The sequence below is a fragment of the Pezoporus wallicus genome, unplaced genomic scaffold (assembly GCF_028554395.1).
Source record: "Pezoporus wallicus isolate ANWC-B61680 ecotype Strahan unplaced genomic scaffold, APGP_CSIRO_Pwel_v1 contig_8476, whole genome shotgun sequence".
Classification (NCBI taxonomy): Eukaryota; Metazoa; Chordata; class Aves; order Psittaciformes; family Psittacidae; genus Pezoporus; species Pezoporus wallicus.
This window is the reverse complement of record NW_026641139.1, coordinates 47,480-111,087: the sequence shown is the minus strand read 5'-3', so window position 1 is coordinate 111,087 and position 63,608 is coordinate 47,480. Positions and strand designations below refer to the sequence as shown.

Below are 63,608 nucleotides of genomic sequence, written 5' to 3'. Positions count from 1 at the left end.
GGTGAGCACAAGGAGCACTTGGGGTAGCTGAAGCAGCTCCTCACACCCAGAAGGACGGTGAGGTCCAAGGATGCACACAGCTCTCCACAGAGCTGGCAGGAGTCCGGAAGACATTGCCTTGCTTTTTCTTCCTGGTGCGTGCTCCAACCTGCCTGAGAAGTGTTTACCCAGGCGAGCTATTAGACAGCTATTGCTGTGTTTGCTAAGAGGAAGGGCCGTGCTGTGAGCTCCAGCCGAGAGACAATAGGGAAGAGCTCCAGGACCCTTTAGAGATGGAAAAGAGGGTGGAGGGAGAGCTCCTGATGCACAGCTCCATCCCCTGGTCCATGCAGGTCACTGCAGAAGGCTTCCTGTCTCCCCTGTTCCTGCGGTCCCTAAGAGTGAGCCAAAAATCACTTCTGTGCAGCCATGGGTTGCTCTCCTGACTGAGGACTGTGTGCACAGGGGCTGCACCACCATTGTTCTCCCCCACCGGCTTGTGGGCCACGGGCAGTGTGAGCAGCAGGCAGCCCTCGGGGCTGAGCATTGGCTGTGTGAGAAAGCAGCCGGAATGTGGAGTCTGGCACGCAAGAGGCGCAGTGTGTGCTCCCTGATCCTCTCCCATCTGCCAGTCCCGCCCCGCGTCCCCTGCCAGGCCCTACAAGAGCGATGCTGTGTGACAGCCATCTGTCAGCGATCCAGTGGGTCTGCAGGTGGAGTAGCATTGCAGCCACAGTAGCAGTAGGGGGGTCAATCTCTGCACTGCAGGCATCATTCCTGGGTTCCAACGTGCATCATATACAAGGGATGTAAGCAACTGGGGACTGGAGTGACACCAACTGCAGCATGAGACACAGATGGAGCTTGGTTTCAGTGGTGTGAATACAGAAATCTGTTGGTGCTTCTTCAAACCTGAAATGAGCTGCTGTGAAAGGAGAGATGTCGCTAGTGTCTCATTACGACTGCAGACGAGCAGCACATGCCTGTACTGAGCCACACAGTGTGTAAGGAGCTCATTTGGTTTCCTTCTGGACTTCCTTTAAAGCTCCCAGAGCACAAAGAAAAATCTACCCCAGCTGTGTTCTTTTCATCCTGCTGCCCCATGTTGCTGTGTGGGTGGTTCAGCCCAGGGGAAGCCCATATCCAGGGGGAGCTCAAACCTCAGGGCTCAGGTGGGTCCAAGGATCTTACTAATGCTCCTCCAAGCTCTGCTGGAGCCTCTGGTAAGAAAGGGATGTCCCATGGGGTACATATCAGAGAACAGGGCTGTGTTAGGCCAGGTGCCCACCTGCCAAAAGGCCAAAAAGGAATTTAGAAGAGAAACAGGCCCAGTAAATGGTGAGGAGGTGCTGGGGTCCTAGGTGGGCTCAGACACAGACCTCCCAGCATAGCCCTGGTGCAGCTGCCTCTCCAAGGAGTCATCAGAGCAGTGGGAGGATGTGGTGGGAAGGCAGCACCTCTGCAATTCCTCTTGCATGGTAGTATTCCTTTTTTAAAAACCACCAGCACAGGCAGATCCCTCCTGGGTCAGCTCTCAGGAGATGCTAAGTGTGTGTTTTCCAGGCCTGAGGATTTAACAAGAGCCATCTCCAACAGATGTTGCTGAACATCCTCCTTGGTTACTGACAGAGGGTGGAAATGCTCTCAGTCTCATGTGCCATCAGCCTTGCATCCTGCTTCCTTCCAAATGCCAAGCAGATTTACTGAGAAGCTCTGTCTTTTCTGCATTTTAATAACAATCTCATCATCCCCATCTGCTGGGATTGAGGTCTGCTTTTAGACCTCAAACACTGCCTTGTATTCACTTTGTTCCTGGCAGACACTTTTTCTCCTGATGCATTTTGAGTCTTGCATTTCCTACGCTCTGAAATTTCCAGCTTTGGTTTCTTGGGGCCATGGCTGTCTTCTCTCGAGGAGGAAGCTCCCTTGACATTTGGTTGGGCCTGGGTGATCTGTCTGGGTTTCTTGAGGAGGACCTTCCAGTGTGCACATAATAAATCCACACATCTGGAACTCAGTGAGCTCACTTGGCACATGTTTGGCAGATGCCATGCCAGGCTGGCGCAGGAGGCTCAGATCCTCAGCAGCCCCATCCCAGCTCTCCTCCTGCACAGGGGCTGGAAGGAAGGGTGGTCACCATGGGAGGTTCTCTCTCTAGGCATCCCCTCCTCCCTGTGGCAGGCACCCCAACAGCCACATCCCAACATCTGTTCCCACAGTGGAGCAGGAGTCTGGCTCATGGTGTGAAGACAGGCAGGACCACACTGTGACATCTCTCCCCGCCTTCCTGGATACCTCTTCCTGGCTTCACCTCTGTGGTGGTCCTGCTTTCCAAGCATCCTGCCTCTGGCCCTGTCCCTTTCAGGTATGGTTGACCATGACCTTTGGGGGATTTGGCCTGTGCGCAGTGCTGGGATCAGGTCTGGGTGAATGGTGTGCACTCAGGAAGCGGTGTGCAGGATTCAGGAGCATAGGTCTAGAGCCAGGGCAGTGCACAGTGGCTGCTGGGGGTTAGGAGGACACAGGGAAACAGCTGGTCCTGGGTGGTGGGCACTGGTGGTGGCGGCTAGTGATGGGGTAGCAGTCAGAACATTTGTAAGCGTGCTGTTTGCCCTACGATGGCCTTGGCCTCTGCTGCCATGCTCTGACATACTGCTTCCAATGCTATTTCCCTGGTCTGCATGATTATCACCACTGTCCCCTTATCAGCAAACCCAGCCCTGTCTGGGCTGTACATCAGGTAATGTCCTAGCTTCTGTCCTGGCCCCACGTGTGCTGGGCCTCAGCCCTGCAAGCTTGCCCTGACAGCCGTGCACACCCAGCCGTGGCTCAGCCTTCTTCCCAAGCACCTTCCCCTAGCTTGTCCCTGCTCGATCCGGCCCCGCACCGTTTTTGCGGAGGTCCGTGGCGCCAGCCTGGTGTTTTGGCGACTCTCTGGGGATCAATCTGCTCTGCGGGTCCCGCATGGGGCTGGTTTCATGCACGCCTCTGAGGGAGGGGGTTTGCCACCGAGGGACCCCGTACTGCTCCGGCAAATTAGCAGCGTCCCCGGTGTCCCTCCTCCCGGTGCCACTGCAGGCCCCTTTCCTGCGCTCCCAGCGTGGGCTGCGGTCTCCGCAGCAAGAGGGACTGGGCGGCCCGTGGGGACCGGGTTCTCCCTCGGGGCCGGGGCAGGACGCGGAACCCCTGGGACCAAGCCGAGCACCAGCGGCCGCCTGGAGAGAGTGGCCGGCGCAGAGCGCCAGGAAAGGCCGGGCGAGGCGCGGCGGTAGGCGGCCCGGGCGGCGGGGGTGCGGGGCGGGCCCCAGGGGAGGCGGGCCGTGCCGTTCCGGGCCAGGCAGCGGGAAGGCCGTGCCGGGCCGTGGGCAGCGGGACCGGGGCAGCGGGGCAGACGCAGGGGGAGGGGGGAGCCCCGCTCGGAGCAGCCGGCGCGGTGGCTCCGGCAGGTGGCACTGGCCGCCTCCCCCGGCCGCCTCCCCCGCTCCCCCCCCGGCCCGGGCTCCGCCGCCGTCTCGTTCAGTCCGGCAGCGCCGATGCTGCTGAGCGGAGCTGCGGCCGGCTCGGAGCGAGGCGGCGGCGCTGGGGCCGGGGCCGGGGCCGGGGCCGGAGGGGCTCCGCAGTGCGTAGGCACCATGGCCCGCTGGCTCCGCGAGCACCTGGGCTTCCGCAGCGCCAAGCCCGCGCCCCCCGCGCCGCCCAAGCCCGACTACCGCGCCGGGCCGCCGCCGCAGCCGCCCCCGCCGCCCGGGGGCGACGCCGAGCCGTTGGCCGCCGCCCAACCCGACATCGTGGCGGCCTACCGGTTGCAAAAGGAGCGCGACTTCGAGGACCCCTACAGCGGGCCGCCTCCGCCCGCCGCCCCCGACGGGCCCCGGTACGTTTCGCCCAAGCACCGGCTCATCAAGGTGGAGGCGGTGGAGAAAGTGCCCGCCAGCCCCCCGCCTCTGACATCCGCCGCCCCCAGCTCGCCGCCAGCCGGCCCCGAGCTGCCCGACGAGCCACCGCAGGAGGTGAGTGTCCCGGCACGGGCACCCCGCCGCGCTCTCTGGGGTGCCCCAGCCCCATGGCTGGGGGAATACTCTCGTTCACCCCGCCGTATCCTCAGCACCCGCTGCGAGGAGCAGGGCCAGGACCCCTGGGGCAGGTGGACTCCGAGCACCGGGAGCCTGCGGCGGCAGGAGCCACGGCCGAGCTCCGCGTCCCCTTGGGTCCGGCTGCACCGGCAAGCTGCTCACACGTCAGCACCCGCGGCGCTGCCGGGCGGCCCCGGCTTCTCCAGCTGGAGGGAGGTAGATACGTTCCTCAGCAGGAAGTGTCGCTCACTGAGGTGCGGGAGCGCTGGGCCTACGGGCCACCTTCCCCTTTTCCGTCTTGCCGTTTCCTTGCAGCCGAGTGCAGAGGTGAAACCTCCAGCCGGGGAAGGCGCCCCTCATCACAGGACTGCCTCCAGCGGCCTCCGACGCTGGGGCCGGTGTCCCAGGGCCTTCTTCCACTCTGTGCCCAGCGGCGCGGGTCTCCCGCTGCCCTCTTACGAGGGTCTTCCCATGCCCAAGGCCGGCTCCCACCGAGCTGCCGTGCTGCTTTGTCAGGGAGCCTCAGCGCCTCTTTGTCAGCCGGCTTCTCGAGGGGAGAAAGCGGAGCCTGGCTCTGCCAGTATTGAAAAGGACGAGAGAAACGTCCCCAGCGGGAGGCAGGAGCCGGGGAGAAGCTCCCTGTAGGGAGATAGGCTCTGAGCTGAACAAGGACCCGGCTGCGGCCGTTGGCGTCCGGCCTCTTGGTGGAGAGGTTGGTGCGGGGACTGCACAGATAAAGGCAGGAGCCCGCTGGCGCTGCCCCCTGCAAGATGGGGCTTGTCGAGTGAACTCGCGGGATTGCAGATCTGGCTGGTGGGGGGAACGGTGGGTACAGTGATCCCCTCCGTGGTCCTGTGTTGCCGGGCAGCATGTTGAAACGAGCACCGAGCAAACTGCTCGGGAGTATTTTAAGCAGGTAGAAAAACTTGTTGCTGGTGGATCTTGGGAAGTTGCTAATACTGACCAGTTGCTTTTAGGAGGTTTCCGGAGGGGCCTGGCAGAAACCCCCATTTGAGCCAGGATCCTGTAAACTGGCCACTGAGGGCAGCAGAGGAGGAGGGCACTGGCAGCTGCGACCGGAGGTGCCATTGTGGTGATGTGTGTTTGCTGCATGCTTTTTCCCCTGGAACACGTGGTGTGGGATCAGAGGGACCAGGATCAGATGGTGGTCATAGGAAGAACTCAGACTGTGATAGGCAAAGGGGTGAGCAGGAGCTGCAGGGAGTGGGTATTGCAACGGTACAGCCAGGCTGTGCTGGTGTCTGAGGACCGGGAAGTAGCTGGGAATTTTAGAGAAAAAGCCAAAAGCTGGGATGCTTTGGAGGAAATCCCGCTAACAGCACTAGGCCAAAGAAGACCCCTCATGTTATCCAAGGTACATGGTGGTTAATCTCCTGATCTGCGTGTCCCTGTGGAGAGGAGGTTCTAATTCAGGGCTTCAGTATGTGATGGACACAGGCAGAGCTGTGGAGGCTGGGTGAAGCTGGACATAACATGGGAATATTTGATAATGCATGGAACTGTCCATTAGAACAGTTTTCCTGGAGGAGCTGTGGAGGTTCCACAATGAGGAGCATCTCTGTTGGGCTTGAGCACCCTTTGCAGCTTCTGTCTGCTGGCCTTGACATTGGGCTGAGCAGTGGGAGGGTTCTCCAGTTGTTGCAGGGTCACGGTGGTTATCTCTGGAGGTGGTGGTCCAGGAGGATGGAAGTGCCTGCTGGGGGGTTACTGATGCTTGTGGCCCTTGCTCTTGGAGACAACATCAAGTTATCCTAGAGCAGGAAAGGCAGGATGGCCTGAAGCCTCTGCTGAGCTCTTTAAGCCAAGATGATAGTTGTGGCAGGGGGCTCTGTGCCCCCATTCTTGGGAAGAGGTGATGGGCACTGTTCCCCATGTGTTGTGGGGACTGGGAGTCTGAAAAGCCTTCAGGTGTAGGCCTTGAGTTGTGGTGACGCTGAAGGTAAAGGGAGAAGTATGATTTTAGGTAGAGGCAAGACTGCTTTTTACCAGAGAGGGTTTTTTTTTTGCTAAAGATTGACAGTGAAAATCAGCCTAATAAATTGTGCAGCCCTTCCAGGCAGGGAGACTGGAGATGAGCAGAAGTGGAAGGAGCAACTATCAGTTCCTGGCTGTGTGGTTTGGCCAAGGCTCTGTAGTTTGTGGTGGTATGGGCTCTGCGCTGAGTTTGGGGGACTGACCATGTTCCCGGGAAGCCCTGTGTTCACTGTAGCTGTCCTGTCATTTCTGGAGAATTGGAGACAGGGCAGGAGCATCTTGGCAATGGCACCCTTCCTGCCTGGGCCATGCGATACTTTGCTGTCATAGCATGAGTCACATCTTTCTGACTTGTGTGGAATCTGCAACATCTTGTGGGGATGCGCTTAGAATGAGCTCTGCAGTGGCCTCTGCTCCATTAGAAGCGCTTGCTGGACATGCTGGGGACCAGCACAGGCCTTTCTCCATCTGCTTGGTCTGGGCAGTGTTTTCCCTGTAGCAGTGGACAAGGCTGGCCCTGTATGGCTCGAGGATACCCTGGAGGGGTGGCGAGGTGGATACCCTGGAGATGTCTTTTCTGCTGCATTTGGATTGAGTGCAAGGAGCAGTGCCGCCAGGATGCAATGGGGAAAGGTGTGATGAGGGACCTCCCTGCATTGGGAACACCTGCACCCACGGCATGCAGTGTGCTTAGAGAGTGGGTTGGGAATCTGTCCTGGGACATGGGGACATCTTTGTCTTGTGCCCACTGTACCCGTCACTGGTGTTTTTGCCGGGTGCGCAGGGTCGGTGCCGCGGGGTGTGGGAACGGCTCGCCAGGAAGCTCTTGGGTGTGTGTCCTTCCTGCAAGAGCCTCCCTGAACTGAGTCATCATGTGCGATGTGGTGCTGTCCGCCCTGCACTCCTCCTCCCGTGCCATGGGTGCAGCCCTGGGCTCCCCGCCTGCCCCAGTGAGCTGCGGACCGGACCTGTGTTGGAAGGCCAGCACTATGTTTGCTTTTGGGTTTGGCTTTGGCATCCACTGAAAGCCAAGGTGCAAGATACATGAAACTGGGAGATTCTGCACCTGACAGAGCGAATGAACTGAGTTTTATATAAGTTAGGGCAGCTCCAACATTAAACAGCAATCTCCCGGGGGACCCCAAGCATGCTTTATCTCCAGGGCAAGATGGGGTGAAGAGCTCCATCTCTACTGCGGCATCTTGGAGAGCCACTGTCTGTCACATTCTGTGGTGGGCAGCATAAAAACCCGGTGATGATGTGGTCCTTCACCTTAATGTTCTTTTGATTTTCTTTTCTTACTGTTGGCATAAATAGTAGAGCAAGGCCAGCCTCAGCATGGCAGCAAGGATCTGGGTGTGCATTGCCACAGCAGATAAATGCATGAAAAACTCCTGTGTGCAAGGAGGACTTGTGTCCAAGTGCCAGAAGTACCTGACTGCTCTCTGAAGGACTGGCCTGCACTAAGAGCTACCCTGGTGGTGTGGTTTTGCATGTCAGGCTTTTGCTTTGCACGTGAATAGTTTGAAATCTAATAGAGCTTGTGCTGTGCATGAGCAGGCGATGCATCAGTACCTAAGCCTAAGCATCTGCATGGTGTGCTGTGATAAGCTGGGTGGTGAGTGGCTTCCTCTGTGATATGGGAGATGAGTGAAGCATGGAAATGCCTGGCCTTTAAAAGAAGCAGGGGGTGTCTGGGGCACCCCACTGAGCTGCTCTGCCAGCAGTCATGGCGCCTGCACTGGGGCAGCGCTCTGTGCACCGTGGCTGCCGCAGAGAGCTTTGCGTGGCTTGTGAAGTTCAGTGCTCAGATTAGGAAATGTCAGAGGTGTAGTTTCCTGGCAACTTTAGTTTGGTCCCACATGCAAGGGCATTAGGAAGCAATCGGTAATTGCATTATCCCTGCCATTTGCCTCCTAAGAGCCCTCACCCATTCCCAGCACTAGCTGCAGCCTCCAGCCTCAGAGCCTGGGATTCTGTTCTCACTTGCTCGATTATGCATCCTGAGGATGCAGTGCTCCTGCAGACAGGAGTTGCCTTCCCACCTTTTCCATGGCTCTCCACAGTAATATCTGACCATTTAAAAACTGAATGGGTTTACCTTCTTAGCAGCCTACAGTGGGGAGACTTTGCTCCTACAAAGAGTCATCCTTAAGATAGTGGAGGAGTTTGCCAGTGTGGCAAAACCCAACCAAACCTGGGGGGCTCAGAGACTCGTACCCTTGATCTGAGCCGTTTGCTTTGGGTCTGAGCTAAGCACAGCAAACATTGTCTTGGCTGTGTAGAGCCTGTCTAATTGCTGAGTGCCTCTTTATCCCCCACCAAGTGAAACACCCAATTTTAGGGGTCTCAGCAGAGATGTGTTAGAATTCTCCACCATCCTTTGCTTTCTAGACCTGGAGGCATCTGAGTGGGGACCACTCTGAGCTTGCTGGAGCTTGTGTCCCCCCTTCCTGGGAAGCAAGACCAAAGCACTGAGGAAAGGGCTTTCCTTGGGTTGGGGAGGATGTCTGTTGTGTACAGAGGAGTCTTTCAGCTTCTGAGCTGCTTTGCTGGTGCCCTGTCTTGTCCAAAGTTGCTCCCTATTTATGGGGAGGGAGAGGGAGGGTCCAGGACTGGTGCCAGCAGCAAGTCAGGTCTATGTCTAGCAAAATGCATTTAGGAAATGTTCATGGCAGGTTTGAATGTGGGGAGGTTGGGCTTGGGGTGGGAGGAATGAGCAGGCAATCCTTTTCTGAGTCCTGGAGGGTCAGCAAACTGTGTTTTAAAGCTCCACGTCATGTTTGGAGCCACAAGAGTTCTTTCCAGAGGGTATGTATCGGTGCTGCCTCACAGGTGCTCGCATGTTAAGCCTATGTGTCTGTGTGTGTTGGGACGCCTGCCCGCATGCTCCTGCCTCCCTTGGCACCAGTACGTATGTGAATAAGCGTGCAGGGGACTGTGCTCTGTGGATGTCATTGGGGTGGAGCAAAAGCCTCTTTGCAGCTTTTCAAGGCATGGGTGCCCACTGGACCTCCAGGCTGTTTGGAGCAGCAGGCACTGATCTGCCCTTTGGATCTTGCAGGCAGCAAATGGGAAGTACCTGTCTTGCAGGCAGGAGAGGAAAAGGGTGTTGAGAAAGCAGAGGGGCTTCCTGCAGTGAATTTGCTGTTGCTGTTGCTCATCTCTCCGCTCTATGAGCGTTATGTCCCAGTGACCAAGCATTTGTAAAAGTCACCAGTGACTTAGATTTCCCTTGGGGGATTTCTCTCCAGTGGTGGCAGGCAAAGAGCTGCAGCTCCCCTGGGGTCAGCGTTGTCCCTTGGTGGCCCTGGTGCCTGGCAGAGCCTGAGCGATGCCACATCTCCCTCAGATGATGGAGCAGGTTTCCTGTCTCCTGCTGCAAAGCCAGGGACTGGCTGCTCCTGCAGCCCTGTCCTGGGCCCTTCCTGCAGAGCCAGTGGGAGGTTTTGCTCTTTTCCTCTCATCCGGGGAAGGTTGGTACCCCAAGCAGCATCTGTCCCCTTGTGAGGGGTGAGAGCATCTATTTGCTCCCATGCTTGAACCTCCCCATGTACTCACCCTGGCTGGCAGGCTTTGCTCTGGGGATGATGCTCTGCTGCTCGCTTGTGCTCCAGCATGGAGGAGCTGGCCTTGGGAGAGCTATCCCAGCTCCCCACTGCATTGGCCAGCCCAGAGCGGGAACACTTATGGAGGCAGTGGTGAACTGGAGTGGGGGAAGCCATGTTCCACAGCTCAGAGGGATGTGAAGGCTGTGTGGAGGTGTTTACAGCTCCAGTTCCTGTTCCTTTTTCCTGCTGGCTTTTGCTTCTTGAGGCCATTGTAGGCCATTTTGCGCAGGAAGGAGGAAGAAGTGTTTTGTTTTAAACTGCTTGTGGGAGCTGGATAGGAATGTGTGAGTGGCTCTGGTCTCCAAGGCTGGCCAGGAGCAGGGGCAGCATGGTGGTGAGGACAGACCCTGGCACCAGGTAGGATTAAGCAGCTGCCACACCATGCTTGGGCCATTTGGTTCTTTCTGTGGGAGCTCTGTATAGCTGGCATTGTGGTGGCAAAACCTATCTTGCCAGATGGTCCAGTCTGGGGATTGCAGCCTGGTGGGGGGGCAGACCAAGTAAAGGTGCTTGGGTGCACTAGGACCCTGCTGGAAATGTTGCCTGGCCCTATTTTGAGACCAGCCTTTGGGGCTGGAGGTGGGATGTATTGCTCCAGGCTTTCCAGGGGCTGCAACACTGTGCGATGGAGTGCTCCAGGCTGGGAAGCTGCTGAGATGCCAGAGCAGATGTGTGGCTCCATTGCTGGAGAGGATCAAGCTCTGGGACATGCCTCATATCCTACTTCAGGATCCCCTCCTTTTTGTTAGCAAGAACAAACCTCAGGCATTTTGTGCCATTCCTTTGATGTGGCACTTGAGAGGCTCCTGGTCTTACTTCCTGGTGACTCCTGAAGGAGCCCTGTCTTACGCTACTTGGGACATGTATGGGGATGCTGTGGGGGCCTTGGAGGGAGCAGAGAAGATGCCATAGGCTGTTCTTAGGTCTTTTGTTAAGAAATATCTTCACATGAGCCTGCAGGAGCCCTGGAAAATAACCAGTGAGTTCCCAGTTGTGTCAGTGCAGGCTGACACACCTGTCCTGGGATCTGAGCCCCTTCTCTGCGTTGGGCAAGGAAATGTGGCTGCACACAGAGAGAGTATCTGTACACCATGGTGGGGGTGGCACTGCCGGCAGGCCCATGCCACTGCAGGGGCCTGGCTGGGGCATCTGCATGGCGCTGGCCGTGCTGAGCTGATGGTAAGGGAGGAGGCAGGGCTGCCTTCTGCTCTGCTTGGCTCCATTCCAACTTTCAGGACAAAGGCTGGAGCATTTCCACAGCTGAGTGCCAGTGCTTGGAAAGCCACCAGTCGCCACCACCTGCTCTGCGGGGTGCCATGGTGCTGCTGCTCTGGCTGCAGCTAGCAGAGCTTATGGTGAGGTTTCAAGGGGCTTCAGCTGGCCCCTGATCCTCCCCAGAAAAGGCAGGGAGGACCCTAACCCTTCTACCTTCCCTCTTTCAGCTGGCTGTCCTGGAGGACTATGCAGATCCCTTTGATGCGGCGCAGGTGGCAGGTAGCCAGGCAGGGCTGGAGAAGGTGACAGAAAATGATGGATACATGGAGCCGTATGAAGCGCAGAAGATGATGGCTGGTAAGGTGGAAGGCTCTGTGCAAAGGCCACTCTTTGCACCCCTGGTTGCTTCCATGTCAATTTGCTTGCTGCTCTACTCTCTTCCTTGCAGCCTGAGACAGCACTGCGATCCCCAGACAAAGCAAACCTGGACAGTTGCTGTGGTGTGGTGCGCAGCCACACTGCAGGCAGATTTTCTCAGCTTTAGCCACGTGTGATGGGCTTGCCATAGTCAGGCCACTGACAAGGGTTATCCAGCAATGAAAGTACTTCAGTATTTATCCCTTCAATTTTGCCCCCCAGGACCACGGTGCCTGCCTGCCAGGCTGAGCCAGGAGAGACCTGACATTTGATGCGTCAGGCATAAAACTAAGATGGATGTGGAGCTATTTAATTCAGTTCGGACTGGGCCAAACCATGCCATTGTGCGCTGTGGCCGTGGCCACGGCTTGTTTATGGTGGGTGAGGGGCGAGCATGTGCTCCTGAAGGCATCCCTCCTACTGCTGCAGGGTCACTGTACTGCTTGCATGCTTCAGGCTCTGGCTTTGCTTTGCAGCTCCATGATTTTCCTGGAGTGAGTGGTTTCTGGAAAGCTCATATGGCTTTTTGGACTAGACCATTGCATTTCTTGGAAAAATCAGCCAGTGGTGAAGGGAATGCTTGTGGGAGACTTTTGTTTGAGGGAAGAGCATTTTATTAAACTAACCATGCTGGGTGTTCAGGGAAGAAACCTGGCCTCACTGCTCACAGGGAATTGGGCTGTTGGGTGCTCTGTCCCCATGGACCCTGCTTTGTGGGGCTGCCCAACAGTGGGGATGTTGTACTGTGGGAGAAAAGGCGTCTTGCTGCTGTGGACTGCTCAGGACCCAGCTGCCCAGCAGCTCCCCCATTTCTGGCAGGCACGTGCTGAAGGTTTGGGCAGTGTCCTCCATCGCTGATGCTCCCTACCCCACACTGCCCTCAGGTGAAACTGAGCCCTTTCATCCAGCAGGTCTCTGGGGACCATGGCCGGTGTGTCAGGCAAAAAGCTCATGGTCTTTTCACTCCTCTCTTGTTAGAGATCCGCCAGAAAGGCTTACGGGAGGCTCCTGCCCGGCCGCTGCACCTCTACGACACTCCCTATGAGCCTGTGCTTGGAGGGCTGGACATGGATGGTGACCGCCCAGCTTGCCCCAGGCCCAGGGAGTCCCGGCTGCCGGAGGATGATGAGCGGCCACCAGAGGAGTATGACCAGCCCTGGGAGTGGAAGAAGGAGCGGATCTCCAAAGCCTTTGCAGGTGAGATGGGAGATGAGAGATGGGAGTAGCTGTAAAGCAGCTGATGCTGTGTTGCATTTTGCAGGACGGGAAGCCAGCTCCTTGATGTTCCTTTGTCTTTTGGGGATTCAGTAGTGTTGGCTTTTGCATTTCTGTGGTTCAGGGAGCAGTCATGAACCTGGAAAGGCTGTTTCTTTTCAGCTGGGAGCCAGGCTGGGTGGAGTGGTGAATGGAGCTGCCTTGGCAGACTGTCCAGTGCCCATCTCTTGTTTCCCCTTCCCCCTGCTGGCTGATCAGAGGCTCTGGTGCAAGTTAACCCCACCTGAGCTTTGAATTGCAGAGGTGTGGTTTGACCGTGGGCTCAAGCAAATCCTTCCTTCACTGGGGCAGGAGGATCCTCTGGGAGCCTTTGGCCAGGTGATTGTCCAGGCTCCTGACCTATTTATCTGTGCTGCAGGATCGATGGTGTTAGTGTTTGTTAATGAGGAAATCCATGCTGGGCATTAGCGCTGGCTCCTCTGCCGGTGCTGGCTAATTGCCACATTCTTATCTAGGATGCATTTTAATTGCAGCATTGTATGTTTAAATTGCAGCTGGCATGCACAAGGTGCTCGAGCCAGCAGCAGTTTTGCGCAGAGATGCTGGCAGAGAGAGACGTGGAGTCTTGGGACTGTTTCACCTCTTGGGTTTGGGCTCTGTGAACTGTTTGCTGTCTCTACGCCATGGCATCTACTCATGCTGTGGGATTGCATTCTTACCATTGCACTCGGTGGGTACAGGGTCGGTGACCGTGGCACGCTGTGCAGAGGATTCAGCTTATAGGGCTCCGTCATGAAACACAGTGCGCTGCTGCGTTAGGTTTGTGCTGAGGTGTTTGTGCTCCAGATCTGGGCAGATGAGCTGCCTTGCTTGATATCCCTGTGTGTAGGTGGAGTGTTCACAGGTCTGGCTTGCACGTGGATGCATGTGGGTACTCCCCAGGGTGCTTCAGGCTTGCTCCGAGTCCTGAGGGAGTCAGGCTGCCATGCCCTGGGCCACATTAGGACCTGCTGCCTGTTTTCTTCTGGAGCCAGACCAAGTCCTGCTGTGGCTTGTAGTGCATTTCTCCTCTCTTGCTGTGCCAGAATCTCTCTGCTGGCCCTCTTCCCCTTTGGGGGGCCTGCAAGACCCCTGTTGATGGGCAGCTAGTACCAACACAAGGAAGGAACCAACTGGTGCCTGACAGGGGGATGTGGACCCCATGGGGTGGTTGTGAAGCACCTGGGGCAGGACGGATGCACGGGCAGGACAGATGGCAATGGAATGCTTAGTCAAGGTCCACTGGATGGATGTGTATGTGGGATGGGGGTGATTGCGGGCTCCCCCCTGCCCCAGAGAAGTTTGGCTAGGAAATCTGATGGAGGAGCAAGGTCTCCTTTGGGAGTGTGCCCCATGTTGGGCCTGTTCCTGCTCAGTGCTGTGGATGAGAAGGGGTGGCCAAGCTGGCGTAGGGCTTCCAGGAATTTAGTCCATAGGTGTCATGGTTTAAGCCCAGCCAGTAACCCAGAACCATGCAGCCACTCCCTCACTCCCTCCCTTCTTCCCTCCCAGCTCTCAGAGGGTTTGAGAAGGGCATCAAGAGAATGTAAATACCATGGGTTGAGATAAGAACAGTCCAGTAACTAAGGTATAACACAAAACCACTACTACTAATAAGGGAAATAACAAAGGGGAGAATATAAAACTAAAAGGGGAAAAGGAAAAGAATAAACACAAGTGATGCCCAATGCAGTTGCTCACCACCTGCTGACTGATACCCAGCCTGACCCGAGCAGTGATCTGGGCCTTCCAGGTAACTCCCGCCAGTTTTTATACTGAGCATGATGTGCTGTGGTGTGGAATGCCCTTTTGCCTAGTTTGGGCCACATGTCCTGTATCTGCTTCCTCCCGGCTTCCCATGCCCCTCCTCACTGATAGAGCATGAGGCCGGAAAGTCCTTGATCGGGCTAAACATCACTTAGCAACAACTAAAAACATCGGTGTGTTATCAGTGTTGTTCCTAGACTAAAGTCAAAAACACAGCACTCACCAGCTACTAAGGAGAAAAATGACTGCTACAGCTGAACCTAGGACAACAGGTCTTTCCCGCAACAACTGCACTCCTTCTCTGTGGGCCTGGTGTTGGTGATGGTTTTTTTCTAAACTCTTTTCTTTCTCTCTTCCCCTGCTAATCCCCCTCTCCCCCCATCCAGTTGAAATCAAGGTCATTAAAGACCTGCCATGGCCACCGCCAGTGGGACAGCTCGACAGCAGTGAAAGCCCCGCGGACAGTGAGGCTGGTGCCTCCGTCCCTCCGCAGCATGGCCAGCCCGGCTACGAAGACGCCAATGGTGGGTCTTGGGTGACAGTGGGTTATCCAGGGGGACTGTCTGGTGCTCACCATGACCAAGATGCTGCAACTCTTTGATCTTGCCCAGACCTGGCAGAGCTCTGTCTGCTTCCTGTGCTACTGCCAGACACCCACCTTTCTCCTCCGCCTTCCCCCAGCTGCTCCTGTCCTGTTCAGTTGTCCTGTGCTGGATGCCAGACATTTGTCCTCACCTCTTCTGCATCTTCTCTAGCTCCGTGATGCCTCTTTGCATGCATTGGTCAGGCTGTACCAGGGCATTATTTGGTGGGAGAGTTACTACCTTTTATTCTCTTCTCCTTGCCTCCAAATTCCCAGTGTTTGATGGTTGCTTTTACAGTCTTTTTGACAACTGCTCTGAGCATTTAGCTGATGTTTTCTTGTGACTCTTAATATCCACATCCCTTAAAGGTGTGGTAGCAGCTAATTCAGATGCAACCGCTGAAGTTGAGGTTGTTTTTTCCCCTTGAGCCTCACTTTGTCATTTACTTCTGCTCTGTTTCCTCCACTGTGTTATTACCTTGCTGCTCAGTGACAGAAGATCCTTCTGGATTCTTCACTCATTTTTTCTATCCTGAACAGCTATATCTCCCAGGTATGCTCTGTCATCTCAGGTTTGCGTTGTTATGAAGCCTTTTTTGTGTGTGCTAGTAGCAGAGCCACCCATATATGTCCTCCCTTGTACTCTGCTGGCAGCCTGGCTTATGAAAGCCAAATATTGCTGCTTCTCTTTTAACCTCCTATTAAAATTTTAAGGATGTTGCTCTTACGCTGTGGTGAATGTGGATTAGGGTTTTGCTAAGAGCATTAGGTGGGGGCTTTGTTGAAAACCACCCACACTCTTGGGGTTGGGCTGCTGCTCTTGTGGTGGACCTGTGATACATGACTTTTCCTCTGCACCCCAGCATGCCATGTCTGCCTGTGTTTCACTAACACTGCTCCTGGTAGACACTGTGACATGCCAGCTGCAGATGGCTGATTTCCTTATCTGCAGTTACCCAGGTTTCTGCATTGCTTCTGGAGAAAAACCAGTATGGCTTTTGGTGTCTCCCAGGTGGGTTTGAGCATGAGGTTGCACGTGACAGCTGATTCTGCTGCTGATCATAGTGAGACTTCAAGAGTGATGCGGCTGCTCTACTGTGGGGCTATGAGCCAAACCTGCAGTGATGCTACAAACTGAGATCAGTCCCAAAAGAGAGACGTCTTGGCAGAGGGAAACTTCCTGATCTTCCTGCAGTGAATGCAAGTGTCAAGAAAAAATAATTTCTTTGCTCCTCAGCCTGTTCTCTTCCCCCATCATTTATTATCCCGGCAGTCACTCTGGCACACATCCTGCCCCAATGAACACATTAGTTTGACATTTTACCTGGTTTTAGCAACAGAGTATTTGCCTTTCCCCCCTCCCCCGCCCCGACTTGCTTTGTTGTGTTACGTTTATCTTGTCAGAGTTTTGCCTCATTTTCTACTTTCCCTGTCTGAGGGTGACTTGAACTTCTTGAGGGATGTCATCTTCCTCCTAGGGGCTTGTTTTTAATATCCTGTTCAATCATGCACATGCCTCTGCCTCTCTCTGACAGGTGCAATGTATTTCTTCTGAGTCATTAACATGATGACTCTGTGCCACCAGCACACTTCACTGGTTTGATTTTCTGGCTTTTTAGTGATTGCCCAATTTTTAGGGTGATGAGTTTAAATTGAAGCCTGGATGTTATGTATAAGGGCAAGCCTGGCCAGTGAAAAGCCAGACCACTGCAGAGGCAGGGCTTGTCAAACCTTAATGCCGGGCACCTCTTTCCCAAGCTCTTTCTCTAGGGATTTTAAGCCATGCTATGTTGCAGAGTCTTTTGGCTGGGTTTGCTTTCAGCTGCCTTTTCTCCTTGTTGCTGGGAAGCTGATGACCTGCTCACCTGCGCAGGGCCCAAACAAGGTTTTCCTCAAACAGCCACTGTAGAGGATGCCCTGCTAAAAAGAACATCCCTCCCAGGGTAATATTTTGCCTCTGCCCTGCAGCATTGTGGCCTCATCATCCTATGCTTTTGCCTCCCCCTTGAGCAGCCAGGGAGCATCAGGAGGGGGAAGTTGCCAGCCTGGAACATCCCACTCTTCCTAGGAGCTGCAATGCCTGAGCTCAGCTACCTCCAGGGAGACTGTGCCTCCATGCACCAGCCACTGGCAACCTTGCATCAAGGCAGCTCTGCCTGATCGATAAGTCATTTGTGTGATGGGGCCTTGTGCTGTAGGGGCGCAATAATGAACTCTCTGGAGGAGGGAGAAACAATACTGTTAATGTTGAAATCATCCCACACAGAAATAACAGTCAATAGGAGGCTGCGTCCCTGGGGCACATCTCAGTTAATCCCCTGCTGCTTGCCAGGCCATTGCACATTGTTGAGGCAGGACGGCCAGTGGCTGGGCCAGTGCTGGGCAGGCAGCTGCACTGGGAAAGCACCTTGCAGTCAAAATGTCCCCTTCATTCCTTGGGGAATTATTTTTTTCACCTCAGGAGATTTACTTGTGACAGCAGAAATGTGTCCATCATTTCCAAACGGACTGACCTCTCCAGCTTCATCTACCCACTCCTCATGTTTGTTTGTTTTTCCCCAGGCTTGGAGAGCTTCTCCTTACTGCTTCTCATGTAAATCTACTGCAACAGGTGAATCTCGGATTGCTTTTCAAAGAATCATTGCCTGGTTTGGGTTGAAGGCACCTTAAAGCTCATCCAGTTCCAACCCCTGCCATGGGCAGGGACACATTCCACTAGAGCAGCTTGCTCCAAGCCACTGTGTCCAACCTGGCCTTGAACACTGCCAGGGATAGGGCAGCCACAGTTTCTCTGGGCACCCTGTGCCAGCGCCTCAGCACCCTCACAGGGAAGAGTTTCTGCTTAAGAGCTCATCTGAGTCTCCCCTCTAGCAGGTTAAAGCCATTCCCCTTGGCCTGTCCCTACAGACCCTTGTCACAAGCCTCTCTCCAGGTTTCCTGTAGCCCCTTTAGGCACTGGAGCTGCTCTAAGGTGTCCCCTTCAGGAGCCTTCTTTTCTCTAGGCTAAACCACCCCAGCTCTCTCGGCTCTCCAGAGCAGAGCTGCTCCAGCCTTCATTTTGAAAAAAGGGAAAAAGCTTTTGAGGCTTGCCTGGAAAATAATTTCCAGGGGCTCAGGTGCTGTGAGAACCTCAGTCCTGACATGGCGGGGACTCAGCCTTGTCTGTCTTGGGGCACTGCAGTGAACATCAGTCCAATAGCTGCTCTGCCCTGCCCTCCCTTGCTTAGGACAAGGGGACAGGGCAGCGCAGTGTGTCCCAGCATGATGTGACATGGCTCTTTCTGCTGACTGTCCACATGGGGAAAGCTGTGAGCCCAGCCTGTCCGCTGGTCCTCAATGCTGGTGTGACGTGTGTCTGTCTTGTAGGTCCATCGGAGGGGCTGGGGTATGGTCGCACTTCACCCTGCAGGGAGGAGAAGGCCAGGGCTGCCCTGAGGCATGGCTCCAGCAGTCTAAAAAGCATGAAGACGCTCATCACCGAGCCTGGCCCCTTTGTTGGGGAGAGGATTGACCCTGCCCTGCCCCTGGAGAGCCAGTGGTGAGTCCTGCCTGCTGTGGGTGGCTGCTCCAGGATCCTGGTGGCTGCACCATGCTGAGCCCCGGGGCAGACCTATTTCTTCCTTTTTCCCTGGCCTCACCTTTCTGCCTGCTTGTCCGTCCTGCCCCTCCTGCAGTTGTGGTGTCCCCATGTGCCCCCTGAACCCCTCTGAGCTGCCTGGTGGAATCCCTGCCCCTTGTCCCCCATCCCTAGTGGTGCCACCCACATTCCTCCTCCTAAACAGTGGCTGCTGTCCCTGGGGAGGTTCCAGCAGTGCTGAATTGCAGCTGCCCCAGGGCAGGGTCCTTCCTGGGGTGTCTGTTCTGCCTGGCACATCTGGTTCCTCTTCAACCTTCAGCTGGTACCATGGGGCCATCAGCCGGACGGATGCAGAGGCTCTGCTGAGGCTGTGCAAGGAGGCCAGCTACTTGGTGCGCAACAGCGAGACCAGCAAGAATGATTTCTCCCTCTCCTTGAAGTGAGTGAGCCCAGATGAGGCTGGGGGGTGGTGGACCCACCGCAGAGGTGACTTGGTAATGTAGGTGACCCTTCATGGATGGGTGCCCCATGCAAACGTATGCCTGTGCTAATGGGGTGATTGAGATGACCATGGTCAGAAATGGCTGGAATACAAAGTCTGCACTTCTCTGTGGTGTGTCACAGGCTTCTGGTTTGGTGCCTGGCAAAAGTATGTCATGGGAAGGCTTGAGGATCTGGAGGCATGCTGCTCTTCCCTTGGCAGTGCTAGTAACCCCTCAAACAGATAAAATTATGTGCCTCACTGCTCACTTGAATGTGTCTGGTTACAGCTTCCAGCTCTGGCTTGTCACCCTTTTTTTTTTTTTTTTTTTTAGCTTATTTTCATGAGAAAAGAAAGTTTGTGTGATCTGTTCATGGAGATGCAGGTACCCATCCCTGCCTCCCCAGCCCATGTAGTCATTGAAGCTGTTGCTCAGCAGCACTGTAGAGAGGGAATTACCCTGTTCTGGTTCCCCAGCAGGAAAACCTCACCCTTCGCATTTTATACATACATATATATATATATATATACATCTATATATAGAGAGAGAGCTTGGTTTCTGCTTGGGTTTTTTGGGGGGATCTTTGCATCCTCCCCAAGTTTTCCAGGTTCTCTGAGCACCAGAACTGCATGAGCATCACCACGTGTCTCCTGCTGAGGAAGGGGGGAGCTGCCCAAAGCTCTTCAGCTCTTTTGTGATTCTTGGGGTGTGAGATGAAAGCTGATACCTGTCCTGAAGATGATGATGGATTATCAGATGCCTTCTTGCCCTTCTGCTGGATGACTATTTTAGCTCTTTTCCTGGCAGATGTGGAAAAAGTATTTATTGAGCACTTTAGTCATCTCTGCCCAACAACAAGCCACATACTCCTATGCTTTTCTCAATATACTTTAAGTTTCCTCAGTGCTTTCTGTACCTGCATTGCTCCCTGGTGGTTTCAGCCTCCTGTTTATTTCCCAGTGACACAACTGTGAGTTAGATTGCTCTGTCTGTCTTTTCTTCCCCTTTTATTTCTGCCTTCAGCACCAAGCAAGGGCCAAAGTTGAGGTTGGAAATATTCTTTCTTCCTTCTGCAGTTCTAGATTTTGAATCGAACAATGACTCCCTCCTTTTCTTTATGGTTTTTCTTTTTTTTTTGGTCAGAATTTGTACTGATGTTTTAATTTCCTCAATATTTGTTCCTTCTATGGCTTGCGAGCAATTTTGAAGCAACATTGAAGCAACAGCTTCTGCTGGCTGGCTCATCTTTGAGGCTGCAAGAGGTCCTCTTGGCCATCACCTTGTGGGTGGCATAGGCCAGCATGTGTGGTGGCATTTGGTTGTTGATGGGGCTTCATCCTTCAGCAGCATGGATGTCCCTTTTCATCACCTCTCTACAAGCCAGTCACACATTTCTTTCGGTTTTGTTCCTTACTTCTTACTAGCCGTCCTTGGCCTTGTGACAAAAAGGGCCAAATCGTGTTCTCAAACAATATGTATATCTAGGATATGTCCTTTCAATGGTGTCCCTCCTCCCCAGAGGAGACTGCAGCGCATCCAGGAGCTGCTCGGGCATTACCTGTCTGTCAGCTGTGATTGCAGTGAGCCCACAGCCCCAGGAACATGATTTTTACTCCACTGCCTTTCTCTATAGAGCCTGTTCAAGGAAAATCCCCTGGGATGCTTTTTATATACCTTTAAGCTGGCTGTCTGCATTTCTATTATTCTTTTTTTTGTTGTTGTTGAGGAAGGAGGCGCAGCATAGGATACGGTCTGAAAGAGAGCTCCCATGCTGACCTAAAGCCCTTTTGTGCTGCTTTAAAGGAAAATATGCACTAGAGAGAGCAGTAGGAATGCTGTACCCATAGTGTGTCAGGTTGCCGGAAGGATTTAGCCCTGCCATGACACTCCTGGCTGGTCGAGGCTGGGCAGCCCCACATTGCCTGTTGTGAACAGGGTTGTAATGTGAATGCCTGAAACACTTGGAGAATTAATCCCTCCTGGATCGCACCTCTGTGAGCGTGGCTGAGGCCATGCTGCAAAGGTTTGGGTCCTTTCTCATGTCTGTAAGGTGCTCGGCAGGAACAGTGGCTGCCTCTTATCTTCCTCCCACCCCTGCTACTGGCTCCAAGCCTGTCGGGTTTGCAGCATGCTCCCTCAGCCATGTCTCCAGGGGTCTGATCTAGGTCATGTCCCTGAGCTTGTGACAAAGACCTCTGGACGAAATACAACCAGCATCACCTCTCTGTGGATCCATGTGGCAGTGCTCTGGCTCCAGACCGGCACTGACCCAGCACCAGGCTCCCGCACCCCTCCCACCTGCCAGCACAGGCAAGGGCTGGGTCTCCCTGCAGACGGTGCAGTGCTGAGGGCAGCATCCATGGGCAGCTCCACGTGTTAGTGCTGCGACCATATGTGTGCATGCAGGTGCACCTTCACAGGTGCCATGCATGGGGCAGCCCTGCAGCTCTTCCCTGCATCCTGCCACTGGGATGCAGGATGGGGCCAGCTATCGCTTTTCCTTGGCTCCTGGCAGGGGGTTGCGGCTCTGCCCTCCCGTGGGGCTGGCTCCTTGCCTCTCAACTCTAAATGGATTGCAAACCCATTCTGCTAATGCAGCTGGGCTGTCCATTATGGGTACTGACTCCAGCTGGGGGGAAGGGACTGGCCTGCACAGCGCTGGAGGCTGCTCAGCATTGCTGATGAGGTCCTGTCTGCTTTTAAGTCATCAATATTTTGCCTTAATGTGCATTCCAGATGCTGCAGACAGGCTGTGGCTCTCCTCAGAGACGCAAATTAATAGCAACAGGGCCATTAGCCCATCACTTGGAATCAGTGCTCATGGCAGGATCTGACTGCACAGCTTCATATGGCTCAGTGCCTGTGCTGCACCAGGAAATGGCCTCACTACACTGAGTGGGTTCTATGGAGTCCTCAGTGTTGGCATTTAGGGGGATGGGGGACCAACATGCTGTGGGCTGAAGGAGAGAATCCTGTTTTGCCATGGTGAGACTGGAGATAGGTGAACTGAAGTCCTCCTGTGTGAGCCTTGGCAGTTGCAAAAGGGGCTTTGCCACATGTGAGGGGCAAAAGCTGCTGCCCTACGTCACCCTGCAGTGAGAGTCCCAGCTGCTCCTGCCTCCACATGCCTACCCCAGCCTCTGCACTGTTCTTGTCCCTGGATCAACCCCTCACACCCCTCTGCATGGCCATTCTCCCTTGGGGGCACACAGCTGTGACCTCTCCCTCATGTTGTGGGCTTTGTGTGGGGTTGGCAAGAGCAGGATGGTATGGGCAGGGCCATGGTTGGGTTGCCTGTTTCAGGGTGGGGGAGATGTCAGGAGTTGATGGGAGGCTGGGGCCAGCTACACCCCTAACCCTGCCTTCATGTCTCCTTGCAGGAGCAGCCAGGGCTTCATGCACATGAAATTGTCCCGGACCCAAGAGAACAAGTACGTGCTGGGTCAGCACAGCCCACCCTTCGACAGCGTGCCAGAGATCATTCATCACTATGCGAGCCGAAAGCTGCCCATCAAGGGGGCTGAGCACATGTCCTTGCTCTACCCGGTGGCTATCCGTACCCTATAGTACTCACCATCCACGAACCAGGCTCCGGGCTGGGTGCATCTGAAACTGGTCCGTCTGCAGGGCCGAGCACAGTCGCACTGACTACCGGGTCTGGACCAGCAGCTCACAAGCAGGGCACAGCCAGTGCTGTTGGGATTGCTGCAGCTGGACCCTTCGTCCTGCTCCCTTGGGGGGCTCTTGCACGCTGGTTTGCCGGCTGGGATGGCTCCAGGGGGAACCCGTGCCTGAGGAGCTGAGAGGGGCTCGCTGGCTGCCCACTGCCCTTGCCTACCTCCAGGCAGAGCTCAGGACATTAGGACTGGAGCTGGGGCCTTGGAGAGGCAAGGGAGGGGGTTATGTGTTGGTAAAGGGAAAGAAATCAACTGGTAGCAGGCATGAGGTGCCACCACGACAGTGCCTGGCTCTACCCATGGGAGACAGAATGTCTGTGCCAGCAGGCAAGAAGGCTGCCAGGGACAAGCCTACCAGGAATAGCGAGACATGGCAGGCTGGGCAGGCTGTCCCTTCCACCCCCCACACTGTGCTCAGCACTCTCCGCCATCCTTTGCCAAATGTACACAGTGACAGCTCTCAGCTAGGCGTGCAGCAACGCTGCCTAATAAAGCGGTGCATGCTCACCTGCTGCTCCATGCATCCCACCACCCTAAGTGGGGGGTCAGTGTGCCAAAACAGCGGGAAGGGGGATTTTATCATATGAAAGCTTGAAGTGAATTGCTTTTTCCTTAACTCTTGCACACACGGGTCTTGAAACCTGTGTGCCTGAGTGGTCCAGCCAGCTTACTCATCTGTAACACAGGGAACATGGGAAGCTGGTGGTCATGTCCTTGCTATGTCTTTGGGACACTTTGTGGGCAGCAAAGTGGACTTGCCCATTATTCCCTGTAGAAGGAGGTGCTTTTTGGGATCTTTTTGCCTCGTTTTCCTTCATCTTTTGTAAGCCTTAGGCAAAATCCCTGAATTCACAGATCTCCTGTTCTCCTCCTCTGGGTATTTACTGGCCCCAGTCTTGTTCTTTGTCTTCCTGTTACCTTGTCTTTGAGCTAGCTTGCTCCTTTACTTCATTTGGCTGAAGCCTATGTGTGATGCTCTGTAGCATTTAATGCATACCTTGCCTTTTAACCTTGTTCCTGGTGTTGCTTGCTGCTGTTTCCTCCATCTGTGCTTCAGACTAAGCTGAGTCTCACTGTTGCTCCCCTGCAGTATGTTCCCTTTCTCCTCCAGTCAGTGGTCCCACTGTGCTCAGCGGAGAGAATGACAACAGCAAATTTGCTGCTGGACCAGCAGAACCTTCTGCATCAGTGGAGCAAAGTGGTTGGGGCATTGATGATGATGCATCAGCAGTGGTTTGACAAAGGCTTTGTGAAAAAGCATCATCCTCCCCACCCCTTGTTCCCAGAAAAAAGCTGGTCCTGCTGAGGGGGGTGGAGGTGGTCAACGGGGCCATGGGGACCTCGCGTGGGTCCCCCGTTTTACTTACTGTCCAAGGCTCCAGGGTTTTCCAGCTCAATCTGTAACCAGGGATCGCTGCCCTGACTGCCCAGCATGGCTTTGAGCTGCTGTGGGGACCATTGGGCATAGCCAGAGTGGTCTGTGAGCGCACACGGCGGTTTGGAGCATGCAGAAACTGATGATTTGTTCCAGGATACCTCAGCCTTTGCCGCTCCTTAAAAGGCAGCAGTTTGAGCTCATCAGGTGCCTGGTGTCTCCTTACAGCCCTGCTTGGCTGCCTCTCTCCATCCCAGGGAGGCATCTTGTCCAGCAGGGATGGAGACAGCACTGGAGCGTTTTTGTCTTGGCAGTGCCACACCAGAGCCTGCAGAAAGGGCCAGAGATGCAGAAATCTTCAGAGATGCTCTTGGATGCCCTTGCTGCTTTTAAAGGTTTCAAGGGCTCTTAGCAGCCCTGCTGTGCCCTGATGACTCCAGCACAGATCTCATCTTGGGGGATACTCTGCCTTCTCTGTGGCTGCAGCTGGGAAAGCAGAGGCTTCTTGGGTCCATGCAGCTGGGGAACATAGGCACATGAGAGCCTCCCCATATTCTGTTTCTTTCTCTGGAGAAACCGTGGTAGTGAGCAAACGGCCTAGCAGCCAGTGCTGATTGTATCAGTGCACTCACGGCTTTACAGTGAAATCCTGTCCAAGCACTGTAGCTGCATCTCGGCGACATCCAGGCCAAGCATTAAGAGGCACGAGACCTGTGTGTGTTTCATCAGCTCTCCAGAAACAGTCATTGTTCTGGAGCTGGGCTTTATGTCCAGGTGATTCAGCTAAGCAGCTCTCAATCCTCACTGTGGCAATTACACCCCTTCTCACCCCTTTCTTCTTCAGGCTAAAGAAGCCCAACTCCTCAAGCATCTCCTTGTACAACACATTGTACAGCTCTGACTATCCTAGTGGCCCTCTGCAGGACCCTCTTACTGCATTTGGGGTCCAGAACTGGATGCAGTATCCAGATGTGACCTCACAAGTGCCAAATAAAGGAAATAACCACTTCCTTTGATCTGGTTGCACTCATATAACTTGAGCTGGAAGGGACCTTAGGAAGTCTCTAGTCTACCCTCGTGCTGCAAGCAGTGTTAGTGTTGACCAGTGTCAAGAGGGGTGTTTTTTGAGAAGCAGAACTACCTAAGCCTAGCTAGGGTTTTTCCTCTCTTCATAGCATTACCAGGGGAGACTGGACACCAGGGATAGAGGGCTGCAAATTCACTGCAACCTGAGGGCAATGCCTCCAGCTCCGTGAAGGCCCTCATGTGATGGGGGAGGTCCAACAAGAAAGATGTAGGAGCAAGGTACAGGATGCAGAGCCATAGCAAAGAGCCAGCCCTGACACTGGGTCAGGGGATGGACCTTACGGGGCAGATCCAAGCAGGTCATGTGTCCTGTTTGGATCCAGGAGGTGTCATTTTGAGTTTTCCACATACAGTATATGACTGGGTCTGGCTGGTTCATCTTCTGTTTGCAATGGGAACTAATCAGGAGCTCCCCAGAAAGTTTGAATTGAATCTCTACTGCAAGGGTATTTTAGTGCTACTTTTGCCATGCCATAACTGGGGTGATGTTTAGGAATGGGGTGGTTGGGGGCAGCCATGTGACAGGGCTAGAGAGAGAGGTAATGGGTGGGATCGCCATTCACGAGGATGTTAATCCCCAGGACAGACAGGGTCCAGAGCAACCTGATGCGGTTTAGACGTTAATCCTGCTGGGAACATGAAAAGAATCAGAGACCTTTGTAGCAATTCCCAATCCACTTGTCCTAGAAATCCCCCATGTCCCCCCAGCTGCCCCTGTTCCCTGTCCCTCCTCCCTGCAAGCAAAATAGCTTTGCCATTCATTGGTTGATCTCTAATCCCTTGCTAAGCCTTCCACAGTTGAGAACTGTTTTAATATTCTGCAGGCCCTGGTGATGAAGGAAGTAAGTTTGTTTCGTAATTGGATTAGCACTGCTGGGAGCATACTCTCACATGGCGGTGAAGACTGGGCTGGCATGGCCCCTTAGCCCTGTGCTGCCTTGCCTTGTTGTGGGCCAGCTTGGGGCTCTGCTTACTCCTGCACAGAACTTCAATGGCTGAAAGATGTAGTCTTTCCAGAAGGCAACCAAGAGGGTTGAAAGGCTGATTCAGGGCAGAATTTGAGCTTACCCTCCTTGGAAGCTGGGATGTGTTTGCTGAAACTCTGTCCCTCATGTCTTTCACCTTCTGGAAATGAAGCACTTTGCTTAGCATCATCAGTCTCATCATCCACCCTAGTACAAGCCATCAAGGCTCCTGAGCACCATGTAGGCTGGAGAGCACCACCAGTAACTGATCCTTGTGAGACTGGGTAAAACCCTCATTCCATGCGCCCTAGTGATTAGTTTAAAACCCCAGCCCTGGCAGTTATGCCTACGTTGCTTGTGTATCACTGAAAACAGAGTGCCCTCTATTCTGTCTCCAACCACAACAATCTGCAGAAGGATTAAATAACCCAACAGTTCAGCTGCTGAAGTTTATAGCTGAGGAGAGAAATTTGTTCCTGATCCCTGCAGGCTACCAGGAAAATGTGCAGTGCAGCACATACAGAGCACACACATGCATGTGGCACACACACGGACCAACTGAATGCCTCCTTTCAGATCTTCTAAAGAGCAATATGTTTGACAGAAGGGGCAATTTTCAGTCCTTAACTCAGTGACCACCCCAGCTCAGTCCCTTTCGTATGCTTCCCCAGCATTGTCTTAAGCCAGTTACTTGCTCGTGTTACCCTGTTTGAAAATTGTCCCAAAACATCCGTGCCTCCACCAAATTTTCAGTCTACACTTGCAAGCAGTTCTCTCCTTTTCCTTGCACAATTTTGCAGGCACGTCTCCAGAACAGCATGCTTGGGCACATCTGGGTGAGATCTTCCCAGTGCCTTCGTAGTAATGTGCCTGTTTCCCTCCTGAAAATGCATCTCAGGCATGACAACTCCACACTCCCAGCCCTGCACTGCTTGCTATTAACATTACTGGGGTCATCCCAAGACTAGGGTGGCGGAACCATGCTAGAGAGAGCTGAGAAGACACCCTTTTTAACACAACCCATCATTTACTTGATTAGCTGGTTCCTCCTCTGCTATATCCATACCTCTGACTTCCAGCATTGGAGACTGTATTGGGTTAGGGTTAGGTACAAATAAAACTTTTTCCTTAAATCTAACCCGCCTAAATGCACTGCATCACCTTGTCTAAGTTAATTATCAAAGTAAAATCATTATGTTACACTGAGATAAGGTATGTGTGATAAATTCTGTTTCCAGTTCCCCTCATATCTTGAAGCTGGGTCTCCTTCAAAACACCCTTTTAAAGGTATGAACGTCTAGATATGTTTTAATATCTCTTTTCACTTTCTTGGATGTGGAAGGCACATTTGCTGCATTTGTTTGCTATTTGAGCCATATCCAGGTTATCCTAAATCTTGTCCTTTCACAGTGAGGTGACCTTGGTCCTTTTCTCTCCAAACTCATGCAGCACCTCCTGGTTGACCTTCTCATGCATTCAAAGTATATCCTTATCTGGTGGTTGTGCCTCAGGCATTCTCTGTCCTTCACATCTTACTCAGCTTGATGACCTGCACAGCTACAAGTCTTTCTCTTAATTTCCAGGATAAATGTATGCATGCTGAATTGTTCTCCATTAAATGGCAGTGCACTGCAAGTCCTTATCTTTGCCTGTGTGGGATCAATGGGCTCCCTGCACGTGTCCTCTCTCACTGCTCCTGTACGGGGTAGACTTGCTGCACATGTACACTGCACTGTGATTTACTGCCCCTATGCAGCATTACAGCCTCTCTCTGCATGCACAGTGTCCTGATCTACTGCTCTCATTAAGGGTTACCTCTCTGCAAATTCACAGCACGTCTGGTTTTAGTGTGTTCTTTCTGACCATGCACGAGCATGTCCTGATTATCAGGGAAGGCTCTTGCATCTCTTTGCCCCTGTCTAGAGTGCCTTAAGTCATTATTCATACATGCCACTGCCCCTCTCCAAGAGGAATAGTTTGCCTGATTTGTCTCTTGGATTTACTGTGTGTGCAGTGGGTGGGCACTCCATGTGGCATAGTGTAATTTCCATGTGCTCATGGCATCCTAATTTTGGTTCACGCATTAGCTTCTTTCCCACATAGGTGCCTTGCAGCCTCTGGACAGGCACATACTTTCTGCATGTGTGCAAGACACCAGCATCATGTCCTGATATCAGAGCAACTCCCAACTCTAGCTGGTAATGTGTGGTAAAGATTGCAGGCTCTGTGCTGCACTCAATTCCCTTTTCCTTCTACACGCACAGGATGTCAGAGCCTCCTCTCCCCCCATCTGCTCAGTGACTCTTGTAACCATGTGTTACAGGGGCTGAGGTGCAGCCTGGCACCTCCATCCTGCGCTATCCTGCCTCATGTCCCACTGTCAGCTGTGTGGTAACCAGGTGTCCTGCCAGAGGTAATGGAGAGTGTCTCTAGTGGGCAGCAAGACCCAGTGTCTTGCTGAATGTCATTTAAGCCAGAGCCCCAAGCCCACCTCCTGTTGCTGAAGTCTTAGGGGATGTTTATGGGATGCCAGTGGCTTCCTTCATTGACCTGTTGGCTTGAGAGTCCAAAAGGGGAAAACTGGGATATCAGAGCCCCCATAAATTCTTCAGAGGGTAGTCCAGAGAAGAGTGTTGTTGCTCAAAGTCGCAGAATGTGCCCACCCAGGCATCAAGAAAGTGAGGAAGTTGTGACTCACAGCCATGGCCTGTGTTGGCCTGTGAAGGAAGCATGGGAGAGGCATTCCTTGCCCTGGGAAGGTCTATAGCCATGTTTGTGATGCTGGTGACCAGAGAGCTGCCAGCTGGAGTTAGCTGGGGCTGGAAGAAGGAAGTACAAGCTGAGACAGCTTCAGTTTCTTGTAAGTAAGGTAATTCCTGGTTTGTTTTTTTTTTTTTTTTTTTGGTTGGTTGGTAGGTTGGTTTGGTTGGTATTTTCCTGTGTGTGGTGGACTTTTTTGTTGTTTTGTTTCTTGGTTGGTTTGGGTTTTTATTGTTTGTTTGTTTGTTTCCCCAGAGGGGCTGAGCTAAAAACCATCTCGCCTTTTCTCTGCTGTGACTTGTAGCTGAGCTCCCAGATGCCACAGGCTGGGTGAAGTGGTGTAGGTGGTACCAGGAAGGGCTGGAGAGTGCATTGCCTACCTGGTGAGGGCTCTTGCCCTTGAGTTTGACTTCCAGCCAGTCCTGAAGGAAGCAGTACATCATATACCACAGCAAGCAAGAGAGCAAACATAGAGATGTTGCTCGGTCCCCTGTGCATCACAGACCCCACACTGCCCCACTCAGCTGACAGTCCCAATGAAAATCCATCATTCAGGGTGACCTCAGGCTTTATGGCTCTGGCATTGTCAGCCCTACAGGCAGCAAGGTAATTCACACTGGTAGCAGCTGTATTCCATGTCAGCATTGGGCAATTCCCCCTGCTGGTCTGTTCCTGCTACGGGCCATTAGCAGCAAGATCCTTCTTTCATCATCATACTTCTCATTCCATCTTGGCAGCTGCAGTAAATGTCTGTTAGCAAGTATGAATGCCTGTCAGGACACAAGGTTGGGTTTCCCTGTAGCAGGCAATTATTTTGACACACTCATGAGTTGCTCAGGGGTGGAGTGGGATCTCTTTTGAAGCAGGGATGGGACAGGGTCTCTCATGGTGTCACTGGGGGTGTGCATCCTTGCATTGTGACCGCCCTGCTGTGCTACCTATTCAGAAGCACAGCAGGTCTGTCTATGGTCTCTGTGTGCTGGGACTGGAGGAGTGGGGACAGGTGATCCCTCCCTGATGGCAGAGGTGGTGCTCATTTCCATTTAGATAGAGGAATTTCAGTCCCGGCTGGCTGTCTGCTCACCATGGTGCGACTCAAGACACAAATTTCCAATTTTCTTCTCCACACAATGCCATATGCTCTCTGCTGGCTTGGGAACTGAAGCACATTAGAGGTGCTGCAGCCTGGAAGAGGTGGATAGTTGGGTGTGTGAACATGGATGATTAACTGTGTGTAGCTCCATGAAAGTCAGCTCCCAGCTCCCATATGGCTTCTCTGTATCCAAATCTGCTGTACAAAGTGCTCCCACTGGCTCTCACTAGCTCCCTTCCCTGTCCTCAGACAGATTAACACCAACATCCAGAGTTGGCCCCCATGATACATGATCCGGATCACTTTGGGGCAGAGGATGGTCACACAAAAAGAAATCACACAGATAAACACAGCAATGAGGACAACCAGCTGCTTGTCTTTCAGTGGGAAAAATGCAAGAAGAAATACAGCAAGGGGGTAGGGGTGTCCTTGCTTGCCACCTACATTGAGTGCACGTTCACATGCCCACAGACAGGTGATATAGGGAAGCTCATGATCCTCTGTGGGATCTGCTCCACCATGTACTTGGCATGTATGCTCCTGTAGGAATAAAACACCAGTTTCACTCAGCTACAAATGTTACCGCTCGTAGAAAAGAAAGTGGAGCAGCTTGTTGGTCGGAGGAGCCACAACCTCAGCCTTATGGGGAATACCTGGAGACTCCAGTTTGGAGGTTCAGGGCAGATGTCTGCTTTGAGAAAGGAGGTTGGCTTAGCTAAATGGTGAGGTAGGGGAGGCTACCAAGGGGCCCCTTCCAGTGAGCAAGGGCATGTACGCTTGGAGGAGGGACACACAGGCAGTAGTGCAACCCACAGTGAATTTGAAGGGCGGCCTGGGGAAAATGCCTAGAAGGGCCAAGTGCAAGGTCCTGCACCTGGATCGAGGCAATGCCAAGCACAGACACAGGCTGGGCATAGACTGGATGGAGCAGCCCTGAGGAGGACTTGGGGGTGCTGGGTGAAGAGAAGTTCCTCATGACCTGGACTCAGTATACACTTGAGCCCAGAACCCCCCTGTGTGCTGGGCTGTACATGGGAGCAGCAGAGCTGTTCCTCCCTCGATCTGCTGCTCAAGACCCAGAGCCTCATGGGAGGGGATTTTCCCCCTCTGCTGTGCTCTGAGGAGTACCCCCCTGCAGCCCTGATCCAGCTCTGGGGCAGCAGCACAAGAGGGACGTGGAGCTGCTGGAGCGAGGCCAGAGGAGGCCATGGAGATGCTGCAAGGGCTGGAGCAGCTCTGCTCTGGAGCCAGGCTGAGAGAGCTGGGCTGGGGCAGCCTGGACAAGAGAAGGCTCCTTAAGGGGAGACCTGAGAGCAGCTCCAGTGCCTAAAGGGGCTGCAGGAAAGCTGGAGAGGGGCTTTGGACAAGGGCCTGTAGAGACAGGCCAAGGGGAATGGCTTGAACCTGCCCGAGGGGAGACTGAGCTGAGCTCTTAGGCAGAAGCTCTTCCCTGTGAGGGTGCTGAGGCGCTGGCACAGGGTGCCCAGAGAAGCTGTGGCTGCCCCATCCCTGGCAGTGTTCAAGGCCAGGTTGGACACAGGAGCTTGGAGCAAGCTGCTCTAGTGGAAGGTGTCCCTGCCCGTGGCAGGGGTTGAACTGGATGAACTTCAACCCAAACCGTTCTGTGATTCTGCTTCTGTGAAATCACCATGAGCGGTGTTCGACTGGCCTGGGGTGCCGCCAGCTGCCGGGGGGAGGGAGCAAGAGGACGAAGGAGCCCCGAATGCCGCCAACCACCCCCGGCTGCGGCTGGAGCGCGGCTGCCACCTGCCGGGCGCTGGCGGGAGTTGCAGGGCAGGGCCGCTCTGAGCTCGGGCCTAGCAGCCGGCGGACGCTTGCGATGAGGCCGCGCCGCGCGGGGCGGGGCCGGGCCTTGAGGGGCCGGCGAGCGGCCCTCCCGCATCGGAGGCGGTGAGGGGGAATGGCGGCGGCTATGGCGGAGGCGCGGCTGCGGCGGAAGCAGCTGCTGAGCGCGGAGGAGGCGGAGTTGTTCGAGCTAGCGCAGGCGGCGGGTAGCGGGCTGGACCCGGAGGTGTTCCGGTAAGCGGAGGGGCGGCAGGTACTCTCGCTGGCCGCTGTCTCCGCTGACCTTTGTGTCGCTGCCCGCTGTCCCCTTAGGGTGCTGCTGGACCTGTTGCGCATGAACGTGGCGCCGCTCGCCGTCTTTCAGGTGCTGAAGTCCATGTGCGCCGGGCAGCGGCTGCCGCCGGGACCCGAGGGCGGCCCTCCCGCCGCGCCGGCCCTGCTCCCCGCCGACACTCGAGGTAGGCGGCGGGCCTTGACCCCATGTCTCCTTGCGCAGAAGCCCCAGAGGACAGCCGGGTCCCCCTCTCTGCTCTGCGGCCGCCGTGGGTCGGGGCCCGCCTGCCCCTCTGCCGTGGCCTCCCCACCGCCTGCTCAGTGTCCCGCGGCCTCCCCTGGCCTCCTGCCGGCTGCGCCGCCCGTCCCGCCACGGGGCCGGGGGCCGGGCGGCCGGGCCCGCGGGGAGTCTCGGCCGGCCTCCGGGGTCCCCGTTCGATGTGAACTGCGGAGCCGGGCCCGGCGGGGGCTTTGCGCGCACCCTTTGGTCTTAATTCCTATTTTTTGTAGCAGCACAGGGGCCGGGTGTGGAGGAGCTGTACGGCGTGGCCGGGGAGAGGTTCCTGCGGTCGCTTGTGCTGGGTTTTGTAGCTTCCTGCCTAGGCCTCCGTGACTTTAGCAGCAACAAAAAAAACAAACCACCCCTTAGTGCACAGTGTTATACAATGCTGTTTTGTTTGTATCTAATGCAAAAAAAAAGGAAACAAAAACAACCCACCAAATCAAAAGGAGGAGTTTCTGGTACCTTAAGAATCCTCAGAAAATCAGAGGAGCGGTGATGCTTCCTCTGCCCCATCCCCATACAGCACAGTGGCTTCTGCAGCTTGTCCAGAGGTTTCTTTTGGTGGGAACGTGAAATGGGCAGCTCTGTGGGGATTGTTGGCAGAAAAGCAACTGCTTGTGAATGTAATTATCTTATGTGATTGCCTTAATCTCGATGGGCAGTAGCAGATGTAGCCCTAAAGCTGAGCCATATATATTTATTTCAAACCAGTTCTAATAAAACTTTTACTGAACCCCAGAACTTCCAGAAGTGACTTTTAGCTGGTAGCTTACAACCTCTGTGGATTAATTCCAAAAGGTTTGAAAAGAGGTAACTAAAACAAGCCTGTCATTAAGCTTAAATTCACTGCAGAAAGGCTGTCATTTGTCTTGTATTCATAAACAGTAGAAAGGGGCAGTGGCCAAAACAGAAAGGTTTTGTGATTATAGTCTGTGGTTGACAAGAACAAAATCTCATGCTGAAAGCCTGCTGCTCTACCAGTAATGTCTCACCCAGCGGGAGCCTAGAAATGGATGAGGTCAAGTCGAATTATATTGCCATGTCCTGTTCTTCCTTGCTCTCCCTGTTTCAGGGTGAAAACTGTTGTAGCTGATGGGTCTCAGCCCCATGATGAATTTTGAGGCGAAGTTTTAGAAAGGAACTGTCAGCTGGGAAGACAGAGAATGGGGCAAGAAAGGAAGGCTTTGTCAGCAAGGTAACTGGGGTAGTGTGTGGGAAAGTAAGGTTTCCCACTCATTGTAGTATACTACTGCTTAGTCTCTCTGCTGAAGCTGCCTTGATGTTAGGGGCTGTTTATTCTCATAGCTGTGCTTTTACATTTGGTGGTAAGTTCTGAAGAAAGTGAAGGTGAAAGGTAAGAAAGGCCAACTATAAGCAGTCAGTTTTAGGGTAAGAACTATTATGCCACACTCTGAGGCACCCTTACAACAGCAGAGCCTCCTGCTCTGGGTATGAATTCCCACATGGTAAGTGGGTGAGACGTCATGGAGCAGCTATACAGAGACTCTGAGAAAGTTTGCTAAAGCCCAGATGGGAATTGGAGTGTGTGGATAAACTGTCCAGGACCCCACAGAAACCTGGACAAGTTCTCCTTTGTCAAGAAGGCACCTGGCTGAGTCCTTTTTTGCCAGCAAAAAGGAGGAGGTACAGCAGCGTGCTGTTTGTGTACCATGTTGAGAGGAAAAAATGTGAGAAAAGCACCAATTTTGAAGCAAAGATGCTGTGAAATTTTGCTCTCTTCTATTTTTGCTTTGTTGGTGCTTCAGGTATGATGGGCCACTCAAACTGTGAAACAACTTTGGTAAGGTTTTTTGCTCCTGTATGTCTGTTAATCTGAAGTAGCTTTTATCCTCTCATGTATGCTGTTTGTGTGGTACTTCTTGTAAAAATGAGACACTCCTAGCAATGGGCTACTGCCATGAGCTAGTTTTAGCTGGTAGTAGGCTGGCTTGGGTGTGAAATGGTCTAATGGCAACTTGCTTGTTAATGAGCGTTAAATTCCTCAAGAGGAAAAGCCTGTGTCATTCCAGGGTGCTCATTCTGCATATTTAGCTGAGCATCTATTGGTCCAAGATGATGCCCAAGTCAGATTTCAGGCCTAGTGTGTCCAGCCAGACTTTCCTCTCCATAGTTTCCTTTCAAAATTGACATGCTGATATTCTCAAGTGCACTGGGAGAAGCACTTCAAGGGCAAAGTGTAGTGAAGTTTAGAGAAAGATGATTGCTTATAGTAAATATTCACATTATTAGTTTGGCCTTCAGCATCTCCTGTTGCTGCTTTATTTCACAATGTTAAAATAAGCTTCAGGGCTAGCTGATGCACTGAGATCGCTGGATCATACGCAGCTTACTGAGGCAGGAGGATTGTGCCCATCAAGCCACAGTTTCACTGAAGACATATGGTGAAACATTAAATGCTGAGCTTGCATTTGCTCCCTTAGCAAGCTGGTGCTTAGTAATGTGGTGATAAAGGAGCACTTCGTCCTCTTCTCTCTCATCACCCTCAGTCCTGACCAAATTCAGGTGGGCAGCACTTGCATGCCTTGTCAGAAGGTTTAGTCTTCCCTAACTATGTTGGTGTGGTTTTGTTTTGGGGAAGCTTGTGCTGTATTGGCGCCGTAACTCATTTTGAATGAAAACTTCTCTTTTTAATCAGCCCAAGTGACTTTGCTGTCACCCAGCATGCAGTGACATCAGCTAATTCCTGTGTGAATAAAATCACCATTGAAAAGGTAACTCCCTCAGAAAATTCTTTGAGCAGAACATAAGCTTAGCAGCAGCCTGTCACAACCTTAGTCCTGCATCTTCATTCTTGTGAGTATAAGAAGTACTGGTAAGATCTCCTTAGTATTGAGAAGAGGGCATGTTTTATCTAGCTCTTCTTGTGGGAATGTTTCTGTAGCCTCTCAGATGGAAGGCAGGTGTCTGTGCTTTCTGTGATTCAGTCAAAGGAGGGGCTGTGTTAGCTTAGTGCCTGGCCTGACCTAAGATAGGCATCTGGTGCGAGTGAACAAGCTTCTGCAGCTTTAATTGCAGCTTTGTGCAATTTTTTACTAGCTTATGTCCGACTCTGCAGTGCATGTAGACACTTGGAGCAGTGTGCCTGGAGGGTCTGAGGAGGATATGTAGGACTCCTGGCAGAAGGTCATGAACACAGATAGGTGTCCAGAGAGATCTCTCAATTTGTGGAAATTGGTGATGATCTAAAGCAGAACTGGGCCATCAGTGCCAGTCTTGTCTGTTTTACTGGACCCGCTTTGGCCGAATTAGGATTTGAACTATCTAGTTCAGTATGGGATCTTGTTTTACCATAGCCTTTGGGGAAAAGTGTGTTCCAGAAATAAAGATCCCATTAAAATCAGTATATCTTTATCGGAGTAATTTTCTTTCCTCCAGCTGAAGAAGCAACCAGCTGGCTTAAATTGAAGAGGAGGAGTAATGTCTCCTCAGTCATTGAGCTTTCTAGTTTTGGGCGCAGTCCAAGTCAGTCGTTAAGGAGTTGGGTAAGTGCTACTAGGGTTACTGGGGGTGTCCTCTGGGCTGGATCTGTTCTGCAAGAGTGTTTGGCTTGCCTTGCCTTGCCTCACCTCCTTTCCCTCTAAGGAGCTGCTGCAGGGAAGGTATGTTTCTTTTGGCCCTGCCATCTCGTGGGAAGATGCTGCTTCCATTTAAGAGGGAGATGGTGCTGCCTCCATGCAGGACTGGGCATTTGGAGTTGGGAGATGCACCCTCTGCATAGCTGGGACTTGTGTGTGCTGATAAAGCCAGAGCTGCTTGTGCTGATAAAAAAAACCAAACAGTGGTTGTCCTATATAAGCTTGCCAAGTTGCTTTGCACAGTGTCCTTCAGCTCTGTGTATCTACTCTTTATCCTATGCTTTCTCCTTTGTTGAAGACAGACAAGTGGCTGAAGTAATCCAGGTCTCGCTAAAGATCAGGCAAGCCTGCTGTGGTCAAATTTTAGCACTAATGATGCAACACTTGCTTTGGCTTCTCAGCCGATCGTGGTGCAGGGAGGTTTTTTAAAGCAGCTAAAAAAAGACTATTACAGCATTTCTGAACAACATTATTGGTGTTCAGGGGTGCCCTGGTAGTTATGTCAGCTGTTTTTAACAGCTAAAGCAACAGAGAGTCTCATATGAGTGACTTTATTTGGCATCTTCCCATGGAATGTAACCATGGTGTTCTGCATGGAGCTGTGTTTGCTGGTAACTGAATTCATGATAACTGGCTCCAAATTACTGTGTTGTGTACTGGACCATCCATCTGTGTTGTGGTTTAAACCCAGTCAGGTAACTCGTTCACTCACTCCCCCCCTTCTTTCCCTCCCCCTACTACCAGAGGGATGATGCAACTCCTACGGGCTGAGATAAGAACAGTTTAGTAACTAAGGTATGACACAAATCACTACTGCTACCACCAATGATAATAATGATAAAGGAAATAACAAAGGAAGAGAATACGACATCTCACCACCAGCCGACCAATAACTTCCCCCCCCCCCCCCCCCCCCCCCCGCCCGACCATGCTCTGACCGATGCCGTCTCCCAGCCCTTTCGGCTAACTCCGCCCCAGGCATGACGTGCTGTGGTATGGAATACCTCTTTGGCTAGCTTGGGTCAGGTGTCCTGTCTCTGCTTCCTTCCGACTTCCCCTCCTCCCTGGCAGAGCATGAGGCTCACAAAGTCCTTGGCCATACCAAAACATTGCTATCAGCTCTGTTCCCAGGCCGAAAGTCAAAACACTGCACTGCACCAGCTACTAAGAAGGAAAAAAATCACTGCTACTGCTGAACTCAGGACAATCTGGCATACAGATACAAGATAATGCAAGCTGCATTCCAAACGGTTCCTTGACAGTTATTTATCTGGGAGGGAGAAAGCTGATTTTGAAGAGAAGGTTTAGGCATTTAGGTGTGAGGAGGAAGTGTGCATGCCCCTTGGGATGGTGGCGTTGGTTTTGTCCTAGCCCAAGTGTCTTCCATAAAGTTACATCCCAAAGCTTTGCACCAGCTTATTTCTCGTGATAAAAGTGTTGATTAGCTTTTCAAAGTTCTGTCTCCCCTGTGGGCCTCTCACCTGGTCTATGGATTTTAAGGCTGTGAGGAACCATTGCAGCTTCCTGTTCTGCATAGCAGGGGTCAGAATGCTTTCCTACCCCGAGAAACGCTGTGTCGCATTTAGGTGCCTGTTAGAAAAGCCACTGAGCTTGGGGGAGTCATGGGCTCGGGGAAGAGTTTGCAGGGTGTGTTTTTCTTGTCTGTGTAAGAATATGCTTTTGAGACTCATAAGTCCTCCTGTGCCCCTGGATTTGTAACAACTTTCTTCCTGTGCAGATACTTAGGTATGATCAAGGTCTTTTCTAGGTGCCGTTGTGCAGTTATTTTCTAAATGTCCCTCTGACTACTGTGTAGCTTGTTGCCAACTTTGTCCTCTCTGTGTGTTCCTTTTGCCATCCTTGTTTTTGTAGTCTTCTCTGTTCATCTTCTTACTGCTTATTTCTTGCACTTTCTCTGTGTTGTCCATCTTTAGCTGTAGTCAGACTTCTGGAATGATGACTATTGCTGTATGGGCCCACAGTGTCTGCCGTCACTCTTGGGTACAGCTTGCTTGCCATGCATTCCTCTGCTTTGCATTCCTCTGGTACTCACCTTCCACTTACCCAGCCTCGCTTTGTCTCAGGAGATAACACTGTCGCAAGTGTGGTGGTGAAAAGTAGTAAAATGAGGAGCAACCAGGAAGATGTGAGGATTTGTAGGGAAATGGCTAGTGCATGTCATCTTTATCAGTGAATGAGAGAGGAGCTCCTATGGCTCTGCTGAGCATCCTTGAAGGGAGCCATCACTCAAAAGAGCAGGAGAGGTGAACAAAAACTTTGTCTTCAGTAGACCAAACACTTCATAGGTGGCTAAGTTGGCAGCCTCCCGAAGTAACACAGATATTAGAGTAAAAAGAGAATCCATCCATCGTGTAGATGAGAATGAAGTATTATTTCAGAGAGTTGCCTTGGAAAATGACTGTCAGATTGATAAGACTAATACAGACCTCTGCTCTGGAAGGAGGGAATTGTTTTGTATATTAAACCACCTTCAGTCATCTTGTTTGGAGGGTTCTTACCTGATATATGAAACGGAGATATTTGAGCACTTAAGGAGTCTCATCAGTATCTTGAATAGGATGTGGGACTTCTGTAGTGATACCTAGTAAAACTGTTGAATACCAAACCTGTTTGGAAGAAACAGGCTTGCTGGAGAAGAGTCTTAAGTTCTGTGCAGGTGATTCGTGGGCCTGTGTAGGTACCCTCTTACTTTGTATTCTCTTCTTTCTCCAAATCCTTCTCTTCAGATGACAGTTTGCAAGAGAAAAATGTGTGCTTAAATAATTACCCTCTGCTTAATGCATACTTAAGGTCTTAGTTATTTGGAAAGTAGTTAACTTACTTTTTTTTTTTCCTTTTCCCTCCTCTTCCCCTGTTTCAAACCAGTTCAGCTGGATTTCTTGAGACATTTTGCCAGTCTCACCTGCTACTTTACTCTGTTAGGGAGACTGTTGAGCAGGGGTGATGTTTTGGCTCTGGAGGGAGTATATTAGCTGTTCAGGATATGGCAGCAGCTTTGAAGATCTGAGAACCTCCCAGTTTGTATTGCAAAAGAGGGCTAATTGTGATATTTATGTAGAGATGAGAGCAGGGCAAACCTGGCAGTCTGGCAAAAAATTGAGTATAATGAGCCACAGTCACATACTGGGACCGCTTTGGGGAGTGAAGCCTAGTTGTATCCCAGGTTTTTCCATGGTCAGGAGGTGATGAGATTTGAAGTGAGTCACATCATTATGCACAGTTTGGATGATCAGGCAAAAGGTGTCTCTTTAAGCCTCTAGGTAACACATAGTGATTGCAAAAAGGAGGGACTTTGCTCTTACAAGGCATTATTTACACCTAAAGCTTGTTTGGAAAGGCTGGCTGGTTTACTATGCCCAGCAAAAGCCCTACTGTGAGACAGAAACAGGAAGTAGGATTTTTGAGAATGTGAAAGTACCCCTGCAGTTGTTCTAGCCCATAGTCACTGCCAATATGCATGACAGGAGATATTTTGAGATGGCTGCAGCCCTGATATGCCTGACTGTGTTATAAATAAATGTATCAAAAGCACTTTATTTATTTATTTATTTATTTATTTGCCAGTGGGAGGAAAATCTGTAGTCCCTGTTACTGGGGGAAACTGTAGTCCCTGTTTTCCCCTGGGGAAAACAGTAGGTTGAGTAGAGGAGACTGAAAAAGCAGAGCTTTAGATTTCCACTTGTGAAAGCAAATTCGGGGTTGGATTTCCTTTCCTAAATCTGATCGGTCTTTATTTGCCTCCTGCTTGACACAAGAAAGTGCTGCTTCTTCTGTCTGCTATTTAAGGCTTTGTCTTCTTGCTGTGTGCCACCTTGCAGACTCCTATCCCAGTATCTTGTGGTGGTCTTCTAGAGGTGACCGTAGCTTTTTTTGTCTTGGTTTTGTTGAGGTGATGAGCATCATTGTGTTCAGTGAGCAGCCTGATCACAGTGGGCGCTGCTGTTTTTAAATGGGAGAGCCAGCACTCAGAGGTGGGTCGGGCACACTTCTGCTGCTGTTTGCATGCATATCCCATTCTTCTCAAACTATGCCTGGCTCTAGAGGAGATAAACACATAGCTGCTTCTTCTGGAGTCATCTTTGGGGAAGGAGGTATATGATATGGCTCTCTTTTGGCTTGTCTCTTGCATCTGTAGCTATTTGAGCTGCAGTTGTTCTATGACAATCAGACACATAGGACATCTTGTGTCACCAAGGAAAATACCAGTGGAATCCTTTTGTTCATCTGTGGTACTTGAATTGTACAGTTTGTGGATGTTCAGCTGATTTTGTGCTTTGTGTTAATTGGATCTGTTATCTCTGATAGTGTTTTAACTGGTAGAATTGTACAAACCATGCCTGTCCTCATGCACTTCATGAGCTATTCTTGATTGGTTCACGGGTCATGCTTCCAAAAACAGAGTTGATTTTTATGCTATTGAAGTAACTGTTTTGTTTTACTGTGATTTTGAGGCTAAGAGGATGGATGTCATGTGCTTTGTCTGAGCGCAGCTTCTGCTCAGCAAAGTGATTCTTTCTCCCCAGCTTGTTTCAGCTAGATCAGAAGACCAAGGGTCTGACTACTAGTAGTCCTTAATGGTGCAGTTGTTTTATGTGTGCAGGTGGTTAGAGTTGTACACAGTCTGAGGACCTGTACTCTTACTGGGTAGATGCATGTGAGAAAAGGGAGGGCATTCACCTGTGGAGATGTCCTGGATTGCTAAAAGCATTGTGGTGAACTATAATGCTTTTTTTTTCCTGCTAGTTTTTCTCTTGCATACCATGAGATAATGTATTGCCTTTGTGCAATTTGTGTTCATGGGCAATACTTGCATTAGTGAAACTGCTTAAAGTGCTTGAGCTGCAAAGAAAGATTGCAAGTCTGGTTGGCTGGCTTGGGGTAATAACTGCTGGCAGATTACAGTGTAGCTTACAAAAAAGGACTTTTTTAAGAGCACATGACTCGGCTGGGGTAAGTGGACGTATTTTGCTACCCTAGTCTGTCAAATTTTACAGATATGAAGTGGCCACATGCTCTTACTTGGAAGTTCTTGAGTTGTCTTTCTGGTGCTGCAAGGTGTTGTGTTATTGATGTGGGTCCTGTTCTCAGCTGCTCCAAGGAGACAGGATGGTTTGGTAAGTAAAACAGACACAGCTCCAGCCTGCTGCTGTCCGTAGCACAGATGATCCAAGATGATGATTTCCAAACCATGCCTGTGGAGACTTCAGTGTGTGGAGTAGCTGTTAGTATTCTGGAAGTTGCTCTGATAACGGTTGCTAAAATGTCACTCTTCATTTAATTGCATGCATATAACTACAGTAACTGCAGCTCACTGTATTCTTGTGCTTTGTTTCCTTCTTGCTGTTAATAATTTTTCATGATGCCTCTTGGAGCTTGCTACCCTTACTAAAAGCTGTGACCATTTTGCCTCATGTTCCTTTTATTTTTACTGTCTTTCTTAATGAGAGTCCTACTTCTCATGTGAAGTAGTTCTGTCCAGTGCCAGGAAAAGTCAGTCTTCCTCACTTATCCCCTCCGGTCATTTGTTTGAACCATACCATAGTCTGTTCCTCTTTCCTCTGGCTGAATCGAGCAGGGTGAGCTACATGCCCCTTGCCTCACTCATCTTCTACCTTTCTACCCATTGCTTCTCTCTGCTGTCACGTTGTAGTTTAGGGATAGTCATTTGTGCCTACAAAAGGATAATTCTTATCTTCTGAACACAGTAAGAAAATTTCTAAGTCCTGTGTAGGAGTCTGAGCTCCTGGAAACCCCAGAAAATTATAGGGAATCCATACTTGCCCATCAGGTTACAGCATGACATGAAGAGGAGGGTTTCTGATCCAGTAATGTGCCTGCAGGCCTCAGAAACTGGTGGACACTGACACATCAGTTTACTTACCCCCGTCCTGAGGTGTTAGATACTCTTCATGTTCTTCCTGAAGTGCTGTTTGCAGTGCTGGTGTTCCTACACCAAATGAAAGCAAGGTTTTAAAAAATGAAGTAGCTGGTTATTTTACAGATTAAACCTGATGAAAATTAAGTATGCTTCTACTGCAACTTGTTTTGGTTTTGTGACCCTGATACCTCTGAGCTGAATTCACAAATTCAGCTTCTGTGCCTGATACTGGATACATTTGCGACATCTATTGCAATTTTGCCTTGTGCATGACTTCTGAAGGCATGTGGTCTGGGTGACATGTAGGATCGGGACTTGAAAATTAATGTATGTGTTTGTTTATTCAGGGAGAAATAAAAGCAGTTCTGCTGTCAGCGGGACCCAGGTTCTAGCAGAAAGAAGCAGCCGAGAAGGATCTGCCCAGAGGATGCCTCGGCAACCCAGTGCAAGCCGGCTGCAGAAGACAGGAGCTTCTGGAAAGAACACTGGAGGAGGCAGCAGTACCTAAATAAGGCCTTGAAACTGATGTATTTTGATGCTTGGCAATGTATATAAACCATTTGGTAAAACTGCTTGTTTTGTGTATGTTAATCTGACAAATGTGGTTTGTAATGTATGGAAGGGAGCTGTTGTTTCTTATTTCCAAAACTTCTTTTGACAATGCAGACTGCTAGGTATTGACTGAAGGCACATGGGACAAAGAGCCTGAAGTAGTGCTCAGGTTGCTCCAGAGAAGTCATGACTCATTGTATAAGCCAGTGCTTCTTGCTGCCTCTTTCTCTAAAATCCATTTTGATACGTTGACGCTGTTGTAGCAGCAGAAAGTCTGGTTGGCTGCATTACGAGGTGAATAGTGCTGAGGTAGACCATATGTTAGTGTCACTGAGCCCTGCAGTGATGGTAGTTTGCACTGGAAATCTGACTCTGGTGGTGGTGTGTTCTTGTACTTAAGCTGGTTTGCCCTGTTCTTTCGTGTGCGTGCTTACTTGGGGTTTAGCTCCTTAATCCAAAAACCAGTTTGACCTATCACATAGCATAATTGCACAACATTCCAGTGATGCTAATGTGATTATTAACTTGTATTACAAAACCCTTTGCCTAATGGGCCAGGTAAATCAGGAGATTATGCTGGGTAAGGGAGAGAATAGTTTCATTGCTCAGTGTAAAGGTACATGTAAGTAACTAAAACAGGTTAAATGGATTTATTAGAGCTTTAGTGTTGCTGATCACTGTTGCTTACGCAGACAGTGGAGTTGTCTGCTATGGCCTTGGTTAGCTGAGGAGTTGCTAGTGACATCCATTTTGCTAATTAGGAGCAAGTGCCTCCGTTCTTTGTGAGGGATAGATGGTGTTACCTAAACTCAAGGAGATCTTACTAACCTGATTCAACTCATGCTAAAATTTCTTCCTGACCAAAGGAAAAAAAATGCTGGCGAGTTTTTGTGCACAGTATTAATGGTGCTCAGATAATCCTACTTTATAGATTCCTCTTGCAGATTAGTCTGCTTTTTCCCCCCCCCTCTGACTAGGCCTGAGGCTGTTGTTAAGGAAGATGGTTGTGTTCACAGCACATGGCAGTCAGGAGAGACTTGCTCCTGTGTGTGCTGTCCGTGAACTGCAGTTCCTTCCAGGAATACCTGCTTGCTCTGGCAGGGGCTCCTCTGGATATCTGCTACAGTTTCACTTCCATGGGCTGCAGGGAAATCTGCTGGCAGCGTATCCTGCCACTCCTGCTCTGCTCTTAGTGTTAGCAGGATTGTTTCTTCCATATTTCTTTTCCTCACTCTGGGCAGCATTTTGTCCTTTCTTAAATACGTTTTTACAGAGGTGCAAATTTTGTAAAGCCACTTTGGTTGCTCAGCCAAGGCCACCCCTGCAGCATCCCAGCCTTGCCATGTAAATCCAATACATCGATCTGTGGAGATCAGAATTTTCCAAGGGTATGGGTATCTCCTGCTTTGATCTTGCAAGAGACTGTATCTACTCCCCCCAAAACAACCTCCAAAGCTCTACGGGGAAGCTGCAAGTTGAATTTGCTGGTGAAAAAGAGCAGCTGAAGGGCTGGGTTTTTTTTCTGAGAACAGTCGTTGGTGCTTTTATCCCTAGAACAGGTGTGAGCAGACTTGAGATGTGACTGAAACCTCAGTGCGGTATATTGACCTTCTTGGGAATAAGTACCTACCAAACGTGTTTTTACCTAATGTTCACTGCCTCCTCTCTTTAACTAGTTCCATGCCTGTGTTTCTTTTATTTATCCCTCTTCAGCTTGGGACACCTCCTGCCATGTAGCTACCCCTCTGTATCCAAGCTTCCACCATATCCTCCTGAGCTCTACTGCCTGCTGCTTTTTTCCTGATACCCAATTTTCCTGGCAGGCTGTCCTGGTCTCCTTTCTCAACTACCTAGCTGAATACAAATGCTCAGTGCATGCTTTTATATCTGCAGCACTTGAGGCACCCTGGAGCTGGTGTTGCTTTGGAGCACCTTGGTCTAAGGGGTTCTCCACTGTGCCCAGCATGTCTGCTTTCTGTGTGCAGTAGTTGCCTTGGTGGACAATATGAGAACAGTAGGAATAACTTTCTTTGACTTACACTTTTCAGTATTGTCTGGTATGATCTTGCAGCCTCACTGAGGAGATGGGCCTGTATGAGTGGACTATAGGATGAATGGCAAGTTGGCTGAGCTGCAGCTGAATTGAGAGTGTAGATAACTGATGCAGAAGGGTGCAAAGAAGGGGGCTTCATCTTGCTTCAGACCAACCTTAATCTTCTCAGGTGTGATGGTGGCAGAGCACAGGGTGTGTTCTCAAGCAGGTGTTGGAGCAGCTGTCACTGCCTGGGCAGAGGCTTCAGCCCAGGTTTTGGATGGTGGATGAAACCCTACAAGTCCCAGGGTGTGCCTGGGGCCTCCCCCTGAGGCTGGCAGAGGGGGTCTTCGCTGCTGGAGGTGTGGTGGTGGTATTGGAGACTTGCATTACTATGTGGAGCGGTTACAGGAAAGTCACCAGGGTAAGCAGTGTCAGGGAGCACCAGAAAGACAATATCTTCTCAGACCATGTGCTTTAAGATCTGTGGACCTCAGCTGTAACGGCGTGACAGGCAGAGTCTGTAGCAGGTTGTAAGTAGAAACTGCAGGGAAGGCAAGGGCCGGAAGCTGGTGACTTCTGCCACTGAGAGAGAGGCTCCTGCTCCACCTGAAGGCTTGCAGCAGTGGAACAGGTTCACTGTCCTCAAAGCTGAGGAGGAGGTGGGTGTGCTTTCAAATGAGTTGTCTGGGCAGACCAGATCAAACCATGCAAGGAGGAAGCAGCAAGCTATAGTTGTGGATGAGCCCCTGCTGCAGGGTATGACTTGACTTGTTAGGAGAAGCGTGCTACTTGCTGTTGGGCCCAGATCTGGGGTGCTGTGGGGACAAGTGGATGAAGCTGCCTACAGACAGTTGAAAGCAGTCTCACTGGAAGCATGACCCTGGTCCTCATGGGGAGAGTTTAACCACCCTGATATATGCTGGTATTACAACACAGGAGGGCATAAGCAATCCAGGAGGTTCCTGGAGAGCATCAATTACAGTTTCCTTCTCCAAGTGATACAGCAGTTAATGAGGAGAGGTGCTTTTCTGGATCTCATACTTGCCAGCAGGGAAGGTCTCATCAGGGATGTGAAGGCCCAATGTAGCCTTGGCTGCAGTTACCATGAGATGGTGTTCAGGGTCCAGAGGGGAGGTAGCTGGGCAAAAGTCAAAATCACAGTGCTGGACTTCAGGAGAGCACGCTTTGGCCCCTTTAGCTATCTGCTTGATACAGTCCAATGGGATAAGGCCCTGGGAAGGAGGCCCAAGAAAGGAGGTTGATACTCAAGGATCACTGTCATGCTCAAGAACAGTCCATCCTGACATCCCAGAGCTGCATCCCATGCCTGAGCTCCAGCTGCATCCCTGACAACCCCTCTTAAAGCCACATCCCCATGTCTGGTCCCTCTCACAACCTCATGTTTGTTTCCTCCAGGCCCTGCAGAGCTGAAGATGCTCCTCTGGAGTTGCAGTGAGCTGCAGCAGCTGGGGCCTGGCTGGATGCAGCCCCCTGGGGCAGGAGAAATCCACTATGGCACCTCAGCCTCAGTGTCCTGGGCTAGCAGGGTCAAGGTAATTCCAGTGCTGGGGGCTGTGGGTCTCCTGAGGTTGCTGCAAGTGGCACTCTGGAGCAGGATGGGATGTGGGCTGGCACAGAGAGGAGAAAGAGAGCACAGGGCTGATAGGGACAGGTGCTAATGCTGGTCTTTTCTGTCTGGTTTCCTAGAATTGCTGCAGTGGCAGGAGACAGAGTGATCAGACCTGTTGCAGGAAGAAGTGGTGTGTTGGGGAAGGCACACTGTTCCTATTGGAAAGGTCTCTGTGGGATGGCTCTTACAGGGCATCTTCCATGGGTGCATAATTTGGGGCTGGTGGATGCAGGCTTCCCACCAGGAGCATCCACCAGGACTGGCAGGCCAGGGAGCCCCTCCACGCCCCCGCCATGAGACAACATTAAGTTTTGTAATTAAAAGCTCATCTCCATGAATGGAGAGAAGCAGAGGAATTACGAGAGGTGAAGGAGCCCAGGGAACCTCCACAGTGCCAAGGATTCTCTGACCCAGATGCTCCTTGGGCTGTCCATGTGTCCAGAGGTGGCACCACTCATGATGGTCAAGTGGGGCAGCTCTCCAGATCACCTCTTGGATGGGGGGTGACTGCCTAGGGGTGAGTGACACAGTACGGGATGCAGGGGAACAGCATTTTGGGATTATACAAGAGTTATTACGGGCTGTTCTGGTGTCCACAGCATAAGGACATGGAGCTGTTGGAGCAAGTCCAGAGAGGACACGAGGATGATCAGGGGCTGGAGTACCTTCAATATGAAGACAGGCTGAGAAAGTTGCGGCTGTTCAGCCTGCAGAAGGGAAGCTGTGTGAAGACCTGAGAGCAACTTCCAGTATATGAAGGGGGCCTACAAGAATGCTGGAGAGGGATTCTTCACTAGGGACTGCAGTGATAGGACAAGGGGTGTTGGGTTTAAACACAAACAGGAAGTTCAGGTTAGATGTAAGGCAGAAGTTCTTCCCTGTGGGGGTGGTGAGGCGCAGGCACAAGTTGCCCAGAGAAGTGGTAAATGCTCCATCCCTGGCAGTGTTCAAGACCAGGTTGGACAGAGCCTTGGGTGACATGATCTAGTGTGAGGTGTCCCTGTCCATGTCAGGAGGTTGGAACTAGATAATCCTAAGGTCTTTTCCAGCCCTAGCTATTCTATGATTCTGTGTTCAGGGGGAGGAAGCAAAGGAGGGGTAAAGGTGGTTTGGAGAGCCACAGATGTGGGAAAAATAGAGGGATAAGGGTATGAAAAGGGCTGTGTATCATCTGTCTAATTGTCTATCTACCATTTTGGGGTGTATGTGTGCCTCCTGGGGTTACACGCTCAGCCTTGCTAGTGGCTGAAGCTGGGGACATGGAGCCCTGGCAGCTTTGGCCGTCTCGGGCTTCTGCATTTGGCAGCACCCAAACAGGGCATCCCAGTGGTGTTGCTAAGGGTTCATAGCACAAGGAGCTGTGAGCAGTGTCTGCAGCTGGTGGCATACATTGGACCCAATAATAAAAGTTTGTGCTGGGTTCAGCAGTAAGTCATTTTTCCCAGTCTTAGTAGCTGGTGCAGTGCTGTGGTTTTGACTTTCAGCCTGGGAACAATGCTGGTAACACCAATGTTTTAGTTGTTGCTCAGTAATGTTTATTCTGACCAAGGACTTTCACATCTCATGCTCTGCCAGGGAGGAGGGGAAGCCAGGAGGAAGCAGAGACAGGACACCTGATCCAAGCTAGCCAAAGAGATATTCCATACCACAGTACATCATGCCCAGTATATAAACTGGGGGCAGTTACCCAGAACTGCTAGATAGCTGCTCGGTCGGGCTGGGTATCTGTTGGTGGGTAGTGAGCAGTTGTATTCTCTTCCCTTGTTATTTCCCTTATTATTATTGGTGGTAGCAGCAGTGGTTTGTGTTATACCTTAGTTATGGGATTGTTCTTATCTCAGCCTGTGGGAGTTACATTCTTTTGATTCTCCTCGCCATTCGTCGGGGAAGAAGGAGCGGGGAGTGGGCAAGTGGCTGTGTGGTTCTGGGTTGTCAGCTGGTCTTAAACCATGACAAAGTTTATTGTGGAAAAGAAAAAAAAAGAAAAAAGGAAAAGATTGAGATAAAGCATGTGGGAGGACCCTTTCCCTGGAGGCAGCTGGTGTGAGAAGCACTGAGCTGCTGGTGAGTAGCAGCCTTAGTTTCCGCTCCAGTGCAGCAAGTGGCAATGGTGCTGATGGTGCTGTATTTTGTATATTTTTCTTGATCCTATTTGTGACACTATTGGGTTGCACAGTCAGGTGCATGTGTTGCACACTGACCAGTTGCTGACTTTCTGTGCAAACATGTTTTCCATAGAATCACAGAATCAGACTGGTTTAGCTTTGAGTGCGAAGTGATGGCAACAGTCCTGCTGCAAGCTGAACAGAGCCCCATCTCCCAGTACTTAAAGGGGCCGACAAGGAAGCTAGAGAGGCACTTTTGCCAGGGGCCTACAGTGACAGGACAAGGGGGAATGGCTTGAACCTGCCAGAGGGGAGACTGAGATGAGCTCTTAGGCAGAAGCTCTTCCCTGTGAGGGTGCTGAGGCGCTGGCACAGGGTGCCCAGAGAAGCTGTGGCTGCCCCATCCCTGGCAGCGTTCAAGGCCAGGTTGGATGAGGCGTGGAGCAACCTGCTCTAGTGGAAGGTATCCCTGCCCATAGCAGGGGGTTGGGACTAAATAAGCTTTAAGGTCCCTTCCACCCAAACAGGTCTGTCTCAAGAGTTGTGTACATATGCTTTCCTCAACTGTGGTGTCTGGGCAAACCTTCCTGCTACTGTAGCCCTTTCCCCTGGAGTTGCAGTGCTTGCCTTGCCTCTTCCCCATGGGAAACTGCCCACATTCCCTGTGTCTCCACTTGCTGGATTGGCAGCTTAGATTTCAGTCAACATATAGTAGGTATTTGCAATTTTTGCTTTTCAAGACTGACAGAAGATGGGCACACAACATAAAAGCATTTGATGAAGTGAAAGGACTTGTATTTCCTGTTTAAAATGTAAGAAAATTCCCCAATTTTTTTCTCTTTTCATGAAAAGTTTCCCTTCTTCAACTCTTTCCCTCTCCAAAAGCCCCTGACAGTTCCATACCTAAACCTCACTCCTCCCCAAACGGTTCTGGCCAGTCACCACACATTGACACCTACTTACCTATGCAGCAACCTCAAAAAATGATTTATGTTCTCTTAAGCTTTCTTTTCTCCCCCAGTCTTTGGCTTTTTGCAGTACCCTCTCCCTTCCTTTCCCTCACGCTGTTCAGGCAGCACAGAGACAAGGGTGCAGAAAACGGGTATGTACTCACCTACTCAACATACTCGGGTATGTTTCCAGCCCAAGAGTCCACTGACCAGCAGTCCTTCAGCACCCTGCAATGCCTTCCCACTGGTAGTGGGTGGCTTTTCCCCATGGCACAGCCTGATGGCCCAGGGAAATCCTCCTTCTCCAGAGTCTCTTTTAAGACAAGTCTTCCTGGAGGTGTCTCATGTTTCACCACTCCACTGCAGTATCCTGAAATACTGCTTTCTGTCATACCCATGTTCCCATAAATTACAAATGAGTCTGGTATTGTTATCAATATTATAGCCAATTTCGGTTTAAAGTATAAATTTTATTAAACTGAGTAAGCGATAGCAGATAAAACAGCGCTGGGTGCGCCAGGGAGTCCTCTGCTCCGCCCAAGACGAGCACACGCAGTCCCTGGGAGGCAGTCCTTTATCTTTTTCGGCTCAAGGTCGCAGCCAATCCTGTCGCCCCTCCTCACTTGGATGTTGACATGGCTCTTCCCCATTGGTTCCCTTTGTTGCAGGGGTCTCATTACCGAGAAGTTTCGGGAAGTTTCGAGAAGCTCCCAGAGGCTTCGAGAAGCCTCCGCTGCCAGCCTCCAGCCTCCTCACCGTCGCAGCCCCCTCCCCTCAAGCGTTGCAACAAGACACCACTTCGAGCCACCCAGCCCCCTTTTCTCTCTCACAATCCCGCGCAACAATACAACTGACCTCCCCCCATTACCTACAGAGTACAACAGTTACAGAGTCAAAAGGAGTATTGTTTCACATATGTTTCACATATTGTTTCACAGCCACAGAGAGCCTCCCTCCCCCCAAACTTCTTGATGAACAAACCCCACACATTACAGTATTGTATCTCTCAGATTCGATTTTGAGCTCTTCTCCCTGGCATTGGTTTGCAAAGAGTTGTAAAGATCAATACTCACTTCTGACAGTGGGATCTCCTTGGAGGTATTTGAAAGCTACATGGACATTGTAAGAAACTAAGGATAAGGGTATTGTTTATTAAGATTTATGTTAAGCCCAATGTAAAGGTTAGGCAACAAAAGATGTGAAATCGATTACTCAAACAATCACCAGACACAACTCGTGCAAGATAAGATAACCGTAATCGCTTACACAAACTAAACCAAGTACCGCTTAGTAGATGTTGACTAAAGATAACTGTAAGATGTTCCAGGAACTGGCGGAGATAAGACAAACAACTCCATATAAGGACATATGAGTAAAAGGTCAACTATGGAACAAAGGAGGAAAACTTCTTACTTCAGTCTCAAGGATCACCGGGAGGCAGAGGTTGACCCCCTAACAACAGCGGAAGCATGCGCAGAGTACCTCCACTACTTCATGAACACGGAAGTGAGATGTATAAAAAGGGGCTGTTTGAACTGCTCAGCACGGCAGTTGGCGGAGCGCAGACTCCCCTGTCGTCCAGCGCTGTTTTTGCTCATATTCTACTTGCTATAATTAATAAAATTTTAATTGGATTATGATCCGTTGTGGTCTCAATTTATGACAATTTTCTGGTGCCGTGACTCGGATAAGGAACGGTGGGCTTTGGTCCTCCGGGGAGGCGCCCCGTGACATTTCGTGGCCCCGCGACCAACAGCTCACCCCAACCTTACCGACAAACCTAAATTCTAGAATAATGAGCAAAGGAGAAACCGGTAAAATCCCATAAAATTCTGTGCACGGGAGTCCGGATGAAGACGCAGGACGCGTAAGTATATTGCGAAGTTGTTCGCGGGTTTGCCGTTCGGGCGGGATTGGGTTTCCTGGAATATAACGAGTGAGAGGTTCGATATACTGAACCAAGCGAGTGTGGACTCTTAAGTACTGCGTCTCCCATCTCCCGCGAGGGACTGGGCCAGGAACAAGGGGAACGAGTGAGTGTATGTTTGTGGATATTCCAGAAGATGGGGGTGAAGGGCAGCAAGCCTTCGACTTCCATGGGAAGGGTACCCATTGTACCTAAGAATACCCCTCTGACATATATCTTAGACAATTGAGAATATTGTACTAAGATATGGGGAGGGAAGAAGATTTCTAAAAATGTCTTTTGGCCAGTCTATGGGTCAGAAGAAGATTGGGTAAGACAGCAATTAAACCTCTGGGTTAATAATAAAAAACCCCTTAACCCGGAGGAGAGTCAATATGCGGAAGTGTGGCTAGAAAGACCGGGAGCTAGACTTTATCCGCTGAACGAAATAAAAACTAAACAAAAGAAAAAGAAGGGACATATAAAGAAGAATTGCAGAAAAAGGATCAGAGATGAGGAAATATTGAAAACAGAATAGGAGAGTCAGGGGCTCTATATTTTAGGGGACCGGAGTCATCATGAGCCCTTGATAAAATTAAAAATAGGTCCCCATAAACAAGAGTTCACCTTTTTAGTAGACACTGGGGCTGAGAAATCAACTATTAAGCAAATACCTGAGGGATATAAAGTTTCCCCTGAAAAAGTACAAGTAATTGGGGAAAAAGGAGAACCCTTTAAAGTAAGCAAAATCAAAAATGTGGTATTCGAAACTGAAAATAAATTTGGAATGGGTGAACTCTTGCTCGTCCCTGAAGCAGAATTTAATCTGTTAGGACGAGATTTAATTGTTGAATTGCAATTAGAAATTAAAGTGAAAAATCAAGAGCTAACAGTGTCTGCTTATCCTTTGACCGTGGATGATCAAAAACAAATTAACCCCGATGTCTGGTACTCTCCGGACACAATTAGTAGACTGGAAATTCCACCGATTAAAATCCAAATTTCCGAACCCCACATACCTGTGAGGGTAAGGCAACATCTCATATCCCTAGAAGGACGGAGAGGATTAAAACCAGAAATTGATCGATTGTTAGCACAAGGAATCTTAGAGCCTTGTATGTCACCCTTTAACACCCCCATTTTGCCTGTAAAGAAACCAAATGGGAAATATCGGCTCGTACATGATTTAAGGGAAATAAACAAAAGAACTATCACCCGGTTCCCTGTAGTAGCAAATCCATACACACTGCTAAGCAAACTAGGACCCCATAACTCCTGGTATAGTGTGGCTGATTTAAAGAATGCCTTTTGGGCCTGTCCACTGGCAGAAGAATGCCGTGATTATTTTGCCTTTGAATGGGAAGACATAGAGACAGGCCGTAGACAGCAATTGAGATGGACCGTGCTTCCCCAGGGGTTCACTGAGTCCCCTAATCTGTTTGACAGGCCCTGGAAGAGCTCTTAAAAGAATACCAGGTACAAACGGGGAACGTGCTGTTACAGTATGCAGATGATCTGCTCATAGCAGGGAATAATAAGGAGGATGTAAGAAAAGAAAGCATTCGACTTCTAAACTTTCTTGCACAAAAGGGCCTACGGGTATCACAAGAAAAGTTACAATTTGTGGAGGAAAAAGTGAAATATTTGGGACATTATTTGTTTAACGGCCAGAAGATATTGGATCCAGAGCGCATTAAAGGAATTTTGGAATTACCTATGCCTGTCACTAAGAGGCAAATTTGGCAGGCATTAGGGCTATTTGGGTATTGTAGGCAATGGATAGAAAACTATAGCTTTAAAGTTAAATTCTTATATGAACAACTGTCTAAAGACAAAATACCCAAGTGGACCCCTCAGGATCAAGAGCAGTTTGTCAGTCTCAAAAGAGAGCTAAGTCAAGCACCGGTTTTAAGCCTACCAGATTTAAAGCGGCCATTCCATTTATTTGTTAACATACATGAAGGAACGGCATTCGGAGTATTAACTCAGGAATGGGCCGGACAGAAGAAACCGGTGGCATACCTATCAAAGCTGTTGGACCCTGTGAGCAGGGGTTGGCCGAGTTGTTTACAAATCATTGTTGCTGCTGCCTTATTACTTGAGGAAATGAATCGCATTACCTATAATGGAGAAGTTGTCTTATATGCGCCTCATAACATCAGGGGAGTGTTACAACAAAAAGCAGAAAAATGGCTTACAGATAGCCGATTATTAAAGTATGAGGGAATACTTATAGAATCTCCTAAACTATCTTTGAAAACTATTGGAGCAGTTAACCCCGCTGAATTTTTATACCCAGGAGAAGGTAATGAACTATTGCACAATTGTTTTCAAACAATTGAACAACAGACACGCATTAAAGGCCCAGTGACGAGACCCCACTGGAAAGTAATCAGTACTCCAGGTGACACCAAGATAACCCTGAAAAGATAACGTAATGATAGAGACTTTATTTGATTATTTCACCGCATTATCTTTTGGTATAAAGTGTGTATTGCTGTTTATATTTGCTATAATTATTTCTCTTTTTTTCTATTATATATGGAAGTGTACAAAGTGTGTTGAAGGAAATTGCTAAACTTATGCAACCACACAATAGTGAATATAGAAGATATGCTGATGTAAATAATACATGTACTCTAGATATACGAATTAGGTGTAATAATTTGAACTGCAATTGTTATCCATTTGCTTGTTTTAGGTGTAAGGTATGCCAGGATAAATGGTGGACACACTGTGAATATGGATACCCTCCGATAGGAGTTTGCACAGTGTTGGAAAATCCAAAGAACTCTCACTGAGTGGAAATTAAAGCAATTAGAGTCTAAACAAGAAATTATTCGGGAATCCCATGAGTAATGGAAGATTTTTGCCAAAGGAGTAAACCCTCAATATTATTGTTACCACTCCAACGAACCAGTCCCCTTTGTAACTGAAATTTTGGTTATAAAGTGTAGAAGGGAAGTACTAACCGTGCCTTGCTTTGCCCCATTAGTTAAAGCTGCAAAGTGGGAAGCCTATGTAAATAGGCAGAAAGCCCGAAACAGCTACTCTCCTGAAGAATTCCCTTGCTGCCAAGAAGATGGTACACCCCGTGGCTCGAAGCAACCGAGTCGACGGGTGAGGCAGAGGAGGAACAAACTGTGGAGAAAAGGGCCAGAACAATGGGACGCAAAAGCAGCAATGGCCAAACTTCCCCAGGACTGGTAAAAATATACTTAAATCGGCAAAATTGACAGACACCCTTTTTCCTGGTATACCGTTAGTTTTGTTATTGATAATAACCCAAGTAAATGGAAACCCGCATGAACCATTAAGATGGGAATTAATATCCTGGGAAACATCCAAAGTGATAGCCACCTTCATTGGGGCGGGACAACCTAACTTCCCTGTACAACCTGTATGTAGATTTCTTTCAGCTAAATTGTGAAAATGTATCACCATTTTATATGTGTCCCTCTTCTGGACCCGCTTATTGTAACCTCCCTGGACATTATTATTGCGGATACTGGGGATGCGAAACAATTGCTTCTGATTGGTCGGTATCATCTCCAGATAGACATCTGAAGGCAACCTGGGAAAAACTATGCCTATTGTAATTGTGAGGTATTACCTTGTGAGTGTTACGATAAATGTTGGGATTGTGGAAAAAGGTTTACTTGCAGTGCCGAGAATGAAAGTAGCGTCTAATAAACAATAATAGGATAAAAAGAAAAAGGGGGGATTGTAAGAAACTAAGGATAAGGGTATTGTTTATTAAGATTTATGTTAAGCCCAATGTAAAGGTTAGGCAACAAAAGATGTGAAATCGCTTACTCAAACAATCACCAGACACAACTTGTGCAAGATAAGATAACCGTAATCGCTTACACAAACTAAACCAAGTACCGCTTAGTAGATGTTGACTAAAGATAACTGTAAGATGTTCCAGGAACTGGCAGAGATAAGACAAACAACTCCATATAAGGACATATGAGTAAAAGGTCAACTATGGAACAAAGGAGGAAAACTTCTTACTTCAGTCTCAAGGATCACCAGGAGGCAGAGGTTGACCCCCTAACAACAGCGGAAGCATGCGCAGAGTACCTCCACTACTTCATGAACACGGAAGTGAGATGTATAAAAAGGGGCTGTTTGAACTGCTCAGCACGGCAGTTGGCGGAGCGCAGACTCCCCTGTCGTCCAGCGCTGTTTTTGCTCATATTCTACTTGCTATAATTAATAAAATTTTAATTGGATTATGATCCGTTGTGGTCTCAATTTATGACACATGATCCTGTGCAAATGGCTCTAGGGACCTTGCTTTAGCTGGGGGTGTTGGACAAGATGATCTCTGGTGGTCCCTTCCAATCTCAACCATTCTGTGACTCTGGCACCTTGTGTTGGGATCCCTAATCACCCACACACAGCTGGAGATCTATCACACTCATCTCTCCAGAAAAATAGTGAATACAAGGCCATGGACCTTGGATTCAGTTTGCTGATGCTCTTCTGGTATGGCAGCTGGAGGTCTTTTGGGTACACCACTGTGCATGCCCCTTGACTAAGCTGCAGTATAGGTGTCTGGAAACATTCTTGGCAGCCTGCAGTCCCCAGGGTTATCTGTTACATTTGGCTTGTCAGATATAACACAGACTTATGGGAAGCTCAAACCTTTACACTGGAACCAAAACAAGATGATGTAGGACATTTCCAGCAGAGCTAGTTGTGTTCAAGCAGCCAAAGCAAGTTGGTTGCTCACTCCTTAAATGCTGCTGATTGTAATGACAAGGTTGTCACTGACTTTGATGAATGTGCAGGTGTTGACTTAGTATAGATGCCTACAGCTGGCTGTCCTATTCTGGAACTGAATCCCATTCCTATATCCAGTCAACTGAATCTCTCTCCTTACTCTTTACCTTCTGGTGGGAGGAACTGATTACTATGGGATGAACTATACCAGTATGCCAGAAATCTGTTGGCGTATTTGTCCTGAAAATATGCACAACTCTTTTTTTATGACTTTGCTGGAATCTTGCTGCAGGTTAGGTTTATGTGTGCTGAAGTCATGTGTTCTTATGACAGTGATTTGTTTTAGACATGCTTGAAAGCAAACCTTGTGAAGCAGAGAAGAAGGCTTAAACATTTTGTAGTCAAAGTACAGATTTTATGGCTTATTTCTGTACTCTTTGTAATATTTTGAACAGTTAAATATATTCATTTGTTCATTGTACAGATCATGTGCATTTCTCAGCATTTTGCAAAAAAGCAGACTATCTAGGCAGAGATAACTTGCTGAAGAAGGCACAGCTACAGGTTGGGCAAAGAAGAGATTCAGAGCAGCCCTGCAGAGAAGGACTTGGGGGTGTTGGTCGATGAGAAAATGAACATGAGCCGTCTTCAGTGTGCACTTGCAGCCCAGAAACCAACCGTATCCTGGGCTGCATCAAAAGGAGTGTGACCAGCAGGTCGAAGGAGGTGATCCTGCCCCTCTACTCTGCTCTCATGAGACCTCACTTGGAACACTGAGTGCAGTTCTGGTGTCCTCAACATAAAAAGGACATGGAGCTGTTGGAACAAGTCCAGAGGAGGGCCACGAGGATGATCAAGGGACTGGAACACCTCTCATATGAAGATAGGCTGAGAAATTTGTGGCTGTTCAGCCTGGAGAAGAGAAGGCTGTGTGGAGACCTCATAGCAGGCTTCCAGTATCTGAAGGGGGCGTATAAGGATGCTGGGGAGGTACTATTCGTTAGGGACTGTAGTGATAGGACAAGGGGTAATGGGTTAAAACTTAAACAGGGGAAGTTTAGATTGGATATAAGGACGGAATTCTTTCCTGTAAGGGTGGTGAGACACTAGAATAGGTTGCCCAGGGAGGCTGTGAATGCTCCATCCCTGGCAGTGTTCGAGGCCAGGTTGGACGAAGCCTTGGTTGGCATGCTTTAGTGTGAGGTGTTCCTGCTCATGGCAGGGGGGTTGGAACTAGGTGATTTTGAGGTCCTTTCCAACCCTAACTATTCTATGAATCTATGGTCAGCTAAGATGCTCCTGGGTGTTTCAAATTGCACCGAAGGCCTGTGTTTGTCAAGTGGTTTGAGTCCTAAATTTTTACATATGAGCTTGTCATAGAGTCAGTTGTCATAGAGTACTATAATCAAAGGAGACAAACAGACACTTCTAAGGCATAATTCATTGTAGCCTCAAAACTAAAAAATGTGCAGATAAGTCAGCATGTAGAAATGTCTTTTCCATGTAGTGAGTATGCTGGCAAACTAGGTGACTGACACATACACGGAGTTTGTATTGCAGATGTCTTAGTGTTAATGGATATCCATTATAGTAAATAAAGTGATACAGAAATATCTGGGCTGGGTTCATTTGGCCATACATACGTACAGTTTTATGTAGCAAGGGGTACCCATTTCTTTCTATTTTTGCTAATCCTCTCTCCAGTTTCTCCCTCCTCCTGACCCCAGGGATGCTTCCCTGTAGCCATGCCTTGCTCTGCTAATTGCATTCAAGAGCTACATTTCCTTACTGTGATGGCCAGTCCTGGGCCTGTGCTGTCTTTTCTCCACTGCTTATTGCACTGCTAGAAACTTCAGTGATGTGAAGCTTTGCTAACCACTTCTTCCTTTATTTTTTTTCTAACCAGGTTAAATGTAAGAACACACATGACAGTCACAATTCCATAACCTACAGAAGATTTCTAAACAGCTCTTCCTATTTCCTAATTGTTATCAAGGAGACTAAAACTACACATGCAAAATGTACTAATTTAAGGATTGTAAAGATGGTCCTTTCCATTTTTCTACCCCTCCTTTACCAAAATCAGTGAAGTAGGCATTCTTCTTTAGAAGTTGTTGCAATGTTGTTGTGGGAGTTTTGCTTTCATTTTAAGGGTTTAATTGTCAGTACAAGTATGCATAGTATATTAATTTTAGACTGAATGTCTGCATTGTGTGTTCTTCTGTATGAGCTAGCAGTTAGCTAGCCTTCTAGAGCATGGTTTATATTAAACATCCAAAATAGATCAGATGAACCACATTCAAGCAATGTTTCTCACTCTCTTCATTTGCAATCAGGAGAGTCCAGATAATGATCATGAATAAACAGATCTACACCATAGGTGTAAAACCAGAGTAATCCAGAAGAAAAGAAAGAAATGGTTTATGTAATATAAATTGAGTTTCAACTTACTCAGCTGAGCTGAATTTCAGCTGTAGTGAGGAAAAAGAAAGCAAGCAGGCAGGCAAGACAATATGATGTGCAATAATACAAATGCAGTTACATTAATGAATTTATTTTGTTTACTTTACAGTATTCACAGAATCACAGAATAGTTGGGGTTGGAGATCATCCAGTCAGAACCTTTGCCAAGGCAGGGCCTCCTAGAGCAGGTTGCACAGGAACATGTCTAGGTGGGTTTTGAATGTCTCCAGAGAGAGAGAGAGACTACACAACCTTCCCTGGACAGCCTGTTCCAGTGCTCTGGCCAACCTCAATGGAAAGAATTTCTTCCTCGTGTTGAGGTGAAACATCTTGTGCTTTAGTTTATGGCCATTGCTCCTCATCCTGTTGCTGGACACCCCTGGAAAGAGTCTGGCACCACTGTTTTGTTACCTGCCTTTGAGTTACTGATCTACATTAATGAGATCTCCTCTCAGTTTTCTCTTCTCTAGGTTAAACAGTTCTGGCTTTTGTAATCTTTCCTCATAAGAGAGGTGCTGCAGACCCCTGATCATCCTTGTGGACTCCACTGGACGCTCTCCAGTAGCTCTTTGTCTTTCTTGTACTGAGGAGCCCAGCACTGAGTGCTCCAGATGTGGCCTCACCAGGGTTGAATAGAGGGGAATGAATAACCTCCCTCAACATGCTGGCCACAATGCTCCCAGTGCACCTCAGGATACACTTGTCCCTCCTGGCTCATGATCAACTTACTGTTTACCAACACTCTCTGGTCCTTCTCAGCTGAACTACTATAGTAGGTCAGCCCCATCATGTGCTGGCACTTGGGGTTCTTCCTCCTCAGCTGCAGGACCCTGCACTTGCCCTTGTTGAACCTCAACAGGTTTCTCTCTGCCCAATTCTCCAGCCTATCAAGGTCCCACTGAATAGCAGCATAGCCGTCAGTTGTATCAGCCACTCTCCTAGCTTTGTATCATTAGCAAACTTGCTACTTCAGTACACATTCATGTTCCTTCTCCATACCACCCCCAGGAGATAGCAAGGTTATTTACCTATTTTGTTTCTCTGCTTATTTATTTTTAAGATATACAGCTATGTATTTCCAAGCTTTATTCAGATTAACTATATTCACATGCCATATAGCTGTGTCTGAACCTGTAACTTATTAAGGATAATTACCCCTCCTTTTTAACAGAAAGCAGCCCTCTGAAAGTCAGCAATTTACTTGTGTCTTTCCACAGAGCTTCCTTTACTTCTTTGTTTCTAAGATTGTAGATGAGAGGGTTGACCAAGGGAGTGAGAATGGTTTAAAAAACAGATAAGATTTTGTTTGGAGATACTTGGATATCTTGATGAGAAAGTACATAGACAGTTAATATTGACCAGTAGAAAAGAATCATCACAAAAAGATGCTTGAAGCAGGTGGAAAAGGCCTTTTTTCTTCCAGTGACAGAAGGAAGTTTCATGATAATGATGCAGAGGTAGGATGAGAAGGTCAACAGAAATGGAGGCAGTGAGCACACACTTGCCACAACAGAAGTGACAAGTCCAACCACATGAGTTTCGCTACAGGAAAATTTTATCATTGTGAATGATTCACAGAAAAAATATTCAATTTCATTAGGCCCACAGAAATCTAAACTTGAGATCAGGAATGTTAGTATAGAATTAGATGGAAAGCCACTTACCTTACCCAAGATGCAGCACCCAGCTGGAGACAGAGCTTGCTGTTCATATGGGATGGATAGTGAAGCGGCTTGCACCCTGCTACATACCTATTGTAGGACATCACTGCAAGGAGATAGGAATCTACACCTACCAAACAACCAAAAAAATAGTATTGTGTAAAGCATTGGTTGGCTGAAATACTTTTGTCTCCACACAGATAGCTAAGCAACTTCCTCAGCAAGATATTTGAGCTGTAGCAGATTTCCAAGCAGGCCAAATTGCCCAAGAAGTACATTGGGCTGTGAAGGTGTCGATTAGCCACCATCAGCACAATGATGAAGATGTTTTCAGTAATAGTCACAATGTAGATTGACAGAAACATCAGGAAGAGACGAGAATCCAGTTTAGGCCATTCCCAAATCCCAGGAGCATGAACTCAACAACAACCATTTTGTTTTTCCACTCTTGCTTTGTCGTAACTTTTATTTTAGTGATAAAACCAGGAAATGTTGGCACCAATGAAGACCTTGACAGTTTAGACTCAAGTAATGAAAGTTTCTTCACAGAATAAAAAAGTGAAGGATACAGAAGTCTTTGCATTATTGGACTTGTCAGCTGATTTCTATAAAGATTTCTTACATACTAAGAGTCACATTACTCATTACTCCATGTACGGAGAAGAGCACTTAAAACTGAAGTAATGTCCATTCTTCTCTGGCACAGGGGAACTTTATAGCATGTTTCCAGTCTGTGTAAGCAAATGAAATATCAACTTCTTTCTTAAATGCCATCACAAGTTTTGCCGTATTTATTTCTGTTATGAAAAAAGCCGTATTTGCTCTGATTGCACCAGTACCAATATTTCCATTGCTAATATGTACTGATGCGTATTATATATTCACCATATATATCACTATAAGTATGCAGCATGACCTTTAACACTTACATATTTCTTATTTGAAGGAGGCAGAAAATAATCCATCTTCCATCAATGAAAATAAGTATGAAGATCTATACCATCTTCAGTATACATTTGCCCTGCCAAAAAAACCCCAAACACACAAAGCACCCTCCGGTTGTCTCACCCTTTAGTCTTCTCATGGTTAGAATGAAGGATTCCAGATGTAAGGAATTTAATTCAGTGGCCAAAACTCAATACAATAACATTGTTAAGGCTACTACTAAAGGAGCTGAACAGAAAATCTACTCCTTTTTTATTCTGTATAGATTCTTCTTGTCAGCTCTGTTTTAATCAAATGTGCATGTAGTTGGGAGAGATATTTGCAATGTATTAATGGGGTGTATTTTTCAATCCCATGCACTTGGCAGCACAAATTCCAGCCATGACACTTCAGAGATTGGGAGGGACAAGCTTCAGCCCTGGGGTTCCCTAAATGCATCATCTATTACAAATAGAACTTTGGTGGGTTTTTTTTCAGCCCGTTATCTTCGCAGATCTAGCATTCCAATTTAGCAGCATCTATTTGAACCATCTTCACAAGGATTAATGTGATCTAACTTCAAACATCTGCATCTAAGGCATTCACCACAGACTGCTCCTATAAAGAGAAGTAAGTGCTTTGGATTATAATCCATCCAATATGTTTGACAGTCTACTTTGTATGAGATAAAAAATATAAGGAAATTATCTATTTCTTTTCTTTCAATTGACAATAACAGGATTTTAAGTATTAGTTCAGAGGTCAGTTTCTGCAGACTCCTCTATTTTGATGCTGCTTACGACATTGAGGCAATACAGGGAGGTGACCAGACACTATAGCAGTGAAGGCCACATAGGAATATGCATCACTGTGTTCAGTTCTGGTGTCCTCAACATATGAAGGACGTGGAGCTGTTGGAGCAAGTCCAGAGGAGGCCATGAGGATGATCAGGGGCTGGAGCACCTCCCATATGGAGACAGGCTGAGAAAGTTAGGGCTGTTCAGCCTGGAGAAGAGAAGGTGCGTGGAGACCTGAGAGCAGCCTTCCAATATCTGAAGGGGGCCTATAAGGGTACTGGAGAGGGACTCTTCATCAGTGACTGTAGCAATAGGACAAGGAGTGATGGGTTTAAACTGAAACAGGGGAAGTTCAGGTTAGATGTAAGGCAGAAGTTCTTCTCTCTGAGGGTGGTGAGGTGCTGTAACAGGTTGCCCAAAGAACCAATGAACGCTTTATCCCTAGTAGTATTTAAAGCCAAGCTGCACAGAGCCTTGGGTGACATGATCTAGTGTGAGGTGTCCCTGCCCATGGCAGAGGAGTTGGAACTGGATGATCTTAGGGTCCTTTCCACCGCAAACCATTCTATGATTCTGTTATTCTATGATTCTATAGGATTAATTCACACACTATTAAATTTGTACTTAGCCTCATGTAGCTTTTTAAAACACCTGGAAAGTGAAGAGAGAACGGGCAATGTGAGTCTTGCAGTATAAGGATTGTCACCTGAAAAGGCTATGGAAATTCTCAGAAGTGTCAGTCTCTCTCCACTAAGAGGGCTACACTGAGTATGTAGTTGATTTTACATTTCCAGATTTCTGGTTAAAATAGTGTTCAAATGTTCAAAATTGGGTCAGATGGCCCCATATTCTAAGTGTCAAAGGAGATTTCGGTCTTCTTTTTTGAAACCTGGAATGTTTACAACACTTGCTCAATAAATAAAATACTTGAGTCCTAGCTGCCATGTAACTCAAAGATTCATTACCTGCAGCTCCCTTAATACCACATTGTACCCTAGTGCCTATGATTCATCATAGGTTCTTTTTCATGTCTGTCTTTGGGAGTTCTGCCATGAGGTGGAAAGTAATGTTCATGAGTGCTGAGTGTTCCTGAGAGCCAGGAACTGTCTCTATCCACAGTGATGTTCTGTGCATGTTGTGTTCAATGTAAAAAGCGTTATCTCTGCTGGGGAAAAAGGGTAGGCCACTAGAGGAGATTTTACGTAAGTCAGGTGAATACATTTGAGTACCTCGAAGGCTTATATCTGGTGCTGTTCTGAATTAAGGAAGGGAAAACAAAATTAAGATTTCATGAATTACAATTCTTCAGAAGTATTCATATCATACCAGTATAATCCCAACTCTGAATTGCTTTTGGATATTTTTTTAACCAGGTGTCCCACCAGCATTTAGGCCAAGGAACATCTTGCCAATACAGATAGCATCTTCCTGATGGAAGTTTCCAGTGACTGGAAAAGGGGAAACACAACCACCGTTTTTAAAAAATATGAAAAGGAGGGTCCAGAGAACTGCAGGCCAGTCAGTCCCACCTCTGAGCCTAGAGATCATGGAGCGGATCCTCCTGGAAACTGTGATAAGGAACATGGAATATAAGGAGGTGATTGGTGACCACGCACATATTTCCATGTTCCTCCTCTTCTTCCTGGAGCTTTTCTTCATGCCTTCCTGTGAGGGAACTCTGTCAATACTGATACAAGATTTCCCCTCATCATCTGCTTTAGAGCAGAAATCTATCAGTGGAAAGCACCAGCTGTGGTTGGCCCAGCAGAGGTTGTTCTCTGAAATGCTCATCTATGCCCTCAGGCTGTTTATGAGTGCCTGCATCAAAGGCATACTGTAAAGACACCATTCAAATGGGTTGTGATACAGTCCCCTTTAATTTGGTATAACAGATACTCAGCTCATGTCCATTAGGTATCTAGATGCCTTTGGAAAATGGAATATAATTGGAAATAGTATGTGTGTGGGATGGAGAAAGCAAAATATTTTTGTAAATTTCACTGCAGTGTTAACATAAGGTTCTACCCAATTGATAGGTTATTTAAGATTTCCATTAATAAAACCATCAAAGAAGATTTTGTGTTCATA

At 49.4% G+C, this 63,608-nt stretch overlaps 2 protein-coding genes and 1 pseudogene across 5 annotated transcripts; 2 read left to right on the top strand and 1 right to left on the bottom strand.

Moving 5' to 3' along the window:
* Positions 1-3,565: 3,565 nt before the first annotated feature.
* On the top strand, positions 3,566-22,627 carry SHF (Src homology 2 domain containing F). 3 transcript variants are annotated; one of them, XM_057422115.1, is made up of 8 exons: positions 3,569-3,989; positions 11,101-11,230; positions 12,269-12,487; positions 14,698-14,835; positions 18,261-18,432; positions 18,791-18,910; positions 19,287-19,337; positions 22,334-22,470. In XM_057422115.1, exons 1-7 carry the CDS (start codon positions 3,612-3,614, stop codon positions 19,297-19,299), a joined length of 1,170 nt encoding a protein of 389 aa, XP_057278098.1. In that variant the 5' UTR covers positions 3,569-3,611; the 3' UTR covers positions 19,300-19,337; positions 22,334-22,470. The 3 variants fall into 3 exon arrangements, with proteins under 3 accessions (XP_057278097.1, XP_057278098.1, XP_057278096.1); XM_057422113.1 differs by lacking the exon at positions 19,287-19,337 and having other exon boundaries at positions 3,577-3,989; positions 22,334-22,627; XM_057422114.1 differs by lacking the exons at positions 14,698-14,835; positions 19,287-19,337 and having other exon boundaries at positions 3,566-3,989; positions 22,334-22,627.
* Positions 22,628-31,812: 9,185 nt separating this feature from the next.
* Positions 31,813-42,339, top strand: LOC130606102 (mitotic-spindle organizing protein 2B-like). 2 transcript variants are annotated; one of them, XM_057422112.1, is made up of 4 exons: positions 31,813-31,949; positions 32,028-32,173; positions 40,977-41,002; positions 42,114-42,339. In XM_057422112.1, exons 1-4 carry the CDS (start codon positions 31,831-31,833, stop codon positions 42,156-42,158), a joined length of 336 nt encoding a protein of 111 aa, XP_057278095.1. In that variant the 5' UTR covers positions 31,813-31,830; the 3' UTR covers positions 42,159-42,339. The 2 variants fall into 2 exon arrangements, with proteins under 2 accessions (XP_057278095.1, XP_057278094.1); XM_057422111.1 differs by lacking the exon at positions 40,977-41,002.
* A 16,950-nt stretch (positions 42,340-59,289) lies between these two features.
* On the bottom strand, positions 59,290-60,382 carry LOC130606093 (olfactory receptor 1020-like; annotated as a pseudogene).
* Positions 60,383-63,608: the final 3,226 nt, after the last annotated feature.

Excerpts from the sequence above, each read along its gene's own strand:
- SHF (XM_057422113.1), top strand. The coding sequence starts at position 3,612 with ATGGCCCGCTGGCTCCGCGAGCACCTGGGCTTCCGCAGCGCCAAGCCC. Across the intron at positions 12,488-14,697 it reads GATCTCCAAAGCCTTTGCAG|TTGAAATCAAGGTCATTAAA; the intron begins GTGAGATGGGAG and ends CCCCCCATCCAG. Across the intron at positions 14,836-18,260 it reads CGGCTACGAAGACGCCAATG|GTCCATCGGAGGGGCTGGGG; the intron begins GTGGGTCTTGGG and ends TCTGTCTTGTAG.
- LOC130606102 (XM_057422111.1), top strand. The coding sequence starts at position 31,831 with ATGGCGGCGGCTATGGCGGAGGCGCGGCTGCGGCGGAAGCAGCTGCTG. Across the intron at positions 31,950-32,027 it reads CTGGACCCGGAGGTGTTCCG|GGTGCTGCTGGACCTGTTGC; the intron begins GTAAGCGGAGGG and ends CTGTCCCCTTAG. Across the intron at positions 32,174-42,113 it reads GCTCCCCGCCGACACTCGAG|GGAGAAATAAAAGCAGTTCT; the intron begins GTAGGCGGCGGG and ends TTGTTTATTCAG.